The 50,635-nt window shown below is 45.5% G+C and overlaps 1 protein-coding gene across 1 annotated transcript; it reads left to right on the forward strand.

Moving 5' to 3' along the window:
• Positions 1-11,505: 11,505 nt before the first annotated feature.
• LOC149347233 (sodium-coupled monocarboxylate transporter 1-like) lies at positions 11,506-41,722 on the forward strand. Its single transcript, XM_089541530.1, has 15 exons — positions 11,506-11,844; positions 12,452-12,517; positions 13,342-13,393; positions 16,167-16,234; positions 17,050-17,207; positions 17,728-17,868; positions 23,662-23,791; positions 24,852-24,940; positions 32,778-32,887; positions 33,555-33,622; positions 35,196-35,282; positions 36,228-36,406; positions 40,872-40,975; positions 41,436-41,533; positions 41,633-41,722. The coding sequence occupies exons 1-15, from the start codon at positions 11,506-11,508 to the stop codon at positions 41,720-41,722; spliced, it is 1,779 nt and encodes a 592-aa protein (XP_089397656.1).
• Positions 41,723-50,635: the final 8,913 nt, after the last annotated feature.

Below are 50,635 nucleotides of genomic sequence, written 5' to 3' on the forward strand. Positions count from 1 at the left end.
CCGCTAACATTACTAACCGTAAACACATATTATTGCAGGAAATATTTAGTGCATGCAATGCTTGTGTAACTGTTTTCAGCTTTTGGGTAAAATGAACTTCAGCTTCTGCCCACACCTTGAATACAAAGAAGTCTACTTGAATTACTGCAGTCTACAAACCTTGGCCAGGACCATGCCTAGGAATACAGGTGTCCAAGATTCATGTAAAGTTCAAGCGAAGCGGCTTTCCTACTGACGAACACCTAAAATACCAGCTAAGAGATTACTGTACCAGGCCACCCAGAATAAGAACAAATTATGGCTCTCAAACTTTCCTATACCAGATAACAGTTCTAAATTCTAGCAAAGATATATCATATCTCATTCATAAACACAGAAATGAGTGGTTATTTAGGACAAAAATTAACAGAAATGCTTTTAACCTTCAGTTGTAGAAGATACAGGTGGTAAGTTTTTTCGCCAGAGCAACAAGAGAATTTAAAAATTTTTGTTGGTAGCTTCATGCTCAATAAATTTACAGCAGGTAGATTTGTGTCTTTCATGCGATGTTAGCGCAAAAACATTGTTCCCCTTGCGAATAACAGAGGCAACATTAATGCTGATGTGAATAGCATCCACTTGATGTGTGGTCTGATACGCGGTGCCGTGAATTGAAGTCTGTAACAGTAAAAGTCTAAATTTCCTCTTTGCTGTTTCGTATCACTTACTATCGAATCCGTGTGTCCTTGAATGCTTGTCAGTACCAACAAGGCATCGACGTGATGTGTCAGCTACCATCGATCATTTTGCTCGGATCCGCCATTTTCTCTACTAGCCCCTTACTCAAGCGCGACGTGCATTGTGCTTTCTCTTCCGGTCAACAGTTGGCATCAATGTTGATTCGCATCCTGTGCAGCGGAAGTTTGCTTATAAATATTGCAGTTTTTCTCATGAGCTCCAATGACTTATTCTCTTTAGTGATGTTACACTGCTCGTTTCTTTCCGGACCTTTATAACGAGGAGGCCATTGTTAAGATCTTCTATTTTCTGTCCTTTTTGGTCAAGGTGCCTCTAAGTAAGTCTCCAAGTTCTCTGTACAGTGCCATAGCTATTTGTTACCACAACTTCAGAAAACGTTGCTCTCTCTGCGCCACCTGCCAGAGTCATGCTCGTAATTTTTCGCTAACGACGCCGGCAAACGCCGGCGCCAAAATTTCTGGGTAACGGGACCTTGAATGCTGTCGCTTTAAAAGATATAAAAATCCTTAATGTGCGCATAACTGGTAGGCGAGAACAGAAATAGGAAAATAAAAGCACTGCACGGTGAAGGCCGTCGGCTTGTAGTGCTGCAAAGGTTTATCTCCCTTTATTAAGCTGACATTTCTAATTTGTTCTGGTCTCCTCGCAACTACTTAACCGTGCTACATTGCTGAGGAGTTCACACTCGCTCTTGATAAGCAGTGAGAGGGTGCATCCAATATCACCGCCGGCAAGACGCTATCTTGTGCTCTGAACAGAAATTCACATGTGTAAACAGTTTGATGCGAGTGCTCGGAGAGCCTGCCAGTCCGTATTTGCCATACTGCTCGATCTTCCTATGATCTCAGCAACATGAGCCTACGCAATCAGTCAAGGTAGTAAATAACCGATTCATACGCTGAAATCGTGCGTAGCCAGCACTAGAATCATAACTTGCAATGGTTCTAATTCCCAGCCGCTTTCACAGGCACCGGAAAGTTGACCGTGTTTCGGCTAGCTATTATATTAGATTGGTCCTAATCAGCGTCAGTAAACTAATAGAATGTATTTAATTCACATTATCAGTTATCGCGTGATTCAATAAGTTTTTTCCCTGTTTTTAGCGATTGTTTTGTCATCTTCAACTGGCCTCTTCAACTGGAAAAGGAATAGGGCCCTTGAACAGCTTTTGCGTTATTTAAAAGCCAGCGATGTAATCCCGAAGAGGCCAAGTTTGGGGTTCACAGAATGAGCTCTTCCTGCAAAGAGGCTCGGAGAGATTAAGGCAGCTACTTGGGCATGCTAGCGCATCCTTAGCAATAGAAAACATGGTGCCAAACATTGGACCGCAAGGAACCATACGACACACCACGCTGAATATCGACCGATTCTCCTATTCCGACAACCTCGAATATACTCAGAAAAGATGAAGGCACGGAAAGTACCGAAATTATAAGGCATCCAGGAGGAGGCATAGTAAAATCAATGCTGGGAGCATTCCAGATCAACTCATGCAGTCATATAACGCGTTTTAATTTAAACAAGGCTAGCAAACGGTGTGCTTACGCAATCCGGGCCTCACGGCTCAATGATCAGCGCTTCAAATCTGCCCTTCCTCGCTGGCTTCTTCATCTTGAGGACGCGGGTGCGACCCAGGGCCGGTGTGCAGGGTTTACAAAGATAAGCCTCGCAATATACCACTGTACTCTTGCCTGTGCCACTTGCTGTCAGCTTACTTTAATAGTGTTAGCGTAGTTTATATGAGTACATGACCTGCTCTACGATTGGTCCAGAAAGGGCTGCTTTTGTGTCGCCTAGGTTTCCTCACCTTTTGTTTGTTTTTATTACGTTACTTTTTTCTGTGCATACTCGCTACTTTGGCGGTAAAAGAATGTAATATCCCCTTATGTAATACCCCCTACCTGGGTTCTTTAAGGTAATAAAGTGAAGTGAAGTGAGCCGATAGTCAGCACATTGAGTCCTTTACTTCTTTCTGGTCATGGGCTTCCCGCTTGTTTTGTTCTTGAAGCTCTGGAGGTTCTGTGTGCCTGACAGGTATGACTAGTGAAAGTATAATTTGAAAAGATGCTGTAAGTAACAAACATTGCCGCGTTTTAGAGCGGCTCACCGTGATTAGGAGGAAAATCTTTCAAAACAGCAAAGCTGCAGTTAGCATAAACTAGAGAGAACAAGAGAGGAGAACACTGAAGGAGAACTCGAAAGCGCGCGCACAGTGAGCCGCTGGAGGAACTACGCGAACTCCCACATCCTTGGCTGGCGTCGGCGACCCACTCGAACATCGCAAGAAACTACATGAAAAAAGTGCACCCGAGTTCCAAGAGCTCTGAAAAGACATGATCCTCCAACCTCTTCTCTCTGCCTTCCCGCTTCAAGTTGGCGCTAAAAACTAGTGTGCACGCTCAAGCAGTAATGACACACATAATTACAGTCTTTGTCAAACGTATACAGCCCAAGGAGTCTGCTTTTGAGCCCAGCAGCACGGCTCCTCTTGCATACCCTAAGCTCACGAAGGTGGCAGGAACTTGCGTCCTCAACCCTCCTAAGCTTAGGACTGTCAAATGTGCTAATAGTCCCGCTAAATGGCTTAGAAGCGAACCCATTCAGCTGTATATTCTTCGCAATGACTGCACACTGGACAGCATACACGGGGTGCCTGGGTGCGCTATCTGCCCCCAAGGAGGGACGACCTTACTGGTAGAAATATGATGTAGCACCCCTGTACGAGATAGTTAAAATCGTCTCTCTACACCACCGTCTCAAACAAGCGCACACTGCCTCATGGAAGAGCTGTCTTTCCCACGTTCCCCGCACAGCAAAACACCTGTAATACTTCTGCCGCTCCTGATCAAGCTAGCCCATAACGTGCTCAGAAAGCGGAACTAAAAGTATGATTAGAACGATGGACTGTGTGCTGAATCTGAATCTTTCAGCACTCCGTTTACCAAAAACGAACCCAACTAGTAACACGTACAAGCAACACGGAAAGATTTTCATCTCATTTTTTTTTCTTGCCACCGACGAGAGAACGGTTAGGGTTGTTGGTGGCCTTCTCAGCGATCAACATTCGAAAGTGCGAAACCAAGTAAACAACGCACTAGAAGCAACAATGAGGCAAGGTGCATTACAGCATTACACCAGTGCGAAGTTCTTAAAGCCCCAAAAGCAGGACCTGCCCTATAGTGCCTTATACTAAGGCAAAAGTATTCTTGCAGCTGCTCCGAAACGTTTATTTTACAAGGGAAGTTCTCGTTTCTGGTGATAGCGGAGTGATCCGCAGAAGGAAGAAGTGAGAGAAGAGAATAGAAAGGAGTGAGGGCGTGCCGAAGGGAGAAGAAGGTGGTCAGGGTTGAAGAGAGCTTGAGTACGCAACAGCAGCCAGCAGCTGCGGGCCTGGAGTCTGAGTCCCACCGCGTGATGAATTAAAGCAGGCTTGTTGGTCTGCGGCGCATCGTTCGCAATCCTGACGTGAAGGGTTGGAAATGAAATAAGCCGCTTGAGTAGTAATACCATATAGTGATGCTGCAGCAGACGCTATGGAGGTACAGGCGCTGCAGACGCACTAACTTCGCGATGCGCAGCATGTTGTTTAGAACTTCACTGGCAACATAGCCACCGTCCTGATACAAGTGTCACATTGCTCTGTCTCACACGCGTCTTTTCCGTCGCTATATTCGACGAACTCCAGCTGTTGCTGGAATTCACGTTGCGGGGGGTAACCATCCTGTAAAGCTTTATATTTTCTCCTTGTGTCATTGCACACGTGCGCATTTGATCAAAAAGTCCTCGACCTCACCTGAGCGTGAAAAAAAAAAAAAAATTGGCGATCTCACTCAGCCAGAACCTCATCAGCTGAGGTCGAGGTCTCCTTAGGCGACCTCATCTCGCTTTTCCAGATTTCAATGGCGAGCTGACTTAACGTCACCTAAAGCCCATATTGTGCGGCTGAGGTCGGACGCTCGACTCATGAAAAACAAAGAAAAAAAAGTCAGTATCAGTTATGCAATTAAAACGGTGAGAAACAATCCATTCACCCAGAATCCTAGTAAATAGGCAAGCTTAAATGATTACGGAGCCATTATAATGACTAATTCTAGGAATACCGGCATTAAGATTGTGAATTTATTCACTATATGCTGTACGGATACTGTTAATCTGTGCGCAATAGGAAAAACTGATAATCTGACATGAGAACTCGCTGAACTTATTTGTGATTTTCACGCCTATTACCAGCATCTTCCGCGGTTCCTCGTGGGCTTTCGTGAGTGCTTCAGCCAATCTTGTATCTCTGCTGCTGCCTTAACAGCTAGCAGGCTAGTGTGCGTGCCTTACGCTGTGACATCCAGTACGTCGGAGGGTACTTTTGTTACTACGTTCGCTTCAGTCTGACCATTTGTAAGAACACCAAAATTAATATTCGGCAACCTGCTTGGCATATTGGTGTTCGTATTGGACGCCTCTTCCTAATGCAAGCGCGAACTGACCATCAAAAAGAGTGTAAATTGGGGGGGGGAGGGGGGGGGAGGGGGGAGTGCAGCTGTATAGGATAATCTTCTTATAATAAAGAATAGCGATCTAATGTAAAGATTTGTAGCTTTTTGTGACACTCCACTCCTGCACCCCTTTCCCTCTTTCTTCTTTAACTGCCACCTTCCTTCCTTCCCTTAGGACGTGGTTCAGGTGTCCACCGAGACATGTGAGACAAATACTGCGCCATTTCCTTTCCTCAAAAAGCAACCAACCAACCACATTCATCTGCTGCTTGTAAAGTGATTTGAAGCTAGGTCGGCGACGTTTTTGCTCACTGTTGCCAGTTGGAAGATACTTTCGTTTTTCTTTTCTCTCGAGATGTATCGGCGTGTCTTGCCTTTTTCCGTGCTGTTTTTCTGTTGAACAGCCTCGAGTATGCCCACAGTACGAGCCCTAGAGCGTTCAGCGTGCCACCATATATGCTTCAATTCTACACAAACGAAGAGTACGTCACACGAAAACCATCATGTGTTCCTGATCTAGGTAAACTACCATGGAGCGTTGGTTATGTGTGCCTTTTAACAGTGATGCTTTTCAAAGAATAAAAAGAACCTTGCCTGAGCTCGCGCCATTGGGTATAGCAAGCTTTAGCCAACTATAATATAACATTCCTGAGCAGATTTAGAACTTTTAGTGGAATTAAATCTGTTCCACACCACCAGCAAAACGACGGCCCAGAGGACCGGTGCTGTGAGGAAATTTATTTCTCAAAAGGACAATGCAGAAAATAAGATGGAGTTATTTAGCACTTGGATGCTGACTCGCAGTTTACTTAAGGTATCCTTACGCAGAAAGCAATGAGCTTGCATATTTGCGGCTTGTTTTTTGATGTGTCGCTTCTGCACAGCTGGGCAGCTATATCAGCCACCATCGTAGCGCTGCCAAGAAAGATTGCGCTAACGCTGAAACGGAAACGCTGAAAGTTTACGTATGACGAGTTCCATAATTCCATACAATTCCATGAGATATGTTATACAGTTTGTACGGATCATAAAGAGTCGGTATGGACTGCATAGATAGACGTAGGGACACTTACGGACTCCATATGACGTCAAGTACACTGTATAGAATTCGTAGAGAAATTTTGTGTAATGCTGATGTACACTGTGCAAGCGAGATGTGAACTTCCATATATTTTTCTTTTATCTTACGGACTCCATATTTCTAGAATTCCATACGAACGGCTCATAAGAAGCCTGTCAGTATGGCTGCTTCTTGAAGTGCTGAAATTTTGTCACTTTTGAACTTCTGAGCATCCTGATCATGAAAACCGGGCGGGAATGCTGTCTATAATTATCAGAGTTATGATATTGACGGTTATGTAAAGGGGGCACTGGTCGGCACCTGCAATCTGAAAAGATTTTTGGTGCCTTATTATTGCGGCCTGTATTTGGGACGCAGAGTAACAGTTCGCTATCAAGGGGCGTAACGATGACGGCTGCCACCCCTGGTAGGAAGAACTTGGAAATAGCGTGTATAAAAGCACGACCGCTGCTTTTACTTTTAAGTAGTGTATTAAACCAACGGGCCGCAGATGCCCGTTTGACATAAAGTAAACATCACAATTAGTTCAGTTATGTATTGCGCAAATATAAAGTATTAGACGGGTGGGGTCACCCTAGTCGATCATGTCGATCATGTAGCCTAGGGGGCTATGGCCCTAAACTAGAGCGATGGGGGAGAAACAACTGTGCATGCCCTTTGCATGACAGGGATATTATCGGGCAGGGTTCCGTTACCAGATGTGCATTTCTTCCCACAGCAAATGTCTTTTGGCGCAACCATACTGCGATGAACGAGGACGGAGGAGTGGGGTGGATTTATAGAATTAAATAATCCTGGTCAGCGTGATGATGTCTACGGTGGGATACTCCGAACCGAAGAGACATTTGCGCTTTTTCCGTTCAACACAACGCGAAAGCTCTTTTCTAAACGACAAATAGAATGCCTCAGCAACACTGTACACTAAGAAAGGATGCCTGAAGTGCTCTTTATTTTCTAATCTAAGAAGTCGATCCCGAAGAGCTGCAGCTATCAGCGCGTACAGGTCCATACCCATGTTAGGGTTAAGGGCTAAATGCTAGGTTAAGACCCATAGAGAGGGTCTGTCCATAATTATAGGGCATTGATTTCACAGAAGCCTAATTTGAGGTGAAGTTCCACTGCAGATGATGGTGATAATTGTGAGGAAAAATAAATTTTGAGCTTTAAATTTTGACACCCAGCTATCTGCCCACTGCCATAGTTCTTCACGTTGCCGAATGTGAACGGTCAACCCTCAATCGAATCAGCAAACATGTTTCCAATCTATGACATCGCTTGTTTATAAGCCGCTCTGCAGTCAACTAATAGGGGTCTAATTAAACAGGAAAACTTTCTGGTGAAAGCGTTTCAGAGTATTTGCCATCCAGGGTTCGACATATGATCCACGGCTGTTGTCGTCTTCGATATATGAGGTCTGTTAGAAAAGTATCCGACTTTATTTTTTTTTGCGAACAACTGATGAATATGAAACAAGCGCGCTTGCATCAGCTGATCTTGAACCTTCGTGCGCATGCACGAATTTTTTCCCGCCTGCGGATAGCGGCAGTCTCTGGGCCTCAGCGTTTCAGTGAGGCAGTGCGCAGTGCTCTCATTGGTTTTTTATTGCTAGGAAAATGGCGGAGCGACAGGAGCAGCGCTACTGCATCAAATGTTGCCAGAAACTGGGCGACAGCCAAGTGGAAACCATTCTTAATATTCAGACGGATTTCGGTGACGATGCTATGAGCAGCGCACAGATTAAGCAGTGGTACAATTGATTTAAAGACGGCCGTACATCGGTGGAGAGAGAGCCACGTTATGGTCGGCCGTCAACATGCCGAAATGACCAGGTCATTGCCGAAGTAAACGCTGTGGTGATGCGGGACTGTCGTGTGACTATCCGAGAAATTGCGGAAGGGGTGGACATCACCAATTTTTCTGCACACTCCATTCTCGTCGAAGATTTGGCCATGGGGAGAGTTGCGGCGAAATTCGTGCCGAAGCTGCTCACGGTGGAGCAAAAGCAGCTTCTTGTTGAAGTCTCACAGGACATGCTGGATTCGACAAACAGTGGCCCCGACTTCATCAACACCATAATCACTGGTGACGAGTCCTGGGTGTACGGGTACGACCCGGAAACCAAATCCCAGTCATCAAGTGGAGGAATTCCATGGACCACAGAAGGCCCGCCAAGTGCGCAGCAATGTCGAAGTGATGCTGACTGCTTTCTTTGACTCCCTCCGTGTGGCACACCACGAGTACGCACCCCACAGGGTCAAACAATGACCAAAGAGTACTACAGGGATAACCTCTGTCGCCTACGTGGTGCTGTGCGGCGCAAGAGACCGGAGTTGAGGATAACAGGAAATTGGCGCATCCATCACGACAATGCTCCTGCACATTCCTCGCACTTGATTCAGACTTTTCTGGCGAAAAACCAGACTCCTGTAGTTCAACAGACTCGTTACTCTTCTGATGTGGCCCCCTGCGACTTCTGGCTGTTTCCCAAAATGAAGAGGCCAATGAAAGAAGCGCGATTTCAGACAAGAGATATGACATTATGGCTGCAACGACAGCGAGATAAACTCCATTCCGAAAGGAGCCTTTTCGGAATACTTCCAACAATGGCAGCACCGCTGGGAGAAGTTTGTGGAGTCCCAAGCAGACTACTTTGAAGGTGATTAGATTTCCAACGCTCCAGTTATGCCAGTTTTTTTTCAATGGCCAACGCTCAGATACTTCTCTAACAGACCTCGTATATACTTTTATTCCAGCAGTTGCCTAAAGCGAAGCTGCAGTTCAGTACATATGAAAGCCCCCTATAGCGTCACATAATCAGTCACCATCACAAACAACGAATCACGATATAACAAAAAAAAAACAAACAAACGAGCGCGTGCAATGCACTCTTGGCACCACAGCTGTTCTCCGTGCAAAGCCACCAGTTTTAGACGCAACTCATCATCAGCAGACCGCTTGAAAACGAAAATTCCTCTCCCGCTCAGAAAAACTCAGCAAAAACAATGACTTCATTGCTTCGTTTCAGACACGTACAGTTGAACTCAGTGGAAACGTGCAAAGTTCTGTCGGTGACCGCAGTGCTATTACTGCTTGATAAAAAAATCAGGTCAGTACCTTCGATCAAACTTGTGTACAAAAACCAGTGACTTTATTATTTGTATTCTATGCTAAACTCGAACCTTAGAAGCGTTTCTAGGCTCGCGCTGATGCATGAAATGAGGTATATAGCCAGATTACAGACATTATTAGTCCATATAAGCAAGGCTGTGTGAACTGCGCGGGGAAAACCTCACCATGCCACTTTGCCACAAATTAAACTGTTGCCGAGAGGGCTGAAGCACACTCAAAGCGTCGCCATGGGTAGACCGATTTCACATTAAGCTTAATTATGCCACGTCGCCCGCAGAGGATGCCGATTGTCATGGGTGCGCTGTTGTTGTTCTGTGATAATTGAAAAAGTTTTCTTTCCCTTCAACCGCCCTTCAAGGTGTCAAACATAGGGGGCACCAACCTTCGTCAGGCTGCTAATCAGTAGCTTTTCGTTGCTTGCCCTGGCGTTTGTTTACTCTTATAAAAAATGAGAAATATATTTAATTGAATTGATAAGTGAATTGAACAGAAAATGGAGAAGCCGAGAAAGGAGAGAAATGCGGGCTTGAAAGGCTGTTTGCTAACTAGAGCCGTCCTGTAAGAAATTTTGAATTGATCATCGGGGCAGGCGATGGAGGAACTGCAAGAGCTGGGTCATAAAGGGCAACTGAAGACGCTTCGGAATTCAACAAGCTTAAAGCGGCCGAATACGTTATACTTGAAGATAAAGCATACGAATACGTTTTTGGGCTAGCGTTTTGAAATGGCGCCGCAGTCAATAATTAAAGTCGCGACGGATTTCAGCCTTCTTTGCAGTTGCCCATCTCTAAGCGCATTTTGAACGCAAAACCACTTGTTTTTAAGGAAGAAACCATTGCAAGATATGGGCGAAGGCTCCGATAATAAGAAATCTAATTGTCTGCGACATTTCCGAGGCTCTGAGGAATAGTTCGAGATTTATTCGGCTATTACGTGAACACTTTTATTGCTACTGCACAAATTCTCGGCTTGCGTCATTTCACAGAAGCGTCATTTCATCTTACTTTATAGGTTTCATTTACAAGCAAGTGGAGGGAACCGACGTAAAAGCCTCTATTTCTGATCATACATTTCAACCCTTGAATCTCGAGGATTCTCAGAAAGACGATCAGCTTCCCTTTAAAACGTTTGTTTACGCAAATAGACCGCGCAACATTCGTGGCAGGTTGCAAATGTGTTTGCGACATTTTATTCATTGTCGCGTCTGAAATAATGCAAATGTGCAGGCAGGTAGTTCTGTTACCATTACCTGGTTCTCTGCTTTTAAGGATGCAGCGAAGTAATTTTCTCCCTGTCGCACACCACGACGACACTTACGTTGCAGGCGCAGCAGGGACGCCGCTTTTGCGGTTATTCCGCGATATGACACGAATTATTTCGAGCACATGCTGAGCAGCAGAAGTTTTTTTTTTCAGACTTTTCAGACCAATGTGATACGTTCAAGTCGCCTCACAAATGAAAAGTTTTTAAATGAGGGCAGGAACGCTCATTATTGACACAGTTGGAGGACCACATAAAGCGACAGAGTATTTTCGTTTCATTGTGTACGTTTCCGACCCAAAAATATCCCCCCTAAAAGTGCAGCTGGAACTGGACGCACACAACATAGGAGTGACGCTGTCTGGTGTAAGTGTTGGGGCACATATGCTCGAAACAAGAGCGAAATTATAGCACACTAGTGCACTGAAGTGGTAAGAGCCCTTGTTCCCAGACAACTTGCAGATTTGAGCTATTTCTAGACTTGGATTTCCTGCTTTGAGCAGCTGTAGGTCCCTCAAAACAATGCTCTAGAATTTTCGTAATTGTGTTCTAAGCATTGACTTCGCGGTTTGGATCTCGCTATTGTGTCGATATTAGAGAGGAACGTAGGTGGCTTATTGTGGACTTCTTGAGCAAATGGACAGGGTGGTTAGAGCTTCGGCGTATTAGGCACGCGAGTTTATGATGCACATGAGCTCTCTTGCAGCTTGAGAGTGCCCATTGAGTGCCCATTCCTTCAGTGGCTAATTTTCGAGCGTGTGAGTGGAAGGTGACCTGCGAGATTAAGAAAAAGAAATCCTGACGACCATGCATGTACTGGAGTATGCCCTCTTCGTTGTTCTGGCTGTGGCGAACTTTGCCGTCGGCCTGTACTTCTCCTTCCGGAAGCCTGCTGCCGAAGGCGGATCTGATGTGACGGCGAGCGATATTTTCCTTGGTAGCCGGAAGCTTAGAATACTGCCCCTCGCCGCCTCTACGGTGGCATCGCTCTTCTCATCGACTGGACTCGTCGCCATGTCGGCTTATTACTACGCTTACGGATGGCACAATTTCTATGGCGCATTGTTGCCCATGCTGTTATTTCCTTTTGGCACCAGAGTTTTCGTACCGGTGGTTTACAAGCTCGGCATCACGTCCATATTTCAGGTAAGTCCCGGAATGTGCTTTTACTCACATACCTACGCGCCAAACCGAAACTACCAGCAACATTTCGTTTATCCATAAAAGTGGGGTCCGCCGCTTTATATTTACAGAAACTAGCGTGGCATCTTCAACAGATTAAATAATTAGAAGTCAGCGCTCTTTTCACCCTGTCTCTATCGTCGCCCTTTCTTAATTTTATTTGCGCTGTTACATAAGTTACAATGAACCAACTAGACCAGCAAGCAAGCATTCTAGTTATAGTAACTGCTGCATATTTGCTCTCGTGGCTGTACACAAAGCATAAAATAATCACAGCATCTACTCCGGCTTGATGCCTGACTGCTCTCCGCTATAATGTAGTGCACTAAATTAAAATAAGCTATGTAATAGAGGGGCAGTATGAAGATTCCAGTTTCGGCGCTGATTCATTCGCCCTAGCTTCGCATAAATGCAGTGTTCTCAGAAATAAATCCCACGTATTGGGTGTGAAAATAAGTAGTAGCAGTGGGAGCGTAAGCTTCTTTCTGTGTTTCATTTCTGGACATCTGTGCTGTATCATTGGTGCTATAAAATGCTAATATGATTATTTTTAATCACACTTCCTCCGCAGTACATTCGTCTACGCTTCAACGCAAAAATTTCCCTAACGGCGTGCGCAGTCTACATCTTTATAACGGTGAGTGAAATCGAGCAGCTTTTGTGTAATACAATGATTTGTTTCGATGTGTATGGATTGAAAGTTTGTAAATAAATTTATACACCCTACAATAGGCTAGCTTTCAGGACGGGTCCTACTCCTTGTAAGCTTTTCCTGCACAAAATTTCATTTCTGTTCTGCTCTCACCGATTCCTTTATATTCTATCTGCGAACTGTATGTACTCCACAGCCTTTTCCAGAAGCTAGCAGGTGTGTGCCGTGAAGTTACAGTTGCTATGTTGTGTTCTGCGATCTTTCTCTCATACTTTAGTTTTCTTTCATCAGTATTTTTTTTCACATTCAGTTTACACTATAACTGGTGTTAAAACTCCTATGCCAATAATGGACACGATATGCAGTTCTACAGAGACAGCTATGAGGCCCATGTTTCCCGGTTGCATGGAACCGTAATTGCCGGTGTCGTAGCAAGAAGGAGGGTGAGCAGAAAAGGCATGGAAGAGAGGCACAGCAGGTGTGGTGAGCCTTGCTGGTGTGTCGTATCACTCTCGCCCCCACTAGTGATGCGACCGGAAGCGAGAGAACAGGTACAGCGCCACAAGATCGTTTAGTCTCACCCTCGCCTGTTTTGGTTGTTGAACCGGTCACGCCCGCCTTACATGGAAGAATGAGCGACAGTGCGTGAGGCTCGCATATACACTACCCTACCACTCACGTCAAACATAACTCAGCACCCTCCATCAGAATTGCAAAACACTTCGACTTTCCTCAGCATTCCGCTGCTGCAGAGCTGTCAGTGAGATTTTTATTCCAAGGGTAAATGACTCGCTTTTTTTTTCTTGCAGCAATCTGTCGCAGCCATATCCATCTCTGCAGCGTCACTAACACTCGTAACCGGTACAGTATTTTTCCTTCACTATTTTAAGCGCAGGCGCAAGCATCGACACCTAGTCACGATGACGTGTCGTTGAAAAAGAGTTTGAGGAAGTTGTTGAATCGGAGACGAATTAAGTAAAAACCTAGTAGACTGTACTGCTAGATGACGTCCCTACCAAGGTGCAGGTGAAGGAGGCAGGCAATATTAATTATGAAATCAATTCCAGGATAACAGGTGAGAGCAATTATTTGTACAACAAAGCTATACAATAATTATTAAAGCGATATCCAGTAAACGCGAAAAAAATGAGTGCACACAGACCTGCCCAAATGAGGAGACTAGAAACTGACTTCACTACATCTGCCAATACAGGCAACGTGCAGGATTTAGAGGCACACAACAAGGCCAAGTGGGGCTACAGTTGAATCGGGAAGTGTGAGACTAGCTTAGATTTGAAAACAAAGTGAGTGAAAGTGGTCACGGAGAACATGAGCATGTTTGTCGTTGGGGTAAAAGTACTTCATGAAGCGACACCCTCTTCTAGCTCCAGAAAAGAAGGCCCAGCAACGCGACCATAGCACAGAGGCGATGGGTGACATCATTATGAATAAAGTCACGGAGGATGGATTTGTTGCACGAAGTAGAGAAGCTAGGCAGAGTTTAAGCAAGCTCTCCAGGAAGCATAGGATCTTATTAAAAAACACAAGATTTTGAACGTACGGAACAGCACCCACAAGTTAGCAGAAGTCGACCTATTGGAGTCGATAACCCCTGAGTTAAGCAACACAAGCAAGTAAAATGTGAAGATTTAGAATGTATTAAAGCATAACAAAAGCGAAGAAGCCCTAAGGCAGGAAAGAAGACCTAGCCGGGGCTAAAACCAGACGTACTATCACGATGAAAATAAACGCGAACAGCGCGGCGCCTATGCACTCCACTGTTCGAATTTCTTTTGATGGTGCTTTTGCCTGGATGGTAAGAAAAAGACTTTAGAAGCATCCTAGAATACATCATAGCATCTTTTTGCTACCACCGAAGTTAAAGCGTGTTTAAAAGAAATGCGAACAGTGGAGCGCCTAGGCTCCGCTCTGTTCGCATTTATTTGCACCGTAATAGTACGTGTTGACAGATGAGGAACGCAACGTCACTCAAAATTTGGAGCGGATGTTTGAACTGGCATAAAAAATCTACGACTGTAACTAAAGTATTTGATGTATTCTTGAGACTAAAAGCTGAAGTGCTGCCGATCAAATGGGAATTCCATGCGTGATGAAAAAAGCATTACCAAAAGTGTAACCGGCACTACACGTGGGTAGACTGGCAAGTGGACATAAATTAAGTACAGATGCTTTCCAGGGTTTCAGAGGTATTGCTTTCAAAAATATTCCCTACCTTAATTCAGAATGCTAATGACTTGACGTGCACCAACGGCATGCAACAAAGGCAATGTAGGGTCGTCCCAAAGACCCAACCGATGCCTAATGCTACCCGTGCGAACTACGGCGGACGGATCGCACGGCCGCTGGCCAGTAATTGCTGGTGGAGCATGCCAAAGCTGTGACCAACTACTAGGTGGTCCAGGAGTAGTGGGACCTTTCCTTACAAAAAATAACAAAGGTTTCTTGCAGCCGCAGCTACTAACCTTAACCCAGAAGACAGGTGACGTCATAGCCTTGAAAATTCGTGCAGTACTCATCTTTCTGTTTTGATTGCAAAGTATCTGAAAGAGTAATCGCTAATGCAGTCAAGGCAACACTAAAAATCAATCGCATTAACGCATTGCATTGTTTTAGAAAAATGTACTAAACCTTGGCTTGCATTGATAGAATCGATGGGAACATTCAGAATTAAACCAAATTTTTGTACAGGCTCCTCAGATCAAGGAATTATTCCTTCCAGGCAAACATGTGCAGTCGTACAGACATTGCGTAACTAGGCGTGGAAGAGGCATAGGTAAAGGTGCAAGAAATTACTTGGACCGTAGAGGCCACCATTCGCTCCCAAAAGAGAAGTGATCGACTACCAGTTGAGAGCGTGTCAGGCATGATTGCACAATCTCTCGTTTTTTCAGGCATTGAAAGAGCGAGAATATCAAGTATAGACATGCAGTAGCTTGTAGGGGCCAGCGAATTTCCTTAGGTGTAGATAAGAGTGTGCACTAACGTTTTAGGCCCATAGTGCTACCTCAATTTTCATTACTATCCTTATCATCACTATTACTGCGCCCGCTGCAGGACGAAGACCTCTCCCCTATCTCTGCAATTAATAAAGCCCAGTGCCAGCTGCGCCCATCTTGTGCCCGCAAATTTCTGAATCATGCACGCGGATCTAACATTCTACCACCGCCTGCTACGCTTGCCTTTTCTTGGTATCCAGTCTGTTACCCTTAACGACCAGCGGTTTTCTTGCCTTAGCATTGCATGCCCTGCCCAAGCGCATTTCTTCCAGATTTGGACTAGGATATCTTTAACCCACAATTGTTCCTTCACGCACACTGCCTTCCTCCTGTCCCTTACCGTTACAGCTTTCATTTTCCTTTTTTTTGGGAACATGTTTGTTATTTCCCATGTTTTTCACCTTCATTTACAAACTCTATACTGTGATCTGAAGAGACTACACTCTTCGTCGTCAATCATCTCATTTATTCACGCAATGTTTCGTGTAGCTTTTCCGTTTCTTTTATGCGCTGAAGGGGAAATTGGGCAAAAGTTCTGCAGTGTGATGCTGTGTCCAGTAAGCAAGAACAGATATTTCCTAAGCAGGCTATATCAATTCATTTTTTCTTCTTTTCAGTATTCCGCGTCCCCCTATTATGGTGCAACATTGCGATTGGCTTGTCTGGAACCGTCTACACAGCACTTGTGAGAGGAACTACGATTATCCTCTAATATAGTGCCTTTAGCGCGTATGGTGTTTCGTATTTTTCATATTGTCGCTTCGGTATGTAGTCAAGCACGCGGTTTTTATTGGTTTTTATCGGTTTTCGGTTTTGTCGTTGAAATATCTGACGTCCCTGTGCGGTCAAAGGTGACGTAAAGTTTGTATTAACCCTTTTTTTAACCAGCTCCTCATCTAGCAGCATGTGTCACATAAATGGTCGTCGTAAGAGGCCTTTGCAGAGGGAAGCAGCACAGTCCTCAGAAAAAGTAGAAATGCCGAAGCTAAATTATTGCTTGTAATGGTTTCAAGGTTTTTAGCGCCCTTACATGGAGTGAAAAAATCTACTTAACGAAGCGGCAGCAGTCGGTGCCACTCTAGCCAGTAGCGCTTAGCCAAGTTGTCCAGCCTTCCTACGTGCAACGGCGTGCTGGAATTCGCGTGTCAATGTCTCATAACTCAAGCCATTGTACTGAGTTCCTAACGTACCTTTGTATGACCATGCTTCAGGTTCCAGCACTTTAATTTTCTTCTGTTACCTACTGTAACTATAGCACCGCATAGCTAGTTAGTTGTGACATGCATGCCAGAAATACTGATCTTTGTCGGTTAAAACCCCGTGCTTTTCGGTTCAAACCGAAAAGTGCAACTCATAGTCATATGTTATATATTAGAGTTATCTATTCTTCCGGCTGCCGTGGGCCTAAATGCCACACTATGAAACTTTTGCGATGTTTCTTGCAAGACAAGAAAAGTACCTGCGCATATGTGATCTTTGTTTTATTTTTATTCTCATGAGGGCGGACTGCGAGGGGTTGTCTGGACTGACTGCCTGCAGTTTATAATCATCCTGGGCGCACCTATAGCGGTGATTACAAAAGTCGTGTTTGATTCCTTAAAGCCAAGCTCAACCATCCAGCCTATTACCGACCTGAACGTCGCGGACTACGTCGCAGAGTGAGTGCACTAGAAATATGTTTCTTCGTTCGTAGGGTTGTTAAGCATGTCTTACATCGCTTGGGCTACGTCTTTAGCACAATATTAGTGAAGAAGATTGTTAAGTCGATGATTTCGAGCAGATAACCTTTACCCCGCAATTTAAACACCGATGAGAAATACTTTTTCCTGAGAGACTGCGTTTGTCATTTTGGAAAGCACGGTTGTCGTGTTTTATTGTTCAGAGTGCCAATTGTCCTCAGCCATCTCCCAAATTTTGGAGTTTTAAAACCTAATCAATAGAATAAATAATAAACAAATACATAAAGAAAAGAGTTCGTATCGGCGAGCATATGCCAACAGTGCTTTGTTTCTAGTACGTTTCCGCTACGACATGTTTTTTAATCTGGTCTATATGACGACTCTAAACTTTCATTGTCGCGAATGAAAACTTCCCGTAATGGAGAAAAAGATGCGTACAAATTTGACATCTTCAAGTGCGTGTAATTTTAATAAGATTGCTTACGTTAGCTCTGAACAGTTACAGATTGGACTTTACGGACGATGAGAACCTCTGGACAGTTTTTCTAGGTTCTTTCACGGCACATTTATATCGAGTGTGCTTCGATCAAATTGTTGTCCAGAGACTCATGGCGTCTCGAACACTCAAAGAAGCCCAAAGGTAATCAAGTTACTTATTGTTATGACAGATTTTTTTTAACACTTTTTTCGTCAACTTCCATTGTTGAGAACATGCAACAAGAGCTGGGCAAATGCATTCATTTTTGCTTTTCCACCCTCATCCTCACTATTAAATCATTGGCCCTCCTTTACCCTCACCCTCACTTTGATTTCCTAGCCCTCCCTTGCCCCCGCAATCATCACTTTTAACATTCAATTTAGTTTTCCTTATTACAGACGGTTATGAGCAGATGACACTCAGTGTTAGCACCAGGCAGAAACTATGTTCACTGAATCTGCTTTCGGCTGTATCGAGCCGCGCGCATTTTACTTATCACTTCGCAGTTCTCCCTAACCAACAATGGCCGTAAGAAGTAGCATAGGGACTACGATCGTACTGTAGCCGATCACCGCTTACAGCTGGATGACGCCGGTACTTCCGGCAGGGGCTAAAATGGACTGTGCTGAGAGAATAATCGGGGCCCCGAAAAGCACAGAAAAGTTCTCCTGGAGCCCTCAGTAGCCGATAGATGGAGAGTTCGGGGATAATTTAAGCCAGGAAATTCTCTGGTAATAGACACTTCCCTACTTAATTGGGCCGACCTAATCACCGCTGCACACTCGATAAGTTTGAAGAGGGTGGAGCGGCAAACTATTTCACCCCTCGTGTACGATAAAGGACATTCGGACAGCTGACGGGCTACAGGGGTCATGCCTTATTAGTCGCAGATAGAAGACATGAGGTGTACATGGCCCACTGGACAACAAAAAACTCTACTTTGAATCAAGTTTCAGCGAAACACTATCCTACACCAGCTTAAGAGCAACAAGGTGGTTTCCAGAAAGCAGGGTATTGAAGGCTACGTGCCAGAGTAATTACAGTTACATATAGCAGACCAAAATTGGAGGTGACACTTAAGCTCCACCTGAAGTGCATGGGGCCATAGCGTAATGGGCAATTCCCACATATGCAGAATTGGTCATTCTCTACTTTACATTCATATATCCTTCGGAGTCCTCACACCACTCCGGCGCAGTGGTCAACCAGTGCGCCACTGCCCTGGGAAGGCTGCCATCGGTGTGTCTTCTGCGACCTACATTGCTCTTCCCGAGCGACCAATCTTTAACTGCCACGAGCCACGGTGGACAGTTTGCTTACAATCCGGTGGGCAGGTTGTGATGACGCCACAAGGTCACGTGACCTAGGTGGCCCACATGCCTCCAAGTTTGCTTATTTGGGGATTTTCATGAATTTTTCGCTCATGGTCAACGACGCTGACTACGTCGACTGCGACGCCGAATTTTCTGCGACAAGACCTCTATAACGCTCTCGCATTAAATTTTAGGCTCTACTAAGATTAACACACTGGTAATTGTTTTCTAATGGTTCAAAACAGATGCATAAGCATAAAAAATGTCACGCGATTGAACCAAGCAATAGAAAATTGCAAAAAAAGACGCAAAGACCGAGCTACACGGAGGAAAGAGTTCGAGAGTGCGGGAAGCGGTGCCATGTCCGCGGAGTGGCAGGGTCCGGTCGCAAGCAGCGTAGCCGGGATGGAGATGTTCGTCCGGTGCCAATGTGGTGTCACAGATGCTGCGAGCTTGGGCCGCACATCTTCGGGGACGTTATCACCGCACTAGGCGGTTCAGGCCCGGTCGGAGCTCGCTTGCCGGCCGCATCCTCGACTGGCTTCACAGATGTTGCACGCGCCGACTTCCTTCAAGCAATGGTTTGGTTTAGTTTGGTTTATGGGGTTTAACGTCCCAAAGCTACTCAGGCTATGAGAGACGCCGTAGTGAAGGGCTCCGGAAATTTCGACCACCTGGGATTCTTTAACATCATCAAGCAACAGCGAAAAAGAAGACTGCACAGGAGGGAGAACTAACAGCTGAAAATAGAATGAAACAAATAATATACAAATGATTGTCAGTTCTGAAAGGCCTGCCGCGAAAAAATATTGCTTAAGCAACTTAAGTTGCGTAAGCAAATATTGCTTAAGTTCAACTTAAGTTAGGGACACGGAACTAGCAATCGAAAGGAAAATGATAGGTGTAACTTTAAGGGACAGGAAGAGGACAGAGCGGGTCAGGGACTACACGCGAGTTAATGACATCTGAGCCGAAATCGAGACGAAGAAAAGGGCTTGGGCATTCCATGTAACGCAACTTTGAGGCCCACGCTCGCCCTCAAATCATGCATCCTTACCTCCTTCATTATGTCCTAAACACCTCTGCCCACCCTCAACGTCGCGCTCACGTAATTTTCTGCGACAATCCTCCCTCACCTCAACGACAACAACCCTCTTGACGTGAGGGTACGGACGCGCTCATGAGGGCTCGCCCTCCTGAGGTTGCACATGCCGTGCTGGAAAACTTTTCAGTTGTCGCTATTGTGATTGGTGATGCCTATATATTTTTAAACTGAAATATCATGTCCGAACTCTGGCTTCCTAAGACGAGCGGCCTTGCACACGAAGGGTTATGATCTAAGCATCAAAGAGTGTATTCAGACAATGGTAGGGAGGTTTGTTTTGTTCCATTGGGCAAGAAAACGCTGCCGTACATACATCATGGGATTGCAGTTCATTGTAGTCACTGTTATCATCATCATCATAAGCCTGACTACGCCTACTGCAGGGCAAAGGCCTCTCCCATGTCTCTCCAATTAAACCCTGTCTTTTGCAAGTTGTGGCCACTGTATTCACGCAAATTTCTTAATCTCATCCGTCCAACTAACTTCCTGCCGCCCCCTGCTACGCTTGCCTTCTCATGCACGGAATCCACTCCGTTACCCTTAAGGACCAGCGGTTATCTTGCCTTGGCATAACATGCCAACCGTCATCGCTTCCACTCACGGCATGCGCCGATGATACGCGGCACCGAAGACAAAGAAGTTGGCCCCTCTATGTGTGCTACCCATGCCCAAAGCCACGCGCCCATATTTATTTTTTTTATTTATTTATTCATACTGTTAACCCTCTGCATGAGGGTCATTACAGGGAGGGAAACATATACAGACACAAGTGCAATTCTCTTCGCTAAAAAAAGAAACACTCAAATGCACAGAATTACAGATTTGCACAGCAATCTTCCAGGAACGCGTTCACACCTATCACAAATTTGTCTACATCTGTTTGGTCCACAACGTCACTTGGTAGTTGATTCTAAATTTCTACAGCATCGGGAAAAAAGGAGTAGCGATAGACATCAGTACGTGTAATAATAGGCTGTAATACCTTACTGTGATTTTTCCGAGGGCAACGCTTCAGGGGAGGTGTAACATAGTGATGTTTATTGACTTTTACTTTATCATTCATTATCAGAAAAAAAAGTTTCAATTTCTGCTTTGTTCTTCTTACTTCTAGTGATTCTAACTGACACTCTTTTAGCATTGCTGTGACTGAATCAGTGCGGCGGTATTTAGAGCATATAAAACGTGCTGACATCCTTTGCAATCTTTCCAGTTTCCGTTTTAAACCCTTTCGATGAGGACTCCACACTGCACTTGCGTACTCTATGATTGGCCGCACGAATGTCTTGTACGCAATCAATTTAATTTCTCTAGTCGCATTCGGCAACTTCCTCCTCAGGAAACAGAGCTTCTGGTAGGCTTTTAAATAGACATTTTCAATATGGGTGCGCCAGTCAAGATTATTCGTTAATGTCACTCCCAGGTACTTGAAACACTTTACTTGATCTAAGGAATTTTCACCGATATTGTATCGAAACATCATAACATTCTGTTTCCTTGTTACTTGCATGTAATTAGATTTTTGGTAGTTTATTTCCATACCCCATTTCAGGCACCACGAGTTTAACGACTGAAGACACCTATTTATGTTCATCTGATCTGCCGGGGAAGCCACAGGAGAGTAAATTAAGCAATCATCGGCAAAAAGTTTCATTCTGACAGGCGATTCGACGATAGCAGAAATATCATTTATATACAATAAAAACAAAAGCGGACCTAAAACGGAGCTCTGTGGCACCCCCGACAGAACTTCACGCCTATTCGATACTGCACTTTCTATTTTGACGACTTGACAGCGGTTACTTAGATAGGCCTGAATCCATAGTACTATATTTTCAGCGATTCCTAATCTGCGTAGTTTAAAAAGAAGCTTATGATGCGGAACTTTATCGAAAGCCTTCGAGAAGTCTACACAGACCACATCTACCTGCTGACGTTCATCTATAGCCATGCAAAAGTCGTTCACTGTTTCAATTAACTGCGTCACTGTCGAAAGGCCGGTCCGAAAACCATGCTGAAATGGACACAATAGGTCAATTATTTCCAAAAAATGAAGGATGTGTTTAGCTATTATGTGTTCAAAAACCTTGCAACATACGGAAGTGAGTGAAACTGGCCTGTAGTTTTTTACAAGAAGTCGATTACCGCCTTTAAATACCGGAACTACTATTGCGCTGCGCCAGTCACGAGGTAATGAATGATCCCGCAATGACTTTTCAAATAAAATTTGCAAATAATATGATAACCACTCAGCATACCGTTTAAGGAATTCCGTCGGTATTTCCTCGGGGCCGCTCGATTTCTTCGGGTCCAGAGACAGCAGCTGCTGACAGATGCCCTCCCTATTGATGCGAATCTCGTGCATTGAGTATGGCAACGTGTAAATTGTTGTATGATCACTCTCAATGTCATTTTCATCCCTACTAAAGACCGACTGGAAGAAATCATTAAACAGATTTGCAATATCGTTTTTATCAGTCACCTCATCGTCCCCATCCATTACCTGTGTGATTGCGTTCTTTTTCGCTGAAAAATATCGCCAGAACTTTTGTGGTGAGCTTGTGAGAAAATTAGTCACTGTTGTATTGAAGAAAGTTTTTTTCGAATCTAATAACACTGTTTTGAGCTTCTTTTTGATGTTTGAAAGTTCTGTCGATCTATTTTTTTGCTTTCGTAGCCTTTCGTAGATACCGCTCTGCCGTCATATCCATGACGGCAGAGCGGTACCTACGAGCAGCCCACTTAAAAGGGTTCCTACACTTACGAAGTGTACAACGCAACAAAGTGGCTGTATCTCAACTCAGCGGAGCCAGGATATACAGAGCGAAAGCTATGTTTAGCATGGTTACACACGTGATGCATCACGTGCAACAAGTGCAAGAGCGAGCGTCCAGAGCAGCGGTCGGCGCAGCGGCGGACGTGACTGCCAAGCGCAAGAGCGAATCACGTGACACATCAAATGCCACAACTGGCTAGGAGGAGCGGCTCAGCAGCAGCCAGTGTAGCAGCGGACGTGACTGCCAAGAGCGCAGCTGTGGCGACTAAAGTGAAGGTGACGTCGAGGCACCTGCAACGCGCGATTTTGCACATGCGGCGCAGCTCCTGTTAGAGGCCAAATCTAAGAGCCAGATGACCTTCAAGCTCAGCATGGAGGAGTAGAGCACTTCGCTCTAAAAAGAAATAAGCGCAAGAATTCCAGTGTTGCCTGCCGCCAGCTTGCAGGCCTCGTCAAGCTGTTGCTACAGCTTTTTGACTGGGAGACCGTCAACACTGTGAAATGTTGAAAATAAAGGTGAATTGAATTGAATTGAACATCAGCCCGTACATTCACCTGATTGAAAGGGAGGTGCTATACTCCAGAGGCACGATATTGTGATTCTAACTGGGTGCGCATTGCCAGCATTGGTATAAATCCTTATTCCACGTTGACAGCATACATATGAAAAAGCGAACTAGATGTGCTCCTTACCATCTAAACCAAAAGTTATGTATGACATTAGATTTTTGAGTGGGAATAAATGCGCTCATATTTTTGTGCAGAACTGCCGTGACCAGCTCATTCATTGCTTCTTTCACTTACTGCTTACCTGTCTGGATGGGTGTGGCACTCACTGTATGGTTTCGAGGCTGCGACCCTCTGCTGTCCGGAGCCATCACGAGCATTGATCAAGTAAGCTCCACTCTTCACGCTGTCTCAAAAATGGTCAGCTCATAGAGGTTGTTGCTGTTCTCTCTTTTTTTTCCGTCACCTACGCGCGCATTATGCACTCTATAGCCTTCGTCTTACGTCATCGCCATCCCCATCGTATACGGTGATTTAAGGGCCCTGGTTTCGGCACTGCATAAGTGGGGGGGGGGGGGAGGAGGTAAACAACAAAGTACGTTCCTTGTCTTATTATGCAGTGAAAGTACAAATAGGAGGCATAGAAATGTTATACATTTTTATGGAACGGCGTGCCTCGTAAGTTTAGCGGGTAGAACATGATATCAAGACCCTGAAAACTGCGAGGTCGCATACAGAATTATTACCGCATAAGATATTGTACTCATGCAGTCAGAAATTACGCAAGCAACGCCCGTCACTCGTGTGCCCGAATAAAACATGAAGATTAGAAATCTCATGCGTAAAAAGAACATGAAGCCTTCTTTCATGTACCGCGCTCTTCCAAATGTAGCACTGATACTTAAACACGTTTTTCTGCCCGGTGTCAAAGGGTCGCAATTAACCCGCGACAACAACCACGGAAAATTTCTTCTCTTCCAGTATTCGTCAACAGCAGTTGTTTGGCATGGGGCACCAGAGCCGCTCATTATATAGCATGCTTAAACCTCTCACAAAAAGTTTATTTTGGTACGAAAACACCAGGTAACCGGTTGAACCCATCTTCACCGTAATGATTACCATTTCTGCATGCCACATCACTCCAATAACTCACAGCTTACTAGTGATATCACTCTTACCTAATACAGTTTGCAATAAATTGTTGAAATTACACTCAGTTGGCCAGAATACGTACCCATGAAAGGAAAAAAAATTACCAAAGCAACTCCCTCCGAAGAATACTGCATATTTTAGTGGCCAAAAAAACGTTTACATGCAGCGACAATAATTAAACTAGACGGCAACGTCTTGAAAAGGCTTTGACTTCTTCATTTCAATCTTTAGAGTTATAATAAGAACAAAAGCGAATTTTAAAATGCATCATTACACTTTTTCTTACTGTGTTCAGATACTGCCGCATTACGTAAAGACCCACATGGTGCATGTACCTGGACTTACCGGGCTTTTCCTCGCCGGTGTTGTCTGCGCCGCAACTAGGTAAATACCCTGAATTCATTTAGCCGGATGCAAATGCGTATTTCACTTCCTTTTGAACGGCGAAATAATTTCAGCTGTTTTCGCCCTTTCTGACTGTTGTGCTTTTTTACTGCGTTGTCTGTATGCTACTGCTTCATCGGTCGCGCAGTCGCGTATACCCAGACGCGCCGCAGTCCGTATATCTTTAAATACGTGTTAATTGTTGGCACTAAATAAAGCTGCTGTTTTGTTTGAGAAACAATCCACACTCTCTAGTACAGAACGAATCGACAGCCATCATACGACCACAAGTTTGACTGTTTTTCTAAAGATTGCGGAATTATCATTGTGTGGAAAGAATGCCAGCCAAGGCTAACACTAATAGCGAAACATTTTAAAGAAAGGCATACGTGCAACCTCGTTTGCAGATGTTCTTACATACTGGCGAACTTGTAGTATTTGAGCACTTAGCTATTACCTAAACTTCTACTAACATGGCATGTTCAGCTTAGGTATTCACACCGCCGTGTAGCGTTTAGCGCCGCACTAAATCATTGTGGATCAAAGTATACACGAAGACAAGATACAGCAGTTTCGTTCCGTTCAGCGGAGACACCGACATTAGCAACTCCATCGATTTGAACAAAATGCCAGTCAGTTTGGTTTTCCTGCAAGGAATAAATCCTAGCGCTGCTATCGATTAACAAAATAAAACCCTCTTGAAATACAGTAGCGATCCAAAACAGCAGTATATTCAACTCCTGAAGAAACTTCCGTAATGAGCGCGGCCTATTGGTTTAGTGAAAATACCCCTGTTGAAAAATGTTGTACGATGCAATAAACTCATACCACTTATCATAGACTTATCATACATATTGTAAGGGATCGGTAGTGTACGCGGGGTCATCGGAACGCGGCTGCGGGCGCTCAAAGCGAAGCGTCTCCTTTCTCGGAACGCGGCCGCTCGCGAATGCGCCGGGAAATACCGGTGTCCCCCGCCCCGCGGTACCGATTCGCGCACGTGCTGGCACGAATGCGCATTTGTGTTTGTTTTTATTTTTATTTTGTGGTGGAGTGGGTGATTTACCCTACGGTAGTTGGAGGGCTGGCCATGCTCTCCATTAGCCAATCATGTTAAGAGTGCAACATGATTGGAAGCTACCAAAGGTGGGCCGGGCCTTTAGGGCTTTAAAACCGGGCCCCAGAGCCAGAAGCGGGGTTCTGGGCTAAGGTGAGATGCTATGCATCTTCGCCTACACCGAGTAGGGGCCTCCTGTAGTATTAGCCAGTTCCACCTTTTTGTTGTTGTGTATCTCTTTGCCGTCTCGAGTGCCTAAACTTGTATATGCAATGTAAATAGCTGTACATAAACTTCAAGTATTCGCCTTACCCCTGCATCTCAACTGATCACAAGACCGTCTCTGACGGGGCACCCCTGGTGCGAAGGAACGCTTAAGTCTTCAAGTGAACAAACCGTCTCTGGCGGGGCACCTCTGGTGCAAGGAAGGTAGAGAACCTGTGAAATTTACTCATATCATAGAAAATTATCATACAAATGTCATACATTTCTGTAAAATCATACAGTCATCATTGAGATGTCATAGAATATCACACAAATTGTATGATATATCATTTAGATTGTATGATATTGACACGAGGATTGGAAGTAGAAGTAGAAAGCAATGGCAGCGGGTAGAAGTAGACGACGCTGAAGTGTTGGTCAGTTTCTCTGGTGCCCTCGTTCAGCCGCTGCAGTTTCTTTTCAGTGTAACAACTGTTACACATCTGGTGGAGCAGTGCGGGGTACGCTTCCCGACCTGCGTACGCCTACGACATAAAGACGGAACTCACACCGGTCCATCAGCGCCCAAGCCGCCGCCTCCGCGGTGAGTCACCTGAGTTCGGGCCTCTTGCCAACCCGACGAGGAAGACGCAGCCTCGACCGACGGTCCCGACGGAAATGGCCACAGATAGTAGGTCCCCGGCGCCCATCCTCTACCACACGCTGCGAACACCGCCATCTTTTCACGGCGACGTTTACGAAGACGCAGAAGACTGGTTAGACACCTTCGAGCGGGTCGCCCGCTACAACGGCTGGAGCGACGACCGCAAGCTCCATAACGTGTATTTTGCGCTCGAGGACTCCGCTAGGACATGGTACGAGAACCACGAGAGCAACCTGTCCACCTGGGAGACATTTCGTCAAAATCTCCTAGCTACATTCCCCAACGCAGACCGCCGGGAGAAAGCTGAAGCTGCGCTTCGCTCCCGTCACCAGCGTACTAATGAAAGCGTCCGCATGTATGTAGAGGACATGACGCGCCTCTTCAAGCGTGCTGACCCATCCATGGCGGAGGAGACGAAGCTTCGCCACCTCATGCGCGGGGTCAAGCAGGAGCTTTTTGCCGGTCTTGTGCGCAGTCCACCGCGTACTGTTGCCGAATTCTTCACGGAAGCGACTACCATGGAGACGACGCTCCTGCAGCGAGCCCGGCAATACAATCGGGATGTATGCACGCTTGGGCCCGCTGTTTCTTCGATGCCGCTAGGGAGTGATGCGGCCGTTTTACGTGACTTAATCAGGTCGATCGTCAGGGAGGAATTACAAGCCCTCCAGCTGCCTCCCAGCGCGCCGTCTGTTACATCGCTGTCTGAAGTTGCCCGGGACGCGTGTTCGCCAAATGCAGCCGGTACAGCCAGCGATGACAGCGCCGCCCACCGGCAGGTAGCAACCACATTAAGGCTGGTTATAAATATTCATTCAGAACGACGGCTTGACATCGCCGCTATGGCGCAGTGGATTAGAGGCACGTGTTGCGTATGGAAGGTCGGCCGTTCGACTCCGCTCTCTGTACTGTAATTTTATTGTTTTTTTATTTTCATTTTTTTCAATGTTTCCCTTTTAGGTCGCAAATCGTGATGCTTAATGGCATATAACGCCGTTTAAGAGGATTTATTATCCCTTTTAGGTAAGCCGTTGTGAGAATCTTCAGTCACCGTGATCAATTCACCGTGGTTTCAAGCCTTGTGGTTGTACAGGCTGCAGTTGGCGAATACGCGCCCGGGACGAGGTGCGCCTAGCAGCACAGCAGCAACAACTGCCTGAGATCCCAAGACAGACTGAGGTCAGGCCTACCTATGCATCTGTCCTCTGCCGGGCCCCAACGTCAGGCTACGACGTGAATACCGCGACTCACGCAGCGCAGCCGTCTGGTCTTTCTCGTGTGCCTGCTCGACCAGCTTACCAGCGGCCACGGAAGTGTGATGTGTGGCGTGCACCGGACCGGCGGCCCCTTTGCTTCCACTGTGGTGAGGCGGCGACATCTTTACAGGGCCTGCCCGTACCGCCGAGTGGGTCTGCGTGGTTTCGCGCCTGACGACCCTTGCCCCCGGAATGGCGAACGCTCATTCGAAATTGAAGCTCATCTGTCGGGCCGTCAGAGGCCTGGGACATACGGTCGCTACGATCCTAGGTCGTCATCTCCGCTGCGTTACCGTTCCCCAAGCCCTCGCCGAGGTGCCGGCTATCCTGAGCGGCGTTCTCCCAGTCCACGTCGGGAAAACTAATTCCAGCGGTCTCCGGAGGCAAGGCCGCTGCTGTCGGGAAAACTGAAGATCCTCCGCCGCCGATATACCGATACGCTGATTCCTCACAGGGGCAGGGTAGCGACAGCATCCGACGCGCTACTTCTGATTTGTGTGTGACGATTGACGGAACTGACACCATCGCTTTACTTGATACTGGTGCTGACTATTCAGTGATGAGCCACATCCTCGCCCAGGAATTGAGCAAAGTTTTGACACCATGGTTGGGCCCTTGCATTCGCACGGCTGGAGGTCAACTCATTAGCCCGGCCGGAAGGTGCACAGCCCGAGTTGGCATCCGCGGTTTCGTCTACGTGGGTGAATTCGTCGTCTTGCGCGAGTGTTCAAGAGATTTGATCCTGGGCCTCGACTTTCTACAGGCAAACGGTGCTGTGATCGATCTACACGAGGCGCGAGTCACATTTTCGACGAAGCAAGCCGTGGCGCACAGTGACACAGAAGGCCCAGGAGTCAACGCTCTGCGTATAGTCGAAGACGACGTAATGCTGCCACCACGATCCAGTGTGCTGGTGTTAGTGAGGAACGACTCGTTTCACGACTACGAAGGTATTGCGGACAGTCACCCTTCGCTGTTGCTCGAGAAGGGTGTGGCTATCGCGCGCGGTCTTGTCGAACTGAATGACGGCTGTGCGACAGTTTTTCTGACGAATTTCACGAATGAAATTCAGCACCTCGCCAAGGGAACGGCTGTCGCCTTCCTCGACGACGTGGATAGGTTGCCGACTCTGTGCCCCGTAGAGGTGAATCTTCACGACGACGCCGCACCAAGTAACGCCCTTGAGAAGGTTAAAATCAACCCGGAGTTGTCACCTCATCAGAAAAACCTCCTGTCGTCACTGCTACTTGATTTTAAAGATTGCTTCGCAGCGAGCTCCAAGGTCGGACGTACGCCGGTAGCCAAGCATCGCATTGTCACCGATTCGGCCACGCCCCCAGTTTGTCAGCGTCCATACCGCGTTTCGCCCAAAGAGCGTGAAGCTATTCGAACGCAAGTCGATGAAATGCTTGCAGACGATGTTATAAAACCGTCAACAAGTCCGTGGGCGTCGCCGGTGGTCCTGGTGAAAAAGAAAGACAACACGTTGCGATTCTGTGTTGATTACAGGAAACTGAATAATGTTACCACAAAGGACGTATGCCCACTCCCGAGGATCGATGATGCGCTTGACCGACTCCGGGACGCCAGGTTCTTCTCTTCCTTGGATCTGAAAAGCGGATATTGGCAGATCGAGGTGGACGAGCGAGACCGCGAAAAAACGGCTTTCGTGACACCCGACGGTCTGTACGAATTTAAGGTGCTCCCATTTGGACTTTGCTCCGCTCCGGCCACGTTTCAACGCATGATGGACACTGTTTTAGCTAGTTTGAAGTGGCAGTCGTGCCTTGTGTACCTGGACGACGTGGTCATCTTTTCGTCTAGCTTCGAACAACACTTGCAGCGATTGCGCATTGTCCTTCAAGCTCTCCAGTCTGCACAACTAACAATCAAGCCTGAGAAATGCCATTTCGCCTTCGAGGAGCTCCGTTTCTTAGGACATGTTGTCAGCGCACAAGGTGTTCTTCCAGACCCCGACAAGACTTCCGCCGTCTCCAGTTTCCCACGCCCAACCGAGAAGAAGGCCTTCCGTCGTTTTTTGGGCCTCTGCTCGTATTACCGTCGCTTTGTTAAAGATTTTTCTCCTCCTCTGAAGCCAGCCGGCTTTCTGCAGCCCATAGCACCACCAAAGACCCCTTTTCAGCAAATTGGCATAGACCTCCTCGGCCCTTTTCCGAAGTCGTCCAGAGGAAAACGGTGGATTGCGGTCGCGACAGATTATTTGACCCGCTACGCTGAGACCACGTCACTTGCAAACGGTACTGCTGCTGAAGTCGCCGACTTCTTCGTCCACAACATCGTCCTGCGTCACGGCGCTCCTGCAGCTATCATTACTGACCGTGGAGCTGCATTTACGGCCCGCTTCACTCAGGCTGTGCTCAAGCTCACGCACACCAGCCATAGACGTACAACGGCCTACCACCCGCAGACAAATGGCTTGGTGGAACGCCTCAACAGGACCTTGACCGACATGCTTTCCATGCATATTGATATCGAGCACAAGACACGGGACGAAATTCTTCCATACGCAACTATCGCGTATAATACCGCGCAGCAAGAGACGACGCAGTTCACTCCGTTCGAATTAGTCTTCGGTCGACAGGTTACCACCCCCCTGGATGCTATGCTACCCGTGGACCCCCCTGACAGTGAGAGTGAACCTGATGTCGACGTCGCCACTTATGTTCAGCGCGCGGAAGAAGCGCGGCAGCTGGCCAGACATCGCATTCACCGTCAGCAGCAGATCGATGCTGACCGCTACAACCTTGGACGCCGCTACTTCACCTACAACCCAGGCGACTATGTGTGGGTTTGGACGCCCGTTCGTCGCCGCGGGCTGTCCGAAAAGTTACTGCGCCGCTACTTCGGCCCTTACCTTGTTGTCCGCCGCGTCAGCGACGTAACGTACGAAGTTTCACCAGCCTCGCCAGCTCGTTCATCGCACAACGGCAAGCGCAGCGACGTTGTGCATGTGGTGCGAATGAAGCCGTACTACGAGCGACCCCCTGAGTGACTTTCCGGCGGTGTGTAGTTATATTCCGTGATGTCAACCTAGTGGTGTAACTCTTGAACACGTTTTCTCTTCGCTATTCGGTCTGCCTGTAACACCGCATCGGGGCGATGCTCCAGAAGAGGGAGCAGTGACACGAGGATTGGAAGTAGAAGTAGAAAGCGATGGCAGCGGGTAGAAGTAGACGACGCTGAAGTGTTGGTCAGTTTCTCTGGTGCCCTCGTTCAGCCGCTGCAGTTTCTTTTCAGTGTAACAACTGTTGCAATATTCTATGATGAAGCCTGTATGAGGTTATTGCATCATAGTACTTTTTTTCAGCAGGGACTTGCAACAAGTACGGAACCTTTTCGCCGTTTGTTCTACATTCACTGAAGACAAGCAAACAATCATCAATACATTGCCGAAAATGCGGAAATTCAGCTCTTGTCAAACACACGTACCAAGATGTGGGAGAAGCATTTTCTTTATTGTCCTTTTCAATGCATTGCAATGTTTCCGCTAAGTAATTCACCCACTGTGCGGCATGAGGTGATCGTAGAAGGCTTCCATTTATAGCAGCGAATAAACGTTACTCCATTGCGTAGACGTAGCATGGCCGGCTCGCGACAGTAAGGATAGCTGTTTCATTCCAATAGAGCAGGTTTTATTTTGTTTGCAGATAAACTATTTTTTTACTTCACTACACCCTCAACCAGTTAGGATGTTGCAGTCATGCCGACGCCTGGTTTTCCGCCGAACGGAACCTCTAACGCTATGGGCTTGAGCATTTTTTCAACGCCTTGCGCCATGCTAATGTCATTAGATTGTACGCTGCATACGTGCTGTGTTCGCCCTATATTGCGCTTTTTTATCCTTTGCTCTCACCGAAAAAGCTGTCAGCGCATGCGTCAGAGTCGCTTCAGAACATTGCTGGGCAAAGAATTTGTTTTTTGAACGCACACACGTGGCAGAAAAAAAAAAGTGCTTGCGGAGCAACAAGTATAGATCGAAGCAATATGACAAGAAACACGGGAACCCATGGCCTCCGGGCTTGGCAAAGCGCTGCCGCGGACATACGACGGTAATGGGCGGCACCAGAGGCATGAGCGGAAAGAGAAGATGACCATGCTTTTTGAGCATGCGCAGTGTAGTGAACACGCGCTTCTTTGTTCCCTGTAATATTGAATCTAGGTGTATACACATTGTTTTGAATTCAGAGTAAAAAATATTTAAGTCAGCACTTGTCCCTACTGCTCGTTTCTTCTTGTCTAGCCTTGAGCATTGTGCTATTTTTGCAAAGAAAAATTGGATGAAACGCAGTGACGTCACTGTTCGCGAAGCTGCCTCGGGCTCGGAAGGTGCGCTCGCACCCTCTAAATGAGGCAGTTCCGTCTCCTGTGCCTCTCTGGCGACTGCAGCACCAACGGCCTTGCACTCCGGCCGCGCTGCCTCTCAGCAACATTGACGCCGTTGCTTTTTGGCCTATTAAGTAGGCTTAAGAACTACACGTGACTTCCCGCACGCTGTTGTAACACATCTGGGGTAGATGGAGCCGCTGCTCTCTTTTCCCTCCTGCATGAAAAGAATTCATTGGCAATGTTCCTAGGGCTCTTGCGGAAGCGCATTGAGAATCATGTGCCACGTATTCACGCATTCCTGCTCTGCAGCACAACGTCGTCAACCATCAATTCCCAGGCTGCCATTCTGTATGTGGACGTCATTGCTCCACGTTGGAAGAAAGCCCAACAACATGTGCTGTGGATCACGCGCGGCTCAGGTGAGGATTTTTTCGCTCTGCAGAAACAATTGTTCTTGACGACACGTTGTCACTATCGCGGTTTTATATTTCGTCACGGAAGCGCGTTGTGAATAGAACGAGTACAAATTTAATAAATGAATTACTAATTAGTTTCTCAAGCCAACCGCTTATAGCAGACCTGTTTTTTTGTCATTTATAGATCTGCTGGTGACAATTACACACAGATATACATGAGGAGGGCATTTCTCTCATAGTGTAAAAAAATTGAGCTAGCATAAAAAATGGCGTCCTCAACTAAATCTCTCGAGAAATATGTCATTGCCTCTCCTCCTTCTTTTCCCTGCAATTTCATATTCGGCCGGACCATAACATTCAAACACTCCGTCTAGCAGTTGTAAGAGGTCTGGAGTGATTAACAAGTCAAAAGATGGACCCAGGAGAACAGGGCAGGAAAGCGGTTGACCATCGCGAAAAAGAAACATTTCCCGGTATTCTTCTAGAAGTGACAAGAACGCTCCATTACGCGAGAGAAAGGTCTAGAAGGGTATTCGGACATCGCTAAAAAATTGTGAAGCCTTGCTGCTTTTTGTTGACGAGGTTTTTTAAAGTAAATAAAGCATTTTTACTCCACCGAATTCCTAACAACTTAGGTACCTCATGGTTTGCCTTCTTTCTTTTTCTGCAGCTCTAGGTTTCGGCATTGTGACCACTGTTTACAGCGCACTTTTAATATACATGGGATCTTTGGGCCGAGTGAGTAGCGTCTGTTCTTCGGCACGCCACTCGGTGTAGGAAGCATGACTGCCTCTATTTTATACCATTTTTGCGCATGTGCACTCGCCTATCCCTTCCGCTCGGCTACAGAGTGCGCGCAACGAAACAATCATCAAAAGAGAAGCAGTCAAGTTTCAACACTGCTACTGCGCTTACAGTTACTGTTCAGCTGTTTTTCGTGAGTTTCCGAGCCCCTATAAGGTTGGTAGATGGCTCATAAACAGGCAACTAAGAGGCAAATACTGAAAGCAATTCCCACTGAACATAATCGTTTCGTAAAACAAAGCCCTACCTAAGCTGCAAAGCCTTTTAGTTCAGAAAACAGGCCTATAAAGTAAAATTAGAGCTGGTGAAATCTTTGAAATGGTTCTTAGTTCGCATTCGTGGTGCAAACTGCACATTTAGGAAAACTATACAGTTAATCCTACAAATACAAAACTTATCAATACAGCGCTGTCTACGTAACTCAAATTTTTGAGGGCAAAGAAATAATTTATTATCTTGCTGAATTGTCAGCTTGTAATGGCAAAAAAGTCACATTTCGAAGTAGGTGTGACAGCAAAATACATCATAGTTTAATTCAGTGGTCTTACTTTCACAAAAACCTAGTCATAAAAGAACCCCTCTCCCCCTTGAGGGTCTTTCCTGGGGTGACCTATGCCGGTAAGGTGAATAAATTGCATGTATTCAAAAATTAGTTTCCCCAAACGGATGCATTCACTAGCCTAATTTTATGTAAATAGCTGTTTTCACACTGAACATACTACTTTAAATTTGGGCTAGGCTCTAAAGGCATAAGCGTACGTCATTCCCGAAAACTACATCAAAATAGGCGCACCGGTTCAAAAGATGACCCTTCAGCTCCTTTTCTCACTTAAATTAAAAGTCCTTGTATACAGTCGCTATAAGTTTCTAGAGAGAGGCCCATGGGTGAAGGGTGTTTTTGGATATACATTACATTCCAGTGCTGTACATATTAACGTCCCGGAAACTGCATCGCATTTTTGAAGTCGTTTGGAGTGTCTGTCATAATTCAGGTGAAGGCTTGCATGGGATCAAAGTAATGCGAGGCCTCTTTCGCCTATGTTCTCGTTCCAAATTACAATGCTTTCCAGGTTAAGTAGGAAAGGTTCTAAACAGTAGCATAAAATGCTGTGTGGTGACAAAATTTGTTTCTTTTAGAAACATTTACCTTTCTCTCGTGTTGGGTGAAGCGCTTTTTTCCCGTTGTTCAGTACAGTAAACAACCGTCCGTTTTCTGTACCTTCCTTGCTTCTAGTAGTCGTTTATATGTGTTTTCAGCATCTGAAAAAGTACGATAGTGAGGGCAGTCTACAATCGTATTACCCAACGGCAGCGCTCCAACATTTAAGAGAGTCACATGGTACAAGTAAATGGCGGAAGTAGAGGCACCGAAGGCAGTGTCGGTCTACATATCAGTTAGCGCTTGCCGGGGCTTACTTCGCCGAGTCTTGACCAGCGACGCTCTCTTCCTGGTCGTACTTCCGCTATTTTCACTTAAAGTCCTAATATATTTATCTGCTCTTCACAGATATTCCTCATGGTGTACACCTGCCTCACGTCGCCGTTTGTCGGCCTGTGCTTGCTGGCCTTGCTGTTTCCGTTCGTCCACTGCCAAGTGCGTACGTATATGTGTTACTGGCAGGCGCCACTCAATTCCGCGTACAAAAACATTGACTGGAAGGTTGCAACTTGTTAACGCGAGATTCAAAGTGAAACGCGATACCACACCACTATTGTCGCAGATTCTGTTGCAGCTATTGTCTGTCTTTGCGTCAGTTTCTTTTCCAATTTTCAGTCCATCAACCGCCATATTCGGACTGCTAGCTGCTGTAGCAGGTGTCCGCTATGCTGTCACGGTGCCGACATTCGAATATACCAAATCACTCTCTGAAATTTGTTTCAGGTTCTCTGTCAAGGTTGCTCTCTCGTAAAAATTCACCATTAGTGCCTCTGAAGCTTTAACTAACGTAATCTGTAATAACTGGATAGTTGGTTGTGCACACTTAAAACTACAGAGCAATAGCAACACGGACAAGACTAGAAAAGGACCCAGTTTGTGTTTTTATTACTTACACTGTATATTTATTACTTATACTGTAGTTCGACACAACACAAGTACGAGTAAGGAAGCACCCCTGAAAAGACGCCTCCAACCAATGCCCTGGACCGATTGTCATAATGTCGCGGTAAATATCACTTCACCGAGGCACCTATTAGTCGCGTGTGATAACAGGCTGCTATCCGATTAACTGCGACGTCATGGTAACCGGTCTACTACACTGGCCGCACGACATGCTTTCAGGGCGGTTTGCCACTTTGTTCTTGAGGTGTATAGGACTATATATTATCTCGATATTGTTCACTTATTTTTTCAGACCGGTCTGGCCATAACTTTCATCCAAAATATCTTTGATTATATATTTTCATTCGAGCATCACCATTCCGTCTGCGCCCACAAGTGAAAATTTTTGATCCAATTGTTAGCTCTCATAGTATTACAAGGCATCCTTTTTATTTGAATAAAGGGAGCTAACAGGTCCACAAAACGTTACCCACACAGGGCGCAGGAGTGGCCACAACCGTAGTAGTGGTATACCAGCTGTGGCACTTAAAGCACGTAATAGAGAATGATTCCAAGCCAGCCAGGATGCCGGTGTCTCTGGAGTTCTGCCCTGGAAGCCATATTATCAACTCCACAGCTTTGTGGCCAAACATCAGTGCACCTTTGGAAAGCACCGAGTAAGTCTTCTATATATTCTCATTTACTTACCGTCAGAAAATTGAAGGGAGTCGTTAAAAAAATTTTCGCTATTCTCTTCCCGATCAGCGAAATCACTACTTTATCTGCGTCACCTTCTTCACGCCAGGCAACGTGCATTGACCGTAGACACGCAGATCTTTTCTGAAATCTATTCTTAGGGAAACCTTAGTAGCACCCATTCCCGCGGCTCTATGGCACCATAGCACTTCAACTGAAGGTAGCCTTGCATTGATATCACATGAGAGCGTTCAGGGCCGCCACTGACATAGACGCCGCAAACCCCGAGAATCTCTCATGGTTAAGTTATCGTTGTAACAATGAAAGGGTTCCGATGTTTCGGTCGCAGTTTAAAAATGCTCGAAGTGAAAGCGATTACAATGACGCATAAGGACTGCTTGCTTTAATGCTCGACTTTTAGGAGCCGATGCGATACTGGCATGCACATTTCGCTTTTTATGCAAGAAACGTACGCGGTCATCACGCTTTTATCATTTTCCAAATATCAGAACAGACCCGTATGAACAGCAGCGTCAAATGAAATGGTTTACGCGCAGTCCTCGTATTAATGTTTGTAATGCAACACTTTTCGCGGTCCCATCTACGGCATGCGTATTTCCGTACACAAAAACGCCCATGAGCATGTCAAAGAGCCCCAAGTGGCTTAAATTCATCCGTAGCTCTCTACTGCGGCGTTCCTCATAGCCCACGTGTCGCTTCGCGATATTAGATCCCAGAATCCGCGTTTTTCACAAGAAATGGCGCCCTCTGGGCAGTGGCGAAAATTCGCCTGCTGCGGGTTGAAAACAATTCCATGTTGGAGACGCAGGCGCGATCGGTTTCCGCGATTAGCCAGTTGCGCCTGCGAAGCGGCGTGTGAGTATTTGGCAGCTGCCGCCATCTGTCGCAGGCGCCTGTCACTAACATGAACTTCATATGCGAATAGGAATTGGCGGTTTTATTTTTAACCAGTGGAGCTGGAGGAAAGAAGAGACGCGCAAGCGCCGAGCGGCCGTGTGTAAAAGGCGGATTGACAATTTGCAACACTCTTTTCACCCCACGTTTCCCGACCTCAATCTCACGGAGCGTAATATCATTGGCAAGCGTTTATTTGCCGGGATATCTCTCTCATCATGCACTCATTTCTAAATGTAAATCCAGGTTCTTTGTGACTTCAATATGATAAAAGAATAAATATAAATCAAAAGAAGCAGCTGCCCTCGCCAGTGTATAGACTTGTGTTCTTACTCGTGCGCCGTGTAGTGAGCCATGTATATATTGTCATTGAGATAAGGCACGTTGTCCCGCTGCCCTCAGAGTGTGCTTCATGGAGAAAAAAAAAAGAGAACAATTAACTAACAAATGGCATGTAAAGCATTAAATCAATTGGTTTTTGGTAAATTGGTTTTTGAGAACGGAAATGACGCAGTATCTGCCTCGCATATCTCGTTCGGCACGTGAACCGCACCGTAACGGAAGTGATAAAGGACGGAGTGAAAGAAAGAAAAGAAGAAGTGGCGTAGTGGAGGTCTCCGGAATAGTTTCGACCACCTGGGGATCTTTAACATGCGCTGAAATCGCACAGCACACGGCCGCCTTTTTGCGTTCCGAGTCTATCGATACCCTGCCGGTGCGGTCGGGTTAGAACCCAACCTACTCTTCTTTTTGTCGAAAGTATCAAATAGCGCTTGTTCAATATAAGTTTTCGAAATGTAGTCTGCTTCGTAGTTTGGAGTACGTCCAAGGGTGAGATGTTTTGCAGGAAAGGTCTAACACATTCAAAGTTTGCTCCCTCCCGAAAGCATTGGTTTTCAGATTGGCGTGCGTTACTCCACTAATTTAACGTGTTCATCAGCACTGGGGTGGTATTCTCCCGGTGTCGCCTTTTGCGACATGTCGCATTCGCTCTTCGCTGATTGGCTCGAGCCGCGGTGACGGCGGCGTGACGACACGGACCCGCCTTCCTGCTACGTCATCGTGACGTCGCCCTAATTTACTACGCTTAGTCGAACAACGGAATGCGCTGAAGCGATTCGCGCGGGCGACGGGCTACCGTTAGCGTACGAACGCAATCGGCAGTTGCGGCTTTTGCGCCCTTAGCGTGGAAACATGGCGACGTCCTTTCAAGCGAGGGCCGCCCGCTTCAGCCAATTCAGCAGTCCTTGCGATTCCGGCCGGCATGTTTACCGGCAACTACTGGTGTTGTTACTTTTCGCTATGACTTACCTTGCTTCGACGATAAAGTTTAAGCTGCAATTCAGCCTAGTTTTTTATATACGCTCTCGATTCTGGAGCGCGCAAGCCTAATGGGACTTCCAGCTACACTGCTACCGTCTGCAACTGCCCCAAACGATGCCGAAACGCAGCCGAAACCTACCACAACCGTCCGGAACGAAACAAAAATAGATTTGGAGCTTTTTCGCGGTGTTTTATAGACTTAAATGAAGTAAAGCGAGTTTATATTAAATTTGCAAATGTTTTTTTGAACATTAGACGTCATGTGATGGCAAATATTCTTGCTATAAAAGATACGAAACTACTGCTGCTAGTGAATCTGCAGTGGTAAATTGTCGCTTCTCGGAGTGAATTAATGCACCGCAGACGAAAGTGCCGGCGGCTTTTTCCGTTTCTTCGAGGATCTGTAAGCACTTTTTTAGGCCCCGCCCATATGCGACATGTCGCAAAAGGCGACACCGGCAGAATACCACCCCTGGTGTTCAACTGTGAGTCGTGCCGCAGCGCTATTTCGAACACACGCAATGATAGATCCACAGCGTCGACTCTATAGCGGCGTGAAGCACTCTTCCTTTACCGAGGCGCCCCAGTTGTTCGTTGTTTAGCCCAGGGTTGGGGCGCAAACAAACAATGAATGCGCAAACGGGCTCACATCTTAGCACAGACTTTGTACCGCCGCCACGACATTTGAGGGATGCAGCCATTAAGCTTACGCCCTCCGCCGGTAACCAGAGGAACCCTCGGCGACATTGGAGACCTCTTCAAGGCCCCCATGCCGAGATTCTGCTTGCGGCCGGCCGGTTCCATTACCCTTCTCAATCCATTCGGGCGGAAAGGTTCTCAATGTTCGAGTTCAGTTTCGGCTCCATGATTGGACTCAGGTTCGCAGGCTATTGACCTTCAACGGCCTAGAATGGGACCTAAATTATCTTAGAGTTTTAAAAACTGGCAGCAAAGGAAACCTATCTGCACTGATTGGCCGCTTCTGAACGAGGAGTATGGCGGATCCGTTTCAAAAATGCCGTCACAGGGCGCGTTGCCCCATCTGTTTATTTTCTTGGGAACAACCTAAATGCAGCCTTTGCCAAAAATATGCTGCCCGAGCTACCTGGTTCTAAGCCGTCAAGTAAGGCTCTTTGCGCAGTTGCGGAAGCTCTAAGGTTTGGAGGTATGAAGACAAGAGTTTTCTCACCTTCTAGGTGTTTTGAACGCCGACTATGCAACACGAGCCACACAGCACGGCTCAGAAGCCTAACCGGTGGGCTGCGTATTTTTTACGAACGCTCCGCATGGTGAATACACGAGCCGACAGGGCTCGTGTATGTAGATTTCTCTACATCGTGCTCTGTGCAGTAGCAGGCTGAGCATGATGTAGAGAAATCTATTGCTGGGCCGTGGTGCACTCGCCAGTTTGGTTTAAGGCACATTACGCATGACGATACTACGCTTGCAGTAAATTTTGCTTTGGATGTTCTTACGGCTTTTTATACGAAAGAAGCTTTACGGGACAGCCTCTGTCTGTGCGCAAAATCTCTCACGCTGCAAGACAACAAGCGCATTAAGCTTGTCAGAAAGTGGCATAAGCTGCTGAATTGGCATAATTGGCATAAGAAAGCTGAATGCTTTCTAATGTCGTATTTTCATGTATCAAGCTCAATGTTTTCGAGGGATATAGGTCGCACTGCTGCAAGGCGCATTGCTTATCAGAATTGGCTAATATTGTAGCGAGCGTCTCATTAAATAATTTCTAAAGGCAGGATTTTGGCGAAGCGTGCGCAAAGTTCCCGGACGATATGGCTCGCCATGTGTTCTGCTGGCTCGGCAGACTATGTGGCTCCCTTTGTGTTCTCAGTTCTACACTAGAGGGCACATTGGGATGGGCACTAAAGATGACGTCATGGCCGTGGTTTTACGCGGAGGTGGCTAAAGGTTTACGATGACCAATGTGAAGAAGTCTCAGGCTTTGTTATATCGGTTAAGATCTCATCACTGCTAGGTGAAATTCTCGGTGTAGTCGGCAGTGTACCGCTCCTATATTATGCATGGCCCATTGGTTCAAGCGGAGGCTCGGGGACGGTCATGCGAGCTTTTTTTCCCGGTTTGTGCTGCTTAGCTGAATGACCTTTATGTAGTAGTATGCGACAAGCACTGTTTATGCCTTGAATCTCAGCTAGTGTTCAAAAGTTGCATTTCTATTTTCTGTTTTAGCAGGTCCCAACAAGGATTCTTCCTCTTCCGAATGTCATACTTCTGGAGTAGTCTATTCGGTGTTTTCGCAACAGTCATAATTGGAGTATTAGTTAGCGCCATCACAGGTAAGATTACTCTTCACTCGCGAAAAGGAGTAGTAACAGTAAGTGGTTACTGATCACCTTATCGTTAATTGAAACTGTGCTGAGTTTAACGATCGACGAAGAATTAAAATGAACGGCTTTACTGGAAGCATTGCTGCGCTACAATGAAACTGAGCTTTATTCTGGGGCTTGAGAGGCTGCTTATTTTATATTTTAAGTGCTATTTAATTTTAGGCGACGTTCGAATTACTATGCAGTGGCTTTATTTCACTATAACGCGAAAATGGTTAAATGTGCCGTAGAGCTATTAAATCAAGCAAGACGTAATTTTTGCCGTTTCGCTAATGCCAACTGAGATGAAAATTTCACAAACAGCAGTACTCATAAATTACTGTCGTAAAAAAATTCGGCAGTATAGGTGGCGCTGTGAACCGCAACCCACAGGACTGATTAATTAGAGAATGAAAAATATGCTTTCCAGGAGAAATGCAAGCGGAAGAGCAACCACAACTTTGCAGCGACGTACTCGTGAAACTATGGCGTAGAAAAAGCCGATTCCATGGGCAACAAGATCGGGAGGTAATGTTTGGGAGAGCGGTTCTCATGGAGGTCCGCAGTTTTTTTGTGTGTGAGTATATGCCCAGCACCTCCCAATTAATTCTGTTTCTATTGTTTCAGGATACCAGTAGCGCAGCGCTCATGAAAATGAACGCGTGTTGCATAGAGGATGCACAGCCACTTCAGCGAAATACCGAGACCCACGCTTAGGTAGAAAAAAAGGATAAATAAAACATGCAGTAGGATATACACCTTTGCTCGAACTGCTTATGTGTTGCAAATGTACCGGTGCCGTAGATAACGTCCACCCCTCCCCCCCTCCCTCTACCCCTCGCGCACGTGACATGACGGCGCTTATGCTGGACATACGCACAAGCACCTGAAGATGAAGAACTACCAGCACGGAAGAAGAAAAACGCCGCCATGAAAAACAGGGGAAACGTCTTTACTAAAATTAATATTCTCGGTTTTTGCACGATACCCAACAATTCTGGACAAACGCATTTTCTAACGGGAAAGAGCTTACGAACATAATTTTTCATGCATTTTAGAATTTCACTATAACATTCAACATATCCACAGATGTTCCTTCCACAGGCCTGCATTTTTTTTTTATATTTAGGTTTTTGGAATAGTCAAAAGCGTTTTCCTTTGGTTTTCATTGGCAATATTAACTGCTCCATGTGAGCGACAGAAAACTATTAAAAGAAAGATTTTGCTGCAGATGGGAAGAATGGACAATTACGCTTAATATTTCCATAACAGTACCTAACAATTTTCCAACATCCAAACTTTTTCTCCAAAAATGTTGACATATGGACCATCATAAGAATGAAAGTGAACTTAAAGTGGCCACACCTTTAGGAATCATTCTAGCAGCGCCCGTTGTTTTGAATGATTACACCAGCAGTGGCTACACTAATGGTACAGGTTAAAGATTATTGCTCATCATGCAGTCAGCATACTTGTTCTACCATTGCCTTGCATCCTAAATCAGCAGAGTCTGTTTTTTAGCTATTTCGTTCGAACACTCCGGCGTCCACTAAGCACCATAGCTCAGATATCATTAGAATGAAATTAAGCACGCTGTTTGCACCAAAAGGTAGTCGCCGTCACTGCATAGCACAGTCTGCTGAGCTTTTCGTGAAAGACAACCACAGTTTCGTAGAAGTTTAATCGAGAGGAGGGAATAATGTAATTATTTATTTATTTATTTATTATTCCTCAAAGGTCCCTTTCGGGACATTACATGAGGGGTGGGGATAACACGGCAAAACAAAAATATTATACATTAATAAGAAATGGACAAATATTATTATTTATTTATTTATTTATTTATTATTTAAGGATCACAGCCTCATTTCCACCACAAGGAGGCATTACACACGTATTTGAATAGAAGCCGCAGTAGTTAGCTTTCGCGTTGCTGTACTGTACAAGTTCTGTGTCATCTAAGATTAAAAAGTACGTTTTGGTCAGGGCGCATTGAAAATGACAGCTGACAAGAACACCCGCAGGGTTTGCAGAGAGGGCCCTGCATTCTATGTGATATTTCTTTGAGATTTCAAAAAGGGAGGGGGGAGAACGGGTAGTAATAGAGTCTCGGAATATGTCTTGGCCCTCTTACTTCTGAACGGTCCAGTCAGCTTTCGTGCAGCACCGGCATTGCATGAAAATCTGAAAAAAAAAAATCGGCGCGCAACGGCAACTTCCTCAAAGCCGTGAATATGCGAATAACAATGCTCTTAGTCATCGCAGTGGTTCAGTGGTTATAGGGCCCTGCTGTGCCTCGCGCGGGTTCGATCCCGGCCACAGCGGCGTTTCGATCGATGGGGGTGAAATGCGAGATGCATGTGTACCGTGCAATGTCCGTGCACATTAAGGAAGGGCGTCAGGCAGGGAGACACAATCTCGCCCATGCTATTCTCCGCCTTTTTGCAGGATGTGAGAGAAATAAGAGTTAATGGAGAGTACCTAATTAATTTGCGATTCACTGATGACATTGCCTTGCTGAGTCACTCAGAAGATGAGCTGCAAAAGCTTGATCAATGAGTTAGACACGCTGAGCACAAGGGTAAATCTGAATTTAAAATTAACATTCAGAAGACCAAAGTCCACAGTCTCGCAACAGAACAGTAGTTCATGTCTGGTAGCGAGGCGCTGCAAGTGGTAAGGGAATACGTCTACTTTTTGGCAGGTAGTCATCGCTGATCCGGATCAAGAGAGGGGAATAATTAAAAGAATAAGAATGGGGTGAAGCGCATGTGCCAGGTTCTTTCTGATCAAGAATGGCATTTTGCCAATATTCCTCTAGAGAAAAGTATGGAACACTTGTATCTTACTGGCATTCACCTGTGGGGCAGAAACGTGGAGGCTAACGAAAATGGTACAGCTTAAGTTAAGAACAACGCAGCAAGCTATGGAAAGAAAAATGATAGGTGTAACGTTAAGACACCGGAGAGGGCAGAGTGGGTGAGGGAACAAACGCCGGTTAATGGCATTTTAGTCGAAATCAAGAGGAAGAAGTGGGCTTGGGCAGGGCAGGTAATGCGAAGGCAAGATAATCGCTGGTCCGTAAGGGTAACGGAGTGGATTCCAAGAGAAGGCAAGCGTAGCAGCGGGAGGCAGAAAGTTAGGTTGGCGGATGAGATTAAATTGTTTGCGGGGATACGGTGGCCGCAACTAAAAGAATCTAAAAAACCACCCGCACCTGCCTGTCCCAGAGTGCCTCCTGCACCTTTCTACCGAAAGCAGCTAAAAACAACTCGCAATAAAGAAGTGATGCAGATACCACATTTTAAAGCGAATGCCGTACATGACTCTTCAGCAATGGAGCCCAGCGTTTGAGCAGGAAAACTGCGAGCGCAAACCAGGCGAAAGAAAAATAAAATTTCCTTGGATGTGCAGAGATATGAACCATACCTCCAGATTGCGAAGCCAGCAAGCAACATCTATAAGCCATAAAACCACATCTTTTTTTAAACATAATATTTATTACAGTGAAATTATGTTGTATTTACATGAACTATCTACCATGCTTTTTAGGAAATGGCCCGAAAGAGATCTCAAAAATAGGCCACAAAACCATACTGCTTCCTAGGGAATCAATATGAACCTAGCGTAGGCGTTTCTTTCGGACTGTATAGAAATAGTAGGTGTTCATTAGAAAGGAAAGGAAGGACTATAAATTAAATGTTAATGATTTCGCCTTCGAAGCTCGTAAGAAGTCTTAAGTGCAATCCGTCACTTTTCAACGAAGCTACCTCCCGAAACAAACGACCATTATTGTCAGGGGCGAAGTAGCTCCGGGTTTTAAAAACAGACAACTCCGCGTGTCGATGCAATTGCATAACCAGGCCTAGGGAGCGGCCTGATCTCGGTGACCAGAACCGACAAAGCACTCCCTTACCAGAACAGGATTTGGCCATCCTGGTGTAATACTTGGCCGTAACATCATATGAACAAACCAATTAACCTTCGGCCCTCAGTCCCCAGCGGCTGCGGAGCAACTGACCTAGGCGGTGGTCAGACCTGTGACGCAGCGCGAGGTGCTAAGAATCCCTTGCTCCGGACAGGCCGCCACTGGAAACTGAACCTCGCAACGTTTAACGCTTGAACTTAATCCAGTGAGGCTAGCCAGCAGTGCTGTTGGAGGAATTATCGGGTGGGAGCTATCGTAATTAGGCTTAATAAGAGGTAAAAGCTGAAGGTGGTGCAGGCCGACGCGCCTACATCAAGAAGACCAGATCGTTGAAAGCTTCTATGAAGACATGGAATCGGCAATGTAAAAAGTAAAATCACAGTATACTGTACTGATCGGAGACTTCAATGCGAAGGTAGGCAAGAAGCAGGCTGGAGACCGGGCGGTAGGTGACGGTGGCATATGTTCTAGAAATAGCAGGGGAGAGTTATTAGTAGAGTTCAGAGACAGAAATAAATTACGGATCATGAATACCTTCTTCCGCAAACGAGCAAACAAGTGGACGTGGAAGAGCCCCAATGACGAGACTAAAAATAAAATAGACTTCATAGTGCGCGCTCACCCTTGCATCGCAGAGGATGTGGAGGTCTTTTGTAGCTACCACGGAATGGTAAAGTATCGTATTAGCTTAGATTTGAAGAGGGAATGGACGAAACTAGCGAAGCAGAAGGGCATTAACGAGTTAGCGTTAAGAGGGAAAGTAAAAGAATTCAAGATTTCGCTGCAGAACATATTCCGCTTCAACTCAAGAAGACGACCGGAATGTTCAAAACAATGAACTATAATCTCGTAGCTATCGCTACGTAGTGCGCCGTAGAAGTAGGCGGTAGGATGGTTCGACAGGATACCGGCAAGCTATCTCAGGAGACTTAAAGTCTGATTAAAAAACGCCAAAGCATGAGGACGTCTAGCTCCACCGACAAAATGAAACTAGCAGAGCTATCGAAGTTAATAAATAAACGTAAGGTAGCCGACATAAGGAAGTTTAACATGGATAAAATCGAGCATGCTCTAAAGAACGGAAGTAGCCTAAAAGCAATGAAGAGAATAGTATTCATAAGCAAAAACGAGATGTATCCGCTAAAAGAAAAAGAGGGCAACCCATTAGCTCCTATTCTGTGCTGCCGTATGGACCGTTAGGCCACCGCCAAAATGGCATTTAAATGTAGCTACTTGCGGTAGGTGTCGTTTATCGTTTTCATCAGTTTATACTTATTAGGTGGCACTTAGTGAGTGGTGCTTAAGACTTCAACACTGTAAAAAAATTTGCTCAAGTTTACGTAGAAACCTGGAGGCAATGCGTTGCCGAGCACTTTCCGCAATTCATAAACGGACACTTTGAGAAACACGGCTAGTCCTTAAGAAGGACTCAGTACGTACATCAACCGTAAAAAGAAATTAGTTTACGTATTCCTACGTTTAACTCTTTCGGACCCTTCTCTGTGTACTCATAGGTAAGCCAACCGTAAAAAATTTGTTTACGTATTCTTACGTTTAACCTCTCTTGGACCTTTTTCCGTGTACTCAAGTGATGCGGCTTGTCACCAATGGCTTGAACAAAACTTTAAAGCCAGACGACCATACTGGCAAGCCCTCTGAAGTCATACTGACACTGCTGATGCATGGTGCGGCCAGAATGATGGCGTTGAGTGTTAAGTTGAATATAAGCTGTCAACCGCATGCAGATTCTTAATTTGTGTGACTGATCAACGTGTCTTGACTCACGTTCAATCATGTACAATAGCAGTCCAGGTGCAGAAGAAATGAAGTACTATTACACACAAGCTCTTCCTTTATGCATGTTGTGCATTGCGTAGATACAAAGCATGTGGCTTAGAATGAAAGAAGAGTGTTTGGGTGAGTAAAGGCACATATGTTTTATTTTCATGACAAATTGCATACATTGTACGTCTGCATATTGCTGTCAGATTCATCTGAAAAGGACAAGAAAGACCTGACTTAGCAAACACAATCAAACTATTCACTACTGACCAACTGGCTTTTGTAGGGTCTTGCAAAAATATTTAATGAGAACCAAACCATTACGTTTCATTGACCAAATACACTTTTTCTTTATAGGAAAGAAAGTAAAATCCACAGGACCAGAAAAAAACACACAATGTGCTTACCTGGACAACACGGTGTGCATGAATGCCCTGAGCTGCCGAAAAGAAGGTAGCTCAGGATGGGTGCCAAAAACAATTCAATGCAGATACCTTCTTGCTGTCCATAGTACTCACTGCAAATCTTAGTGAGCAAGGAACAAAGGCAACATCTTAGTATGGCCGAAAACTTGCCCACAAGCAATTTGCAAGTGCACTTCCCCAAGTCTTATGCTCGCTCACAGCTTCCATTATCTCAGCACGGGCCAGAAAATGTACAGATCTCCGATTTCGAATGAAAATGCAGTCATAGATACCGGTCACTGCCCATTGAGGTATTCCAATAAGTCTGCAGTACGCCTTACAAGGAGCGTATCCTCATGCTTTCAGAATGGGCTCTTTGCAGGAATCTAACCAAATGCTGTTGCCATGTGGATCTTATCGAAATGACCCAAAAATATGAAGTGTCCTCATGTGGCTGGTGCAAAAAAGGGCTAAAACGTGAGTCTTTCTGCTCCTTCATCAGGTGTGAAATGTTCTTTATTCCTGCTGCTTTGCACAGCCTCACAGTCTCTTTTTGTCTTTTTGCAGAACCGTTCTATATCAGCAAAACATCTCCCTCACAAACATTTCAGCACCCATGAAGAAGCAGAAATACCCACGTCTTAGGCATTTTTTCACAAAATACATAAGGAAGGCTCGCCTTCCTGGGCCATTATTTCGAAAAGGCCCATGTGGCAACAAACTTTGGGACATTTTCTGCAAAGAGCACTAAGTTCTGAAGCCTGTGAATTCATTCCTCATGAGATGCCTGTTGATATGACAGGATACCTCAATGATCTGTTCACGGGGCCTGTGAGTGCACTGGCACTAAAATCAAGGATGTGTACCTTTCCTCGCCACATGCTGCAACAATGTATGTTGTGAGCAAAAGCATTAAACGTATCGAAGGACTGTGCTTCCAGCTTGCTTGTGGAGGGAAGCACAAGAGTCTGGCCATGCTCAGCTGTAACCTTTGCTGCTTGTTCATTGAGTTCTGCAGTGAGTACTAGGGACAGAAAGAAGGCACCTGAATCGGCTCGTCTGCAGCATAGCAGGCAACTCCATAAGGTCCTTCATGCACATGGTGCCATTCGAGTCAGTGTGTTGCATCAGCTATTTCTTCCTGGTCGTGTGGTTTGTGCTATTATCTAGAAATTCTTTAAGAAATTACTACTTAATCCTCCACTTCCTGAAGACAAAGTGCTCGACAGGGCAGTTCCACATGTTGTGCAGCAACCTATCTATTTTCTCATACGTCAGAGGCACTTAGCTATCAAGCAGTGCTTACTGTATTCAGCAGTGAAGTCTACATGCGAGATATCATTATTTTCAAGTTCTCGCAGTGGCATCTCATGCAAGTATATCGAAATTCTCTTCAATTTGTGCTGATATTTTTAAGGATACGCACTCTTATTAGGTGAAAAACAAAAGCTGGTCACATACGAAACAGCAGAAGCAGAGCACCAAGGTACTCACCAATTGCTTGAAGAGCTGTCTGCCAGTTCTCGTGCCATCCCAAATATGGGTACTTTTGAGTGCACTCCTGTCAATGTCTTCATCACGCCAAGCCACTCCAGCATTTCGGTCGAAAGATTTCCCTCTAAAAAAAAGGAGTTTGTTTTGTTAGACTGGTCATATTTAATTTACTTTGCACTAGGTACATGGCATTTTACTGCCCTAGACTAAACAATACCAATCATGAATCACCTTTTGAATTTTGTCATATATGATCACAAAATTTGGTGTATGTGATACATTCTTATAAATTCTGATCAAAATAAAGCTGACATAGTTAAGTATCATTTCTAAAAATGTGGTATCAAGGAAAGAGGCTAACCAGATAACCTGCATGAATGTTTTTAGATGGATGCAAGAGTCGGCACTCTAGCATACAAATTATAAAGGGTCATCCACTCTTACTGCGAACACATGGCCGCTCTTTTCAGACAGCCACTGCAAGTGACACAGCCGCTCATCGCAGCAGTGTGGCGCTGGAGAAAGAGCTGAATGTGGTGTTTCGCCTCATCTGCCACTTGGTTTCGATGGCCTTCCAATGAGCCTTTCAAAGAGCACAGCCATGCGCTCGCGTGTTCGCACTAAGAGTGGACGACCCTGTACAATATGGCAGGTTTCATCTTCTAACATGTAACTTCATGCTCCAATCACGATCTAATTATGCAAAAAAAATTTCAACCTTCCATTCTGCATAAAGGAAAAAATCCTATGGGCTCTGTTCACAAGCCTCTGCAAGTACACGCGAACTGTGCGCGTTTTGCATTGTTTTGATAGCTTTGCTTTCTATATGACGTCTTGTAGTATAAAACAAAAAATGAAATTCATTTTTCATATTGCCTGAGCTACTGAGGAGGTACAGAATATAAATGCAAAATGCCTTTTGTCCCTGCATAAAATTGTTAATACAGATACAGCTGTGCTTAACTGAAAGAACTATTGTGCAGAACTGGGCTATTTGGCATTAATTCGATGAAGCCAGAAAATGTGTGTAAAAGATAGAAAGTCCTAGTTTTTCTCGTTCTTGTGTTCATTTTTGCTACTCATTTCAACAAACCAAGGCTGAAAAAGCATTAAAAGAGGGCCATGCAAAATAGTATAAGTGCAGCCATTCATACGCCTTTATAATGTGGCCATATATCATTATGTTATAGCCAGAGTACCATATCTATTCACCATGCCGGAGCACTGAAAAAAGGTGAAAGAAGTACTAAACGAAGGTTTTCTAATCCCCTAAGCACGTCGCAGAAAAAATGAGCCTGGGTGTGATGTCTCACCTCTGTAGAAATCCAAGTCATGACATTTGCTTCCCCCATGATGAACGCTCAGCACATAATAAGGCGAAAGAAGGTTTGTCATTTCCAAGAAAAGGTCATGGATCCATAAATAGTGCTTCCTGCTCATAAGACAGAGCGGCACTCATTGGACATTCTACCTGCAACGCAAAAAGCAGTTTTTTGAGTGGACGAAACTAGAAAGAAAGCATAAAATATCTATGGCCAAATGTCTGAACTGAAAGAAATTGAGGGTATTGTAATAGTGAATGTGTTAATATATCGCATGCAAGATATGCATGACATTCAACTCAGCTACCATTGGCTTAGCTACTATCTTGCACATTATTATCACAAAAATACTGATATAGTACTGTCAGCATTAGTGGTAGCAGTGAAGATTTCATGGAAATAAAGGAAGGGACTTAGTGTTGGCTGTCATTTTCACAGCAGGCACCTGACCAATAGCCAGTGTAAAGGAAACAGGAGAAATGGCCGAAGAGAGGACCAGGAGGAAGGCAGATAGCATAGGAGGACATGGACGACATAGGATACAATAGGAAGGCAAGGCTTGCATAAAGCAAAATTAAGACATTAGTAAAGATGTACAAGACCGACCACATCACTGTACAGAGTGGAAGACTTTCATTAACCATATTTAGCTCACAATGTGCTCTCTTATATCCTTGTAGTAAAATTGGTCATTATTAAT

This window comes from Amblyomma mixtum, chromosome 4 (genome assembly GCF_055824585.1).
Source record: "Amblyomma mixtum isolate Tamu chromosome 4, ASM5582458v1, whole genome shotgun sequence".
NCBI classification, from domain to species: domain Eukaryota; kingdom Metazoa; phylum Arthropoda; class Arachnida; order Ixodida; family Ixodidae; genus Amblyomma; species Amblyomma mixtum.

Coding starts and splice junctions, on each gene's coding strand:
- LOC149347233 (XM_089541530.1), top strand. CDS start 11,506: ATGCATGTACTGGAGTATGCCCTCTTCGTTGTTCTGGCTGTGGCGAAC. Junction 11,845..12,451: donor GCATCACGTCCATATTTCAG/GTAAGTCCCGGA, acceptor CTTCCTCCGCAG/TACATTCGTCTACGCTTCAA. Junction 24,941..32,777: donor GTTGTCTGCGCCGCAACTAG/GTAAATACCCTG, acceptor CCTGCTCTGCAG/CACAACGTCGTCAACCATCA.